The 72,089-nt window shown below is 34.8% G+C and overlaps 4 protein-coding genes and 1 non-coding gene across 7 annotated transcripts; 3 read left to right on the plus strand and 2 right to left on the minus strand.

Moving 5' to 3' along the window:
- The first annotated feature begins 866 nt into the window (after window positions 1-866).
- Window positions 867-1,098, plus strand: LOC112272888 (small nucleolar RNA U3). Its single transcript, XR_002966835.1, has one exon. It is a non-coding gene; the product is annotated as a small nucleolar RNA U3 (small nucleolar RNA).
- Window positions 1,099-9,978: 8,880 nt separating this feature from the next.
- On the minus strand, window positions 9,979-22,470 carry LOC112272660 (uncharacterized). Of its 3 annotated transcripts, none has more exons than XR_016498538.1 (24): window positions 22,329-22,470; window positions 21,420-21,638; window positions 21,146-21,252; window positions 20,581-20,681; window positions 20,175-20,212; window positions 19,719-19,840; window positions 19,163-19,252; window positions 18,276-18,395; window positions 16,695-16,778; window positions 16,119-16,196; window positions 15,713-15,838; window positions 15,392-15,481; window positions 15,178-15,222; window positions 14,950-15,005; window positions 14,626-14,764; window positions 13,708-14,188; window positions 13,240-13,536; window positions 12,794-12,885; window positions 11,895-12,471; window positions 11,677-11,741; window positions 11,298-11,339; window positions 10,812-10,992; window positions 10,526-10,609; window positions 9,979-10,374 (listed from the first exon to the last, which is right to left on the minus strand). XR_016498538.1 is itself a non-coding variant. In XM_024500640.3 (24 exons), exons 2-24 carry the CDS (start codon window positions 21,604-21,606, stop codon window positions 10,249-10,251), a joined length of 3,441 nt encoding a protein of 1,146 aa, XP_024356408.1. In that variant the 5' UTR covers window positions 21,607-21,638; window positions 22,329-22,470; the 3' UTR covers window positions 9,979-10,248. The 3 variants fall into 3 exon arrangements, 2 of the variants coding, with proteins under 2 accessions (XP_024356408.1, XP_024356409.1); XM_024500640.3 differs by having other exon boundaries at window positions 11,564-11,741; XM_024500641.3 differs by lacking the exon at window positions 22,329-22,470 and adding an exon at window positions 21,775-21,916 and having other exon boundaries at window positions 11,564-11,741.
- Window positions 22,471-26,272: 3,802 nt separating this feature from the next.
- Window positions 26,273-28,865, plus strand: LOC112272703 (uncharacterized). Its single transcript, XM_024500735.3, has 4 exons — window positions 26,273-26,362; window positions 26,852-27,377; window positions 27,757-28,014; window positions 28,225-28,865. Exons 2-4 carry the CDS (start codon window positions 26,892-26,894, stop codon window positions 28,444-28,446), a joined length of 966 nt encoding a protein of 321 aa, XP_024356503.1. The 5' UTR covers window positions 26,273-26,362; window positions 26,852-26,891; the 3' UTR covers window positions 28,447-28,865.
- A 10,511-nt stretch (window positions 28,866-39,376) lies between these two features.
- Window positions 39,377-43,089, plus strand: LOC112295834 (uncharacterized). Its single transcript, XM_024547818.3, has 4 exons — window positions 39,377-39,829; window positions 40,492-40,653; window positions 41,800-41,867; window positions 42,021-43,089. The coding sequence occupies exons 1-4, from the start codon at window positions 39,593-39,595 to the stop codon at window positions 43,036-43,038; spliced, it is 1,485 nt and encodes a 494-aa protein (XP_024403586.1). The 5' UTR covers window positions 39,377-39,592; the 3' UTR covers window positions 43,039-43,089.
- Window positions 43,090-55,289: 12,200 nt separating this feature from the next.
- On the minus strand, window positions 55,290-59,722 carry LOC112272799 (uncharacterized). Its single transcript, XM_024500913.3, has 10 exons — window positions 59,299-59,722; window positions 58,869-58,943; window positions 58,260-58,367; window positions 57,963-58,123; window positions 57,512-57,626; window positions 57,121-57,275; window positions 56,819-56,870; window positions 56,623-56,691; window positions 56,354-56,431; window positions 55,290-56,028 (listed from the first exon to the last, which is right to left on the minus strand). Exons 1-10 carry the CDS (start codon window positions 59,626-59,628, stop codon window positions 55,795-55,797), a joined length of 1,377 nt encoding a protein of 458 aa, XP_024356681.1. The 5' UTR covers window positions 59,629-59,722; the 3' UTR covers window positions 55,290-55,794.
- Between the last annotated feature and the right edge of the window lie 12,367 nt (window positions 59,723-72,089).

Below are 72,089 nucleotides of genomic sequence, written 5' to 3' on the forward strand. Positions count from 1 at the left end.
GAAGATAAAAGAAAAGAAAATTCAAAAAAGATTGATCTTACTTATTTACAATAGATTGATAATATATTTGGTTTTTATGTTTAAAGGATTTTTTTTATCATAAAGGCTTTTAAAAAGCATGCAATGACAACAACCTCATTAATTGAGGTTAAATATGTGGACCTATCTATTGTAATAATAGATGCAGTAGAATTAAAGAATCTTCTATAAAATTTTATAGTCAAAATTTGTCAATTTTTTTATAAGTTAAATAAAATTATTTATAATAATTTAAATAAAAAAATCAAGTATTATTACAAGAACCAAATACATAATAATATGTTATTACTTTATGAAAGAATATTTTAAAAAGTATATATATATATATAAATATTTTATTCTATTTGTATTATGAAATTTCCATATGCTAATAGAGGTCTTTGCCAACATTGCTCTAATACCATAAAAATCCAAGCAATGTAACATCAAAAAAATATATATATATATATATATATTAGATGATTGTTCATGTAGAACACAAGGAAGAAATACAAAACGTGTCCATGCACATAAGATCTAGAGTATTGGATAAAATAATACGTATAGATGTATAGATGAGCAAGTAGTAAAAGATGACTTACTCCTAGTTAAATTAAGCATGGAAAGAAAGTGTTAGCATGTACAAAAGAGAAATAAAAATAAAAACACAAAACCTCTGTATCGATAGATTTCTTAGAAGGGGAACGAAACATAAAACTTCAAGTGAATGCAAGTGATGGATGGATACTATTGAGTGAGTGCGGGGCAGGGGAGGTGGAGTTGCACCATAGCCGTTGCGGTGGAAGGGGAAGGCCGGTATATGGAGGTGGGGGTGGAGCCGGTCTGGCACGACTATACTTGAACAGGATCTGTTCTATAGTGCGTACATCTGATCTGTGTTCTCCAACATAGACAAGACCTTCACCCCGGACGATGCTTCAGGGCTCTCCGGCCTGAGCGCGATTGCCGCGGGTTGGTGTCCAGTGGCCCCCTCGCGGGGTCCGACCCCAGCCTGCCAGATGAACGTCCCGCCCCCTCATTCCCGGGAGCGGTGATGGCCGGAGAGCGTTCTGACGGGCAACTCGACCACTCTCTCACACACACACACAGACCCTGACACACCACTCTCCCCCCTTCACTCTCCACCTTTTCTTCGCCTGCCAGACCCCGACACGGAGCTTTCACGTGGAACGAGTCTTTGTAGATTACATGTCATATTCGCACCTGGTTGCAACTCACCACATTGTTTGTGTGGTTCTAACTCTCAACACTCCTTGATTGACAAGACTTATTGTAACTACGTTCTTCGACCGGTTGTGCCACACTTCAACTATTGCTTCACATGCTCATTTCCAGTATCATTTCATTCTGTTTGTGAACCTTGCGATTGGTTTATTGCTTGCAGTTTTGCACACCCATCTTCAACCCAAATCGTTATCGATTGAGTATTCTTTAAAAGGCAACCACAGACTTTCCTCAAAAACGATGAAACGTCGCCCCAGCGAACATGGCACAACTGCCACTTCAGTCGACGCACTACGATCCAGCGGATTGCAAATTAGCGCCGTTTTCTGAACTTTTTCTCGCTGCATGATCGCCGTTCTCAGAAGCGTAAGCTGATCGGACTCCTACCGCCTCCCCCCCGCGTGGATCAACGTCGGTGAGCCAACGGACTCTTCAAAATGTTGGCACCTCACCCACTTCCAGAGCAGCCTCTCTTCTTCTGCTCTCGCGACCCTTGATGCTGCACCCCGAAGTTTCTAGCAGTTCCTGAAAGTGGAGGAGACAACTGCACTTGGGAGCTGGAGTAGCGAGCAAGCGCCTTTGTCAAGTAAATCAAATAAGGACGACAAAAGCAGCAGAGGAAAAGGCCATGGACTTGTGCAGGTCGACGACCCACCCCAACTTTGGGTATCAAGCAGCTCCTCAAATGCACCAGCCCGCCCCTTGCGTCCCGCTTCATCTTGAATATTAGTCTATTCCTTTTTATCATATTTCATCAATTTGTATTGCGCTTCATTTCAGGAGGAATCATAGAACTTTATTCTCTTTTACATTTGGATTGTTCTGTGAGTGAAGCTCTACCTCAGGTTCGTTGTATGTGGAGCTGTTCTGTGATTATAACAATCTCGCTACCTTCGCTTTGGAGGAATTGCATGCTTGCTTCTTTTGTGTTGTTAGGAGTAACACGTGCAGGTGGTCGACGAGGCTTGTGTTTTGAATTATATCATCCCAAATTCGTGCTGGTTTTGTATCGTAGAATTTTCTCCTGAATTGAGTCCCTGGTCGGGTATCATTAGCCACAACTGTTCTTCACGTCGACCATGCTGAAGACGTCATAAAAATCAATGTCTAAAGGTTGCTGCACAAGTTTACGAGCTTCGAAGGTTGGGCTTCTGTTCTAGTTGAAGGAGAGGTTGTATCAGTTTTGTTGCAAATTTGGGAGGAGAAAATGACTTGAGCTTGGAGCAAAATGTTAACCTATCAAGTTATCAAGGAAAATGGTACGAGATAGCGTCCACCCTCCAGCGGTTCCAACCCTCAACTGGAAGAAATTGTGGCAGAACTTATACTCTGAGAAAATCAGACCAATGACGTTTTGGTATGGAAATGTGGGTAGATGGCAACCGCCACTTCATTACTGGCATTGCTGCTTGTGTTTGTACGTGTATTCTTGTGTATGTAAATATGCGATGAATTCTTGTGACAAGGTTTGTTGTTGTTGTTTTGTTTTTAGAACAATATGCAATGTTGAATCCAAATTGGATAGAAGATGTGTTTTTATTGAGCTTGGTAATGATTCAAATCATGTGTGAAAACGAAATACTTAAGATGCTTGTGCTAAGTGTTTGTTAGACAACAATGTTATTTTTCAAATGAATTTATTATGGTTAGAATTTTATTGGTGTAAATCTCATGAATAATTTCAAAATTTTCTTGAATCAATGGCAATAGGATCAAGTATAATATTTGCATCTATTTGTAATAGGATTGCACCTAATGCAAAAGTTTGAAATATTAAAATAGGCTTCAAAAAATCCAAACAACATAAACTAAGATTTGAAGCAAAAGTTGGTAACAAACATCCAAATATAACTTTTGGTGCTAACCATCATTTAATTTCTATATTCTAAAAATTCTACTTGAATTGTGTGAAATTAAGAGCAAATTTCTATCTTAGGAATTTACTATCTATCTTAAGTTGCACAAGATTATTAATTAACTTACTAGTTGTTTTTTGTAGCAAAATGAGGTAGCTGAAAGAAAAGTTAAAAAACATATCAATAAATGAAGGTGCAATTCTCTACAAAGTACAAACTTTATGATTTTGTAGAAAGAGGCAATACAACTAATAAGACAAGTGAAAAACTCCAATTCCTCTAAATCAATAAAAACCTTGTATAATGAATACATATACTATTTAAGTAAATGGAAATAAGTAGAATTAGACAAATGTATGTTAAATAGATAACATCTTTTTTATAAAAAATCAATGAAGCTTGCAAATTATATATTGAATCTTTTAGGCATGCCACATGTCTATAGAAACTTATTTTATATGTTTTCTAAATTTCAAAAATTACATATATAAATGACCTATAATTTAGATCCTTATACAATAATTCTTATGGTTCTTATAAAACTTTAAAAAGGTCTTCTTAGTAGCTAATGTAATAGATGCTTATATTACTTTAGTAAATAGAAGTTAATAAAAAAATAAGTTTTCAAAATGACACTCTCTAATCTCATTGTATTTGGCAGTTGATTTTTTAATTTTAATTTTTAATTTTTTTTTCAATCTTTTGGTTTTTTCTTCTTTTTATTTTGATCTCTATTTATTTTAATAATATATGAGTGCATCGTCTTCTAAGAGTCAGTTTTTGGTTCATGTCTTTGATAATTTGACAAGACTACTAAATTATTGTAGTTTTTTTTTGTTTAAAAAGTAAAAAGACTATTTCAATTCTAAAAAAATATTGTTGTATTTGTAAAGGTCACTAACCATCTACCTTTTGATTAAATATTTTTTGAACATTGATTTTTTAAAAATAAATTAGATTTTTATTTTTTATGGAAATTTTAATTTTAATTTAGAGGTTGCAAAATTGTTTCATCTAATTTGGTTTACATGTTTTATTTTGGTATTTCTTATTATTGAAATATAATATAAAAAATTAGTAATATTATATTTGAAAGAAGTGAGAATAGATTTTTAAGTATTTTGGATCTTCAAATGTTCTTTAATACTCATTAACAAAAAAAATTATATATTAGCAATTTGTATTATAAAAATATTAATGCCATGCCTATGAAAGAACTCAACAATGAAGCTGAGCATTTAAGTTATTCTATTCTTATTCAAGTATATGGTGGAAGAAAAAAAAATGGATTCTACTATAGAAGAGGTTAATTAAAAATTTCAGTAGCAAAAAATAAGAATAAGATAACAAGGTAATAAAAATATTTTATATTGATGTTGTTTTTTTTGTAAAAAAAAACTTCTACTTATTTAAAACGGCCATAAATGAAGCAAAACAAAATATAATAAGTATATATATATATATATATATATGTATATATACAAGTAGAAAAGAAGAATAATATGTAACATAATTTTACCATAAAATGCTAGGAATTGATAAGCAAAAGGGATTGGTTGTGAACCATGATTGAAATTAGAGCCAAAGGCACAAAATGTTGCACCTATGGCAATTCTTGAGGTAGTTTTTTGATCAAAGAGCAAGGTAAGAGAGTGGACTTTAGAAAGTTTATTAAAGATTTGATATCAGTTTGATTTAGATTAATTTTGATTTGTTGAGAGGTTTTCAAAGTCAAATTGTTTTTCATTGGTTTAGATTCTTGAGAAATAAAAGAGAGTTTATATATTTGAAAACCAAATTAATAACATAGTAAATGGATGGATAAAATTTTGTATAATAGCAAGTTATTTTTATCTAGTATGTGTTTTAAAATATTAAAATCAATCAAATATTTAGATTTAATAATGTTAGAATTAATCTCTTTGTATTCAATAATTAACTTTCTAATTCTTTTTTATAATTTAATTGTCTCTTTTATTTTTCATTTTTTTTCTTTATTTTTTAATAACACATGAATGTATTATCTTTTAGGATTCATTTTTTTGATTTATATCCTTGATAGTTTGAAAATACTACTAACTTAATGTAGTTTTTTTTGTTTAAAAAGTAAATAGATTATCTCAATTCTTGATAAATATTATTATATTTTTAAAGGTTGGAAATCATCCACCTTTAAACTTACATTAATAATTTTTTAACATTTTTTTCTAAATAGAGTAGATTATTATTATTTTTATATAGAATAGATTATATTTTTTTGTGGATACTTTTATTTGAATTTTGAGGTTGCAAAATTCTCTCTTTTAACCTGATTTGTATATTTTTTTTGGTATTGCTTACTATTAAATTCAAAAAAAAAAAAATCACAAATATTATATTTAGACAAAGTAAAAATAAATTTTCTAAATTTTTAGATCTTCAAAAATTCTTGAATACTCTTCAAGCAATAATTTCATATATTTACAATCTTTATTTTAAAAGTGTTAATGCTACGCTAGTGAAAGAAGTCAAAAATAATGTTTAATATTTATACCAAGAAGTTATGCATATGAAAGAAGTAAGTTTATGTAGATCAATCTTATAAGTGAATTCTAAAAATATTATTGCTATAAATACAAAAGAGCCTAAGATCAATATGGTAGAAATTTTTGATAGAACAAGATCAAAATTTTTAAAAATTCTATAACAAGTAAAGTTCTTTTTAAGGTTATATCTTACTTGATATCTTAATTGAATTATTCGATTAGAATATTTAGATACAATTTTATTTATAAATATTATTTTTTGGTTTTATCTTTAAAAGAAATAATTCATTACTTTTATATAATCATTTTTTTTTTTTGTAATTAATTATAACCACATTTAGAAAATTTTCAAAATTGGCTTGAAACATTGATTGGAAAAATAAAGCTTTATATATTAGATTGAATATGGCTTAAAATATAATATCAAAGATCATATAATGAAAATATCAAAAGCATATTTTACAAAAAAATTTATTACTCTAGTAGTTGCATGTAACAATTGACTCTTTGAAAGGTGCCAAGAATCAAGATTTGATTGAAGAAGAAAATAACAAGTAATAATAGAAATTTCTAAGTCCTTATAAATCTATTCATTAAGGCAAAACCTATATAAATTAATATAATTTTTATTAAGTAATTAATATCAAAAGAAAAAAAAATAGGTACTATTGTGAAAACTTATATTTATATTGTAGAAAAGTGGACTATAAGATAAAATACTATTACATTAAATCAATTAGATTTTAAGCAATGAGTGCAAATTTAAATAAAAAAAAAATCAACAAGCATAGACATTTAGTTGTAATAAGGATCTTGCTAGTTAGATAGTTATACAATTATAGATATCAACCATAGAAAAAAAAATCTCATGTTGTTGTGTGATAACACAACTATATGGTCAAAGAAGAAAGAAAAGATTATGTTATGGAGGAGCTTAAATAAAAATAATTTAATAAATTATCTTAAAAATAAAGATAATAGACAAGAAAATAGTAAAACTAAGAAATGCTAATATTGCCTTCATTAAGAAGAAACCTCTACTTACTTTGTAGGGATAAAAGTAAATCAAATCAAAGTAAATGAGATAAATAATTAATCAAGGTATTTTAAAGAAGAGATTAAGAATATATTTTAGTAAATATTATCTCAAAATATGAAAGATTGATGCCTAAAGAGGATTGGTATCATATTATATAAAATCTCGCTTAAGAATGCGCTGGGCACTTGATTGTGGAAGGTAAAAGGAAACTGCAACAACAAATCCTAATAATTTTAGAAGAATCATATATAAATTGAAATTAAAGCTCAAAAAATATAATAAAATATTGATAAAGTTTAATTTAATTTTATAGAAATTTTAAAAGAAATACAAAAAAATTCCAAAGAACTTCTCAAAAAATCATAAAAAAATAATACTGAAATCTTAAAGAAATCTTAAATAAATCCAAAGAAAATCCTAAATCCTAAACCAATTCTAATCAAATCTTATATCCTAAATTAAATCCTAATTAAATCCTAAACCTTAAATCAAATTCTAATCAATTTCTAAATAAATCCTAACTGAAATGTAATCAATTTAAATAAATTTTAGGATAATTTTAGAACCTTATTATCTATTGACTAAACCATTGATCTTCCTTAAAATTTTATACACCTCTCAATCTCTTAGTTCAAAACTAGCATAATAAGTTAAAAGAAAATTGAACTTACAAAAAGGGAGAAAAATATTATAATCTACTCAAATGTTGGCTAGCTTCTATCTTTGACTTAATGTTGATCTTTCAATAGCAATAACTCCTAATTAAATTACTAAATTTCTTTCAAATTTTTCAAAAATATTAAAATTCAAGTCAACTATTAGCTCTAATAAAAATCACCTCTATTCAATTGGAAAATTGTTGCAAATCTTAGATAACCTTATTAGACCTAAAATTCTTGTTTCTAAGATCCTAATCCACTTAAACTTCAATAATCACCAATCCAACTATTCAATTAAGCTCAAATTCAAAATATATGTTGAGAAAATTTATATTCACAATCTTACAAAATTTTACTTGTAGATCTGCTAAAAAACTTACAAAATTATCCAAATTATAAACCCTATTTTATTTCACAAAACCTAGAGCCATCTAAAATAACTTTGATTTTACAAAGCTCTTACTAAGTCATTATCAACTCAAATTACTTGAAACTAATACTCTAAGAAATCCTACAAAGTCTTCTCCCAAACTTCATTCTCTAATTTTCTAAAAAATCCTAGAATCACCATAAGTATGTAGTTTTGTGCCTCAAGATTTGATTTTAATCCAAATTGACAACCAATCCTCTTTGGATATCAATGTTTGATAATTTGAGGTAAATTTTACTTTAATCTATTTTTAATTATTTTCTAAATATGCCTATATTAATTTCTTATTTCATTTACTTTGATTTGGCTTATTTATGCTTCTACAAAGTAAATAGAAGTCCCTTCTATAAAATGTAGCATTAAGACTAAACTTTTTACTATCTTTCTATTATTTATCTTTATTTTTCTACTACAACTTTTTACTAGATTCTTTTATAATAACATCCACATTTTTATTTTTCACTATATTGTCATATTATTCCATGACATTGATTATGAATTAAGGTCAAAATCAAATCTCAAGGCACAAACCTATGCACCTACGACAACTCCAACATTCTTTTGTTGATTGAAGAACAAGATTTGAAAGTAGACTTATGAAAGTATTTCTAAAAGTTTATTTCATGTGATTTAAAGGTATATTAAAATTTTGAGGTTTTTTCAAAGTAAGAGATGTATTTAGTAGATTGGATTTTGAAAAATAAAAAAATAATTCACAAATTTGAAGATTCTATGAGTGTTGTAGCATATTTATAAGTGAAATTTTTTCAATCTATAATTGTATTTGTCTTAAATGTGTTTAAAAAATTAAATATTAATAAAAAAATTTAGATTGAGGGTTATGAGAATTTTTGTGGATTATGGTCTTGGATAATTGAAATTTGAGGCCAGTGAGGGTTTTTGCAATCTCTTAATATTCATCAAAGAAATTAAAGTAAAAATTAGTAAAAGAAATTTAGACTTTAAAATCTAAACACCAATCAATTTTTGAAGCTATTTAACTATTCAACAAGGAAAAATCATTGTTGGAAGATCAACATTCAATTTGAAGGAGGGTAGCAAATGTGAACCCGTCCTCCGACTATTTGGTGCTGGACATTACGGTAGTATTGGCCGTCGCAAGGAATGATATTAACCATCGTGACCACAAATCCTTAGCACACGTCCACATTTTATCGCCTCGAGTCTTGTTTTTTATCCCCTAGACTCTACGAGGGATGGCTCAGGCTTTGTAAAGTCTTGCATAATTTAACGCGTCGCCTCCAGTTCTTAAATATCTTAGTCTGGTCCCGTATTATCGAGCAATCGGAATCTTACAATCGACACCGCAAATCTTCGTGTCTTTGCATCGTGAACCATTTGCATTACGTTAACCTACCGGTGCTCTGTTGCGATGTTGGTGTTGTGGGTGTTGTGGTAGAAATCATCTTATCGCGAGACGGCTGTCAGCAGCATCGAGTCCTGATTTTTGGAAAATCTCGCACGCATAGAGTAACACAATCAGTACCGGTTAGTGCAACCTTGATTCACAGAAACAATCTGGATGTGAGAATGTCCTGAACCAAACTGGTGAGCAGAGATCATGGTGCGGGTTGGAAGGAATGAGGCGCTACGTTTTAAGAAGAAATTCAAGTTCAAAATGTACTGAACGTGGAAGGACCACCATAAGCTTCACCAAAACATTTTGTCTTCAAACCATTTGCCATTTAGAATCGCACATACAACTCATTCCCTTGAGACTCTACATGAAATTATTGTTTCGTTTTTTTTGTTTCTATTTTTTCTTTGTCGTTTTTTTATCTCCTTTTTTTTCTTCTTTTTTTTAGAATTGATTGGCTTGAATAATAAAAAGTTTGCCAATAATCACGTAGTGATTGGTATGTTGTACCATTCTACTCATTGCCCGCATGATCGGGAGAAAGGTGGCAATTACCGGTTTATTACACATCTACAGCTTATTGTCGTATCATTGAAGCGTGGTTTTCTCATGCAGTTTAGCAGCATCTGAAACCACTGACAAACATTTCTCAGTAGGTATCTCTTCCAATAAACAAACACACACACACACACACACATAATATATATATACGTACACATCTATTAGAGATTTTTTAAATACTCAAGTATATGGAGAAGCATCTCTGTGACATGCTTCGACTAACTCTTAATCTCAACCAGCTAATATTTTGATAAATGAATCGAGCTCTTCGCAAATCATGAACACAGAAATGTAATTGATGTTGAAGCTGAATTACAATGTTGTAGCGAGTGAAAAAAAATGCTTCCGGGTCTTCTGCCAACTGGGATTCTTGATATTAGAATAATTGACTGATGAACTCTCTTGGGTCCCAACCGACAAAAAATAATTCCCCCATATCCTGACTCGGTGACAGACTGATAAAGAATGCTTAACTTCACACATGTTGCAGACCCCTAACTCCGTTTTACAAAGAGAGAATGCTATCATTGAAACTACCTACGTCATTTTCAGTTTCCCAGAAAAAGAAGAAACGTAGAGAACTACGGTAATGACAATGAAGCCATCAATCACCAGGAGACCTATTGCATCAAAGACGTACTTTGGTGCGAAGAGGCCCCAAACCTGCAATAAATAGAAACGTAGTCAAAACAATGTTGAGTTTGAAGCATATTTCTGGGCTCGTAAATATGTTAACAAAAATCAGTCTTTGGTGTAATAACTTGAACTTAATTACACCAAAGCAAACATGAGCAATGGTAGTGGTAAAACGTGCCATGAGATGACGGCGCTGCAATGTAACACATATAGTAGTTACTGTTGTTAGAATGGTTCGTACCAAGCCGTACGAGAGGTAGCCCTGCAAGTTTGCAATTCATCAGAATTTCTGAACGTCTGAGTCTCTCAAGTGAAAAAGACATACAAGAATTAGGTAATGTTGTGTGGCGAAAGTTTAAATCAGTGAGAACGAAATTGAATGCAATGGGAGACGGATTATTGTTCCAAGCATTATCCTGGAATTAGCTGAGAATCACGTCGTGAAAGTAACCGCAATAGCTTACTTTAGCAACTTCAAGTGAGAAGAACCTGTCTCCCTCCAACGAGAACTTTGGCTGTGAAGACATTCTAGCTGCAGCTGCAGTGACCAGAAGAGAGAGCCCAATAACCGGAAGTATGTGCGAGGAGCCAAATGTGTCGAGGGCTAATAGAGCACCTTGTCTGTAGAAATAAAACTCGTCAAACCTGCAGCGAAATCGGCCACATTATGGTATTAAATATAAATGGTGAGGAAGCACAGCAATTCACACATTTGAAGAAGGCTGTACATGGATGGTGACTACATCAAAAAGAATCTGATAGGCCAATAATCAAAATCAAATACAAAAACTTTGAAACAACCTAAATGATAAGCAAATATGTCAAATGTTGGCAGATCTTTCCACTAGCTCAAATCTACATTTTTCTGCGCTACTGGTTCTGCCATTAAATGGAGAGGTGTCATAAAATGTGTCAACCAGCTGCTGTTGAGCTAAATATCAAAATCTTACCCAATAAAAGCTGCAGTAAAGTGAAGGCCATCAAAAGTACACCTGTCAAACCACCAAAGTATAAGAAAAATTGTAGTGTTATTGTTCCTATAAGACCACAAAATAATTTTTACTTGAGAGCCGCATTATAATATCGAGGATAGTAGAACCTCAAAAGCGAGAAAGAGGCTTCTAAAATCAATTAAGTACCATCTGGGACATGCGCTGAAAACTTTAGATTATTCCTTGACTTCGAAATTTAACGAAATTACAAGTATGGCCCAAACCTGTGACCAGTGCAGAAGAATAGCTGCACAGCAACTAAATTCCAATCAACAGCAACTGCAAAGTGGGAGCCCAAACCCACTCCATTCGACCCCACGCCTTGTTCGATGAGTACCTTGCCCGTCTCTGTCGCATTATCGTTTGAAAAATCCAGAGCTTGCAGATCCAGAAGACACCATACTGTACAAGCAAATAAAGTCAGTGCAAAGAGATTAAACCTAACACTAGAAACAGTGTAATGATCTCATCAAGGTTAGAATATCAGGCGATGTAAGTAACAAAATATTGAAAACCATGAGGTAGTTAAATCAGAATATATAGGAGAAAACATACTTTCAAGTGCAGCAAGGAGTACAACCATTGGCCCTTTTCTTCCCAAAAGAAGAAGGATTGTTCCACTTAATCCGGCCACTACAGCCACGATTCCTTCCACAATATGATGTCTACATGAAGTTAATACACTCACTCTAGTACTCAATGCAATTTTAATAATAGTGAATATAACGAGCATCAGACTGGCCATATATACTAATTGAGGGCAAAATAATCGAGAGAATTCCATAAAGGATTGCGGGATTTCCAGCAACAGACAGGAAGCTATATCCATGGTGAACCAGTGAATAATTAACAAAAAGTAAGAAAAAGGAATTGTCAATGCTATAGCCCAATAAAGGCTTCGAAACGTAAATAGTTTACGAGCACGTCGGGTAATGAGCCATACTAACGAAGAGAGGGGTAGAACAGTAGTGATCAGAGCTATGCATGAATCAGTGATGGATAGTTGAGGAGAATTAGATGCTGAGGAGTGTTCATCTTTAAGTGAGGGGCTAGCTACCGTTGCCGGGTCTTTGAAAATCTGAACTAGGCCTACACTAGCCATCCCCACATTGAGTAACAAAAGGAGAATTGCCTGCAAGAAAATCAAGGTGTCAATGATCTGAGTTGGAATAAAGACCTCTTGGATGGACATGGAGCAAGGCTTCTAGCGAGAAAAGCACCCAAACCATGCAAATACGAGGATAATAGCATGTCCAAAAACAGACTAGGATGATACAAACAAGATATCAGAACACGGAAGACGACACTAGCTGATATCACGGGTATGTTTGGCGTTGATAGCCTAAACGTAAGATGCGCAAAAACTCTTCGAACATACAAACATTTTCTTGAAATAGCCATTTGTCACACTAACACGTTTACAACGCCAGCTAAGAAGATGTGAAGGAGAAAACCTGGGGGACTTTGCAGCAACTCTGAATGGCTCGTCGTAGATAAAGAATGCCTGATGTTGCTAGCAGGAAGCACACAACTTGCCCTTCACTAACTGTTTACAAAATTCAACCAGGAGAGAAGTAGTGAGATAACAAACTAAAATCTGTAGGTGACCCTAGAAGATTCGTCCAAACAAATCCTCAACAAACAGGAGTTACGTAGTGCCTTCACTTCAAAAACAGCACATTACGTCAGTTATTTGTTGAGAATGCCAGTAGTTGGTATATCCGGTTATGACACAACAATATAGCGACTAGTTTCAAAAGTTGGTGTTTTTCCTTGATAAATGAAATCACAGTACAATTACACCAGTAGCTAAGTGACCTACATTATGTTTTCATCACAAGACAGTTGACATTAAAAATAAAAAAATCGATCAAGAATCTTGAGGCATAAATTAACTTACGGATATAGCTGTTTGACAGTAGTCCACAAGCATGCAAGCCCACAAAGACGATAGCCATGCTTAATTTAGCATTTGGTATGCATGCCTCCCGATAAGAAGAGCAAACTGTCTGTCCTTTGGCATAGATATTCTGATCACTTTGCACTACTCTTGGACCACGCGCGGGAAAAACATATGCAATGATAGAAACCAAAGCCACTGCTGCCAGGGTAGTATATACTTGCCCACCAGCAATCACAGTTGCAAATAATGACGATTCCACCCATCCTGTCGTTGTATAAAATCCCAAGATAACACCTAGCCAAAAAGTTCAAATCAGATCAGATATTTCTATAATGATGAGTGGTTCCCTTTCTTGGGTTTCAGACCCCTTTCTACTGCACGATGATCATACTTGTGGCTATTGAAAATTATGATTCTAAAACCTCATGCAAATACAGGATTAAGAGTATTACTCATCTACCCCACCTGCAATGGCTGCTACAACTCCACACGCCATTACCATTCGCTTAACTGGAAACAATTCTTGCAGGTTGCTCTGTATCTCAGAATTTTTATCTTCACTTGATCGTGATCCGACTGATAGGCTCAAGGCTCTCTTAAGAGCAACTCCTTGAACAACCATAGAAATGATCAACAGAAAGAGTCCTATGGCCATCCACTCATCTTCAAACTGTGTCCATTGTGTGCGTGCCAAATTAGCTGCAGCAAGTAAGTACCCCATGTTGTCTTGTATGCTATCCAGTAGGTTTATCGTTGTTTCATCCGATATTTCCTTGAACTTGCTGCGGTCCGAAACTGAGTCATTGGTTCCCATTTGAATGTGATCCATGTACAAGGAATGTATATTGACCAGGGCCTTTTCATACAAACTTTGAACATATGCTAGGTCGGATGTTGGAAATCCACGTATACTGGATGTTGAATAGGTATCTAGATATCGCTTAACCTGCAACGGAAGGGTGTCTTAGAAAGTTTCCACTAAAAAAGAGTTATAGCAAATAAAAACAATGACTCGCCATAGACCATACAGCTAAGTCACACAACAGGCATGAACACCCTCATACGAACCACAAGCTTAATAATTGCCACAAAACAAAACATGCGAAACGGTAAAGTGGAGGAAAAAAAGAAGAGGACATGCAAAAGTAAAAATCCAGACATCTGCCACAATTGTAACCGAGACAGACCTCAGAAGTTTGAACAGGTAAAATTACACAAGTAACAATCTGCTTTGCTCCTTGAATTTAGGTCATAACAGAGAAAATAAGTTGACGTAACGACCTTGAAGTGGCTCTTTATGAATAAGCTTATAACCAACCAGTAATATAACTTCAACCATACAAAAGCTTTTAGAGTAAAAAGTATATCTAAAGAACTAAATACCTGCCAGCTATTCATGCAGAGCACAAGACTGTATCTCTCCATCCACATGCGAATCGGGTCTTCAGGAGGGTGATCTTCACTTTTGAAGGGCCATGTGGAAGCAGCTAAAGCATACAACTCTGTATTTACACGACCAACGCTGCACAAGAAGTTGCAAACCAGCTGTGACAATCAAGAACTCCGAATGCCACATCAACAAGCATGGTTTATTGATGGACAATCTCGACAGTCTCTGAATTGTTGACAAAGGAATAGACTTAATCAAAATCCAACCAGGAGATGGACGAGTTGTAGCAACAAAAGGACCACGTCACACTCACTGACCTGCCAAATGGGAATGGCACACCAAGAAGAGCTGCCATCGTTGAAGCGAAATCCAACTGCCAAAATTAGGATGTATGAACACAGGTTGTTGATTAATTTCACTTGGTTCCTTGAAAAATAGCACACTAAGACTTGATCAATTAAAGCAACTACATCTAGTAATTGCTTAAACAGCGGCGATTCCATTTAAACGATATGCAGCTGAAAGGGTCTGGAATGTCGACGCACCTGAGGGAACGTAGTGATACAAGGACTTTGATCTCTGTTTGACTCCTGTTCACAAACAAACAGTAATCGTTAGAATCTCAAAAACACAAAGCAAGACTGTTGAGGAGCACTTAATTCTCTCCACATATTCCCAGAATCTTTTGAAGTAATGTTACCACCATAGGAAACCAACTAAATTTCAGAACGAAAATTCGGGATGTGTACAAAGTCTTACCGTATTGATTGTGCATGTCGAAGACTGGAGATCCAGTGGTAAACGACCTGGCGATTCACGCATGCTCAAAGCAAACAATGCGGTGTCTACCTGCCAATTCCATTGACACAAAGTTCAAAATGAACAACTGAAATGGTAAGAGTGAGCTGATCATCAATTTTACACCCTTAGAACAAAAACTTGAGGTCAGATTATGAAGGGAACATCGTTTCTGTGTTAAAAGTAGAGAACGAAAATGATACTGTCTCAATTACTCTACATGCGTCTCAATCTTGCTATCATTCACAGTACATACGCACACATTGTAGAGAAAATAATAACCTCTTCTGATGTACCACCACCGTGATCTCCATGCAATGTCTGACCATGGTCGCCTAAGACCAACAACATGGTATCCTCATGCGAGCCCCCCGGCCCAGATTGGTTCTTGAGCACAGTCACAATGTCCTATTGCACAAAACCAAACATCAAAAATTGTGCCCGTCAAGAGTTGATGACCACGTATGATGTTTTCTCAAAAAGTTCAAGAACTACGAAGGATGTAATTTTAAAATTTTGATATTCCTGCTTTGAAACATAAGAATAAACCACAGAAGCAAGGAAAAAGTGTCTTTTATTATGGTAAAATTCAGCCCAAGACGAAAGAGTTGATTTAACAATTAAATAACCGCCTTGGTGATCAGACACACTGTTACGATAATCAGGGCAGCTGGGAAGAAACCCAAACCTCAATGACTCGGTCGTATTGTTCCAGCTTCTCCACCATCAAAGGCGACTCCACGCCAAAAATATGTCCCACGTGATCCTGCTCAAGCACTTTATCAATACTTACAACAAAATTCTAACCAAACGCGACAGTTTACGATTACTTTGTCATAGCTATTCAGACATTGCATTGATTTAGTTTGATAGACAGCAGGTTTCACACATAGAAATCAAGAATTTTTCGAATATGTGTTATGATGAGGATTAATTGCATTCATGTGACTGCAGAGAAAATTCTCTTACTTGCCACTCCAAAGTAGATGATCTGTGCAAGATCTTAAGACAATCGGTCGAGAATTTTAAGAATACACATAGATAAACTGGAAGTTTTTAGCTTTAATCCTCAAAAATGTTTTGAGATTGACGGGGTAAGACTGACAGTAGTTGAAAAAACAGTTGAGATTACTGACTTCAGATTTCGAAGAAACAATACCACACGCAACACCAATGAAAAAGACACTACAGCAAGATTTTATTGAACAGATGAATGATTGAGAATCATGGCAGAGCAAAGCGTGCCTGGTCCTTAGAGAAGTACCACGCCAAGGAAGTGAGCTATCAATACATTCCAGTCAGGTTCTAACAAAGCCGGAAAAATCTCACGAATAACTCCATCATCCACCTGTTCTCAGCAATAACACGGGTAAAGGATTAGCCCAAAATAATTTCACAGTATAGTGAAATGTGAAACAATAGTATCAGTAAACGGAAGAGTTAGAAATCCAAGAAAATACATATCAACAATTATAAAATTCTAATCAAGTGCGTAAGTGGGTCCTTTCAGACCGACGAGTCCACTTCAACATCTCCATAACAAGTACGATGAACTTCAGGTGTGTTCGAGGATCAGCAAAAGGTTTTACAACAGCTTGTACTGTGGTCTAGGCAGTAAAGTTTTCTAAACTTATGATAACACCTGAGAATGTGACATGCCTAGCACGGAAATTCTCACAAGGACATCCAAATAGAAAACGTCTCCCATTTAATTGACCAGGGTAGATCAGCAAAAAAAAATAACGAAAGAATCAAATAGCTCACAGTACTTAGGGCCCCTCAGACATTTCTAAACCACCAGATCATGACCAGACTAAAGGGTCTGGATATTACATCAATCTCAAATCCCCGAAGTCGCCAGAGATATGCTCACCAAGACATTCGGAAGACTTAAGAGCTCAAACCGCTGCGTACACACTGGTAGCTCAGGATACGAACCTTAATTCTATAGAATATTTTGAGAGGCTACAATCCAAAAAAACATACTCAAAAAACACAAACATCGATAATGGAATTCTCAGACGTTCGAAAACGTTCGAAAATGTGCTTCTCGTGCACAGCGGGACAATTCAAAGCTCAACAGCTTCAGCTTAGATTTCCACAAGCTAGCTTCAGCATTGAAACTGGATCATGCGTGTTTTTCTACTAACCAACCAACATGGATCAAACTAGAACGATGGGACGAAGTGTAAAGCAGAATAATGCTACAGTTCAGCAGTGTGTTGAACATTTTGAGAGTTCCTTATTAAAGAAATCCGACATTGCAGAGAACTCAGAACAAGTGCATCACTTTCTGAACAAAAGGAACATCCTCTTTTATGTGAATGAAGGTAAACAAGAGAACTATTCACAAACCAAGAATACATTTCACACTAGACATGACTGCAAGGCACAAGCATACCCAACAAATTCCACTAAAAGAGTACATTTCAAGTGAGTATCCATAAACTGGGAATGTTCTGTGTATGGAAAAAGCCAGTTAGCACTAAATTTAAATGTCCTGAAAAGGTTGAGAGACAATTCAGTTATGCAACTAAAAGTCAGTTCTCAGATAACGGTCCAGGATGTTTGTATATGAAATATTAATAAAATTGACAGCATACAAGCCTCAAGGAATTTTGTATGTAAAGAATCCACTAGAAAAAAAGGACTTATTAACAGAACTCTAAATACAATCACTTGAGGATAAGGTATAGTGATCTTAACATCAAACAATTGGACTAAAAGAAAATCATACAAGGCAGAGGTAACTTAGTAGATCCTAAGCCCTGAATAGCGAATGAGCAGAGCAGATACAGCGTCAAGAATACCGAAAGTGGAAAAAGTTTTATGAGTAGGTTCTTACAGTGTGAAGGTCCTTTACATTGAAAGAATCAAAAGGATGCGCCACAGAAAAATGAGAGGGAAATAGCTTCATCCATGTGTCATCCCCCATCATTCGTACTTTCTTTCCACTCTGTACCAACTGTATCAGAAGGAAACTAATAAGGGAAAAAAAATTAAATTAAATTCAAAAAAAAAACGACACTAATAGTTATGTCAATGCCAGAAAAGAAAAATATCCTCCTACTAAAATTTACCACATCCGTGAATTACAGAAAACCTGTCTATTTTCTGAATCACAACCCAAGAGAGAAAGTGTTGTCTCATCTTCGTAACAATTATTTCCTGTGACGATTTGAACATTTACTACAAGCATACAAATGTTTCATCGAGAAACACAAAGCCCTAAAACTTCCACTACAAGTAATCATCATTGCTGTATGGAATCAAATATAGAACCAACCTTAACTTTACGAAAAGGTAAGCAATGACAATTGCACGTTAAAGGATGATTCACCAGACTAAGTAGCAGTATTGTAACTGACTCAAAGTGGTATTATACAAAGATTTCAGAGTTACAGAGCTGCATTTTTCCCAGAAATCTTGACCACAACGTAACAATAATGGAGCTAAAACCATGGATACCCACAAGATCATAGACACACACGCTAACACTTTCAAGTATGCGATATGACATTTTCTTGAATCACTATATCTTATCCTCAAGGCATTTGCCTCTTTTTGGTTACCTGCTAGATAGTATGAAATATCCTGTCCTGAAATAGCTGCCATATATCTCCAGTGATCAATACGGGACAGCTATTGGCATTCTACTTGAAATCCAGGAAACAGAATAGCCATTTTGGATTCACTAAAAATTTGCAGATAAAAGACAGGAAAAAACTCTACCTGATAAATAAGATTGTCCTCCACAATTGCGGGAGCTCCAAAACTGTCTCCGATGTCGACAAACGTGGGCAATCCTCCAGTTGTCAACCCCTGTAATTCAAGCACAAGCCTTGTGAATAGACGCTCTGCTGCTGCGTCATCCTATAACGAAAAACTCCGGCTCTCTCATTACAGTTAATCCTAGTCAGGAAAAATTAATCCTAGTCATTAAAAAGAGGCCGTTAGACCTGAGATAATATCAGAATTGTAACCCAACAACAAAACAAGCCGATATTTTGCTCATGCTTGAAGTAAAATAGTTTTCAAGAATCTCAAAAGAAAGAATCTAAATGCTTCAGAGGATATTTCAGGGAATCGAGCTTCTGAATAGAATTTACATAGTAAGGATAGGGCCCGTCTCTGAGGAATGTTCACTAACTTCCACCATATTCAGAATTTCCAATACTTGATCAAACAAGATTGCTAAGGACACTTGAGCTGCATATTTCAACTAAACAATCAACAGATACAATTTTTTACGAGATGAGCAGCGCCATTTGACTGCAAGAGAATGCACCTTTAGACGTTGCAGAGTGGTGGTAGGAGGATCAGCCACAAATTTGAAAATTCGAGCCGATCCATTTTCTTCCTTATAGAGCTTCTGCAGCACCCGTAGCTTGTCCATCCAAGGTTGGCTCTCTGAAAGACCAAACTAGGAGCATGTCAATACTATGCTCAAAATCGGACAGAATGTCGAAATACTGTTAATACGTTTGATGACTCAAATTTCAAGATTTGGTCTAGCTTAACCCTAATGTCGCAAACAGTAAAACTACCCATAATACTCATTTCGGGGGTCAACTCATGCAGAATCAACTCTGTTCAGGCTAAGGCCAGATGCAGCAACCAAGTAATCTGTCCAGAAAGACGGACTCAACCAACACAGGTAACCATATTTAGCGAGTACATGAAAAACAACAATCCTTTATAATGCAAGGCAGATGAAATGGGTGCAACTACAGAAAAGCCCAACCTCCAGGAAAATGGCTGCTAGGTGCTACAAAGTCAAATCTGTCAATCAAATAATCCCGGTTGTTAGTTATTAACAAAAAAAAGCAACATCGAGAAACAATTGACGTCACCAACGAGCACAATTCTTGGGCTAAAAGCAGATAATTGAATGCGGAAACAACAATTTCTCTCTAAATAAAAAAAAAAAGATTGAAAGCCACAAATAATCAGAAAGATAAAGAGCATTAAAGTGAAAGCCAAATTGTAGATGTGACCTTGTTAGTGAAGTGGCATTAGCATTGCAAACTTGTTCATGGAATTGAACATCTCATCATATAGTTTAGACAACAAAACCACACAAGATCTGCTTTGATGAAAGTAGCCGAACATGCGCCTATGTCAATGGGTTAGTTCAGAAAGTAGTATACCTCAAAGCATCAATGACAATAATAATGACTCGCTTGATGGCAGGCTTCGTCCAGCATTCACTACTTGGTTTGTCGTCACTTTGTCTATTCGTCTCGATATTCTGATGTTCCCATAAACCACACATTGCATCAACCCCATAAGAGGTTTCATTTGTTTTATTCCTTGCAGCAGCTATGCTTAAACGGTATGTTTATGACTAAACAAATCTCGAACAGGAGAAAAGCTTCTTATAAATAGGTCGAAAATGAATAGATCATATCAGTATAATAGAACAATGGATCATTTGAAACTTTAGGCTTCGATAATTGGTCGTCGATTTTGCGTCTTCATGATGAGTGAAGGAAAACAAAGTAGAACAAATTTGTGCTCGCTGCGATTGCTGGCACTGAGTATGGCTATATCGTAAACAAAAGATATCGAATCACTTGTCCAGGATAAAAGTATAGAAAAGCATATTCTGAGTTTGTTCTTTCTAAAACGACAAAAAGCTTCTAGAGAAAATGGCATGCATTTCATTGTCTTTCAGTAAAATGACAAGATGATTTTTGGAGATCCAATACTCACCTCCTCACGACCTCCTTCAACCGCCTTTCGAATCCCATCATCTTGTGAAAAGAATGCCTCACCTTCTACTATCTTATCAATTTTCTCAGTAAGATTAACGCTAGAAGCTGCGTCAAATCAAGATTGAAGCTTGTGAACATACGGAGCGAATCACACCAATCCAAAAAAATCAAGAATCGAAGTAACAACAACAATAAGAATAATAATACTAATAATAATAATAATAATAATAATATAAAATCATGTGATTTGAACGGCAGAAACACAAGATTACCCGTATCACTTAAGGCCGTGTATTTTCCAAAGCATCCCGACTTGGCTACGTCAGAGCAAGTACTGAACTCCGGAAGTTCTGTTCGAGTAAGCAGAAATCCACGAGTAAAGAATATTATAGCTAGTGAATGTAAGAAGAGAATGTAGCAGAAGAGTCCTACAATGCGGCACCTCGCATCGACTGCCATGATGCTCTAAGATCTGAGCTCCCCCGGAGTCTCTACAAAAACAAGATTTGCAAAGATGTCAATTCGAACTTCAATGAGATAATACTGAACCTTAACTTTTTAGTCTAGTTTCTGCCAATCAATACTACATTATGAAGAAACCTAATTTACAGAGTTCGTGAAGACAACCTGGTCTGGCCACGGTTTATTCCTCGGCCAAGTTTCTGACAGTTTCAGATTTTACACTCTCGGCTTCTAGAAGAAATAACCAAGTACCTACGTTTCTCTCCGAAGCTATCCAATGTCGAAAAACACCATGAGAACAGCAATCGAATTTAGCACACTAAAACGCACAAACTAGAAATTGGTCGACCATCATCTGTAAAATGTCACTGTTCAAATTGCTTCAAACAATAGGTATGAACATTTCCCCTGCTAAGCTCCTAAACTGTCTGTAGATTCTTCCTCGTAAACTGCATCCAGATAATCTCGCCACACCTACCTCTCACAAACTAAATGAACACCCTGGAGATCAAAAGCCAGGAACGAGCGACAAACGAGAAGCTGCATCAATAGTTTTTTTTTTTTTTTTTTTTTTTTATTATTTTAAATATCAACAACAGAAACAGCTGCGTAATTTGTTTATTATATTTTATTTTTTGTTTTAATCCTAATATACACCTGAATACAAACTCCGTCAATAAGTTTAATTCAACAAACAAAGCCTCAAGAAGCTACCGCACCTTAGATCCCGATCATCTCACTCGTTAAAACCTGTGTCGGAAAATACAGAAACCAAGAATTCTCCCCGACTTCACGTTGATCGAATTGTTTCTTATCCACGCGTTAAACTGCTCGACAGCACATTCCTCAGAAACGTAAACGAAGAAGACAACAAGAGATGGATTCAATGGAGAGCTGCGACTGAGAAAACTGCGTCGCGCATAATCGCAGTTGCAGACATGTCTCCGAGGAGGTAAAGCTGCAAGCAAAACCCCGCACGCACTCAAACCTCCTCCATCTCCATCTCCTCCTCCGCCTCGCTCATCCATCCGAAGGTGTTCCACGAGCGCCGTAATTCCGGTCAAACACAGCTTTCCGAGACAAAACTTATACTAGCTTGATTTATTCATTTCATGTCGCACTCTGGACTCATTGTTTTGTTAGGGTTTTGTTTTTCATAACTCTCTTCTTATGAAGGTTTTTTACTTTTTGGCTTGTTACTGAATCGGCACACATTGAAGAATTCTTTTAACACCACACCTTACAATATATTTTTTTATTTTTATTTTTATTTTTCGTTAGTTTGAATCTGTAGTAAAGTAAAGTTTGTGCATTGCTTCTTGTGCAACTTCAATGGTTTTTTAAGAGAGAGGGATGGTTTGGTTTGTTTTGAATCTTAATTTTGATGGCTTGGCTTGTCCTCCCATGTTTCTCTTAACATACGACGTGCATTTTATGACGGTTTTTGATATGTTCTTGCAACTTTGTCAAATAGGTCATAATTTTGATGAGAGATGTAATGGAATTTTGCAAAACATAATGTGTAAGATGAATGTATCCAATTTCATTGCTACTCCATTTCACTCTCATGTGCTCTTCTTGCTTCTCATTACTAACATTAATTTTTGCATTGCAAGTATAATTAAGATTTATCTTTAAAAAATGAAAAAATAAAAATAAAAATAAAAATAAATCACAATTTTCAACTCATTTTAAACTTTTGGTACTTGATATTATTATACATTTTACATATTTTAAATGCATTTAAACAATTATCACTAAATGCTAAAGTTAGATGTATTTACATTCATTAGGGACATTAAAAGAAGAAGCCAAATTTGAGGATGGATATTTAAGAACTTTAAGACTAATGTTTGTGGAATACATTGTTTCTAAGAGAATGGAAGGAGTTGATTTTTCATTGTTATTGTGATTTTATTTTATTTCATGTGAAATTTGTCTGATACTCCAAATAAATCATAGGAAAGGAATAATTTTGCAGTAAACCCACACAAAATGGTCTAAAAACACACATGTAATATTGTTATTCTTGGTAAGATGGCTCATGTTTAGTGTAGTTTTTTTTTTCTTGTAGACAAACTTTTATTTAAATACAAGAATAAATTGTAATAGATGATGCATGAGTTATGAATTATTGAAGTGATCAATTTGACTTCTTGCAAGATTCTGCATCTTTATTAGACAGAAAATAAAATTTCAATGTTTGTGGTATATTGCATATCAATCACAAGTTCATTTAATGTGCATCATGGAGTGTAGAAATGAATTTAATAGATAAATTAAATAACTAAAAAACAAAGTTCAACAATCTCATATATTGATTAATTTTGTTTCGTTTAGAATTCATTGAGAAACAAAACAAGTAGCACAAATGATTTTTAATGATTTACTTTAAATTTTAATTTAATTTCAATCATAGTTGCATGATGCTGTTATGTAGCAATCTATGCTTGTGGCTGTAGTTAAGAGTTGCAAAAATAATTCATCCTGTAATTAATCTTTTTAATATATATTAAAGAAAATCAAAGGAAATGTCATGTCACAATTACACAAGAGATTAAAATTATGTATTGAACAATGTCTGTGAAAACAAGTCAATAATGTAACTAAATCATAATAATTTGAAACTTGATAAGTTAACATGTTCATTTAATGGTATGCCAAGTAATGAGAAATTATTTTTAAAAATATATAAAAATTCAATAATGTAGATGAATGTTTCTTTTTTCTTTCTTTTTTTTTTCTTTAAAAGAAAAATATGTGAGATTACATTTCTTTAATTAAAAAATCAAAAATATGAGATAAGATTTTCATGCTATGCCCTCAACATATTCATGTTATTCTTTAGGAAATTTTCAGAAAGCAAAACTTTTAAGTATTTTGGATTAATGGATGTCATCACCAATGTGTATACTTCAAAGCCATGTTTATTCTATTGTATGTTTTGAAGATACATTTGAAGATACAACTCATAGTTTTTTTTTATTATTTTTTAAATATGTAAATAATAGCCAAAAATAATTGCATGTAAAACTAGAAATATATATATATATATATATATATAGAAACTATATTTATATATAAACTAAATCTTAAAATAAACAAAAAGTATACAAATTGATCCACCAAAGACTTGCAATGAAATTTATATATATAAAATATATATATTTTAGTAGAAGAATATTTTTAAAAAGACAAATATATGAATTAAAATAGAACTATACAAAGTTGTAAGTATAACTTATATATATATATATATAGAGAGAGAGAGAGAGAGAGAGAGTGGATAAAGTCACCTCCTAATCTTATTAAAGCCACCTCATCCTTGCTATGTCATGATTGATTCCATCCATCCTTGTCTTTGTCTTCCATTTCCATTTTCCAATCCAATACCTCCCATCTTTGTTTCTTGTTCCCAATCCCCTATGCTCCTTCTACTTCCTTGTTTCTTATGTCCTATTAAGGCTAGAATGGCTATTAAATTGGTGTTTGCGAATGAACATGAAGAATGGACATAATCAATCATGTGATGGCAAAGGAGGGTGTGACTCTAACAACATTGGCATGTGGCTTTAACATCTCTCTTTCTTTCTCTTAATATGTATATATATATATATATATACACACATACTCTTATACATGGTTATTTTGTGCTAACACTTGAAATTCTATGGTGTGTTATAATATGTCTTATATGTCAATGCATGTATTAAGCATAATTATTTTAACCACTCCTTGCAAAAATAAATATATTTTAAAAAGAACTTGAACTAAACTTGTATATTAATATGGTGTATAATCTTAATCATAAGTCTAAAATATGTATATATTTGATATTTTTTCAATTATAAAAAACTAAATACTATGTTTTATATTTTATTTAAACTTAATCTAAAAAGTAGCCAATACATGCACATACAATGGAAACAATATGTATCACTAACATTATCATGATACCAAAAACATATTTACACTACAAAGCTAAAATTAAGATAAATCAATGAATTCATGTCTCTTTTTTTTTTTTTTTTTTCTTTTCCCCATAAAACCCCCTCAGTGTATCAAAGCTAACATATACTTTTTAAAATGTCATATAGTTTTGCTTGTAAAAATTTTAAACTTAAAAGAAAAAAAAAATCCCTTCAAAAATTTAATGCAATGTTGAGTTTGTTAATTTCCATGGGGAAAACTAGCACTGCAACTCTAATTCTCTAAAAAAGTTGCAAAAAATTGAAAAAATTGAAAAAAAAAAAAAAAAAAACTCACAACCCACGTAGGCGCCAACACATCTCAAAATAATTGAAGCAGAAGAAGAATTCAACAAACTGGTGGAGGAGAAGGAGAAGGAGCGGTTTCAGGGACAGAGAGAAAATGGATGAATGAATGAAAAAGGGATATTTGCAGGAAAAGGCCTTGTCCTGAAGCGCAGGAATAGAAGGCCCCCACGGAAATAGGTCTGGCGAAAGGCGCCCTGTCCACACTGGCAGGCAGGCAGGCAGGGACTCACTCCAACACTGGGCTCCTTTGCAACTGGCAGAGCTGAAGGAAGAGAGAGCCAAGAGTGAGAGGGACTGGGTGAGTGAGTGAGGCCACCCCACCGTCACCACACCGCTGCTGCATGAATGCCGTCTCTTCTTCCGTATCCTTCTTATTCTTAGTCGTCTTATTCGTCTTCTATCCACTTCTACTTCATCTTCCCTTGTTATTGTCGCTCTTCTGCCCCTCTTTTTCGCTTCTTCAGCTGCTCGCCCAGGTGGATTCTCTCACACTCTTTTTGCTTTCTTCTTCTTCTCTTTCTCCTCTTGTTTCCTGGTGCTGGCTCTTGGTCTTAGTACCGTGGTACTTCGCAATTGTTCTGCTGTTTTTTTTGTTCGTTTGCTGTGGTTGGGTTTGTTTGCCTAGAGGTGCGTTTTTAACTTTTTTCATGAAGCGTTGGCTTCGTTTTGGGTTCTCTTGTGTTGCAGGTTAGGGGAATGTGGATTTGGGTTAATTGTTTGGTGGGCTTTGTTAGGGTTTAGTCTCTAGAGGATTGTTGGTAGTTGATTCTAGAGATAGTTTGCTGTGTTGGTTTGTTCTGTTTTGTGGATTTGAGTCATTGGGATGGAGAACCGGTTTTGGAAGGTTAGGGGTTTGTTGCTGGATGTAGTCTAGTGCGTTACTGGGAGGATAGGGTTGAGATCAGGAGAATGGGTTTGTTGGGGTGGAATTGACGTTGAGTAGTGCATTGTGTGGCCTTGTGTAGTCTTTCGCAACGAGAATTCTTTGCGAATTTTGGGGTAGCCATGGCATCCTCAGCAATGCTCCAGAACATTGCAGTTGCCTCCTCTGCGGCAACGAGCGTAGCTCGGTTCAGGAGCATCGCGGCGGCACCTTCTAGCCAGCGCGTCGCTTTGGGTCAGAGCCATCTTGGTAGTGCTAAGGTTTTTTTTACCCCTGCACGAATTGGCTCACGCTCGAGCTCGCACCGTGCTGCCACGCAGGTAGTGGCTTTGAAGGACCCCTCTTCACAAGATAATCTGAAGAGAGCAGTTGCGAAGAAAGCTATTGAGCTGGTGAAGTCGGGAATGGTGGTAGGGCTCGGTACTGGTAGCACATCCTCCATGGCTATCGAGGAGTTGGGCAACTTGATCCAGGCGAACAAGTTAAAAGACATCGTGGGCGTGGCCACTAGTTACCAGTCTAAGGTGCTTGCCCGCCAGTTCGGAGTGAAGACCGTCGACTTGAATGACGTGAACCACATCGACATCGCCTTTGATGGAGCGGATGAGGTTGATTACTACTCAATCTCTTATGTCTAAAGTCCTGTCCATGTCTTTGAAATAGTCTAGGGTTTTAACAATGCTCTAGTAATGCTCAGACTGTGCGTAAGAATTGCGGAAACAGGGCTGTAATGAACGTCGAAGAACTCTAGAATCACGTGTACCAGAGTGACATAGCGCTGTTTTTCTACAGTTGTGGACGCTACCAGCGAAGTATACCACAGAATTCTAGAACATCTTACACATGGACTGTATTGCATGACTGTTCTCTTCACATGCGCATGTGATATGAAATAGGCGAGATTTTATCTTTAGAGATGCATTCCTACCAATAGATAGTGTTGTGTCATACTGGATGTGTATTAATAGCGCATGTTCCTCATTGCAGGTTGATTCGGGCATGAGCTTGATCAAGGGAGGAGGCGCGGCTCACACCATGGAGAAGGTGGTAGACTCTATTGCGAAGGAATGCGTGATTCTTATTGACGAAACTAAAGTTGTCAAGACGCTTGGTCTTTCATTCCCCGTTCCAGTCGAGGTTCTGCCTTTCGCCCTTGCACCTGTTCTTCGTGCATTGGCTGCTTTGGGAGGACAGCCCGAAATCCGCACTGCTCTTCGAAAGGATGGCCCAGTCATCACGGATCTGGTTTGTTACTGCTCCTAAATAATCTACATTGAGCTCATCCAATTGAACAGTATATAATTTGACTATCTTATTTTTTATTTTTTTATTTTTATCTATTGAGCCTTTGTTGAACATCAAAATAATGCTGCAGTTAAATTTGAAACATATTTTTATTCTTGCTCTCGTTGCTCGAGTTGTACTTGATGATTTGTGGTCGATATGGTTTGCTAGGGTAACATGGTCGTCGATGTGAGATTCCCCGAAGGCGTGAAGGACCCTGCTGAAATGGAAACCAAGATTAACATGATCCCTGGAGTTATTGACAATGGTCTTTTCATCAACGTTGCACACAAAGTGTTGGTGGGTACAAAAGACGGCGACGAGACCTCAGTTGTAGAATTCGCCGAGTTTGTATCCAGCATGAAGAGTTCCACAGAGGGAGTCTCAGCTTAAAGCACGAGCAATCCACTAGTTCAATGCGATTGAAACTTTTGCCTAATTATACCCTTACACACGATAGAGTATTGTGAGTCTTAGTTGTGGTATCTTACGACTCATGGTGCCATTCATGAGCTCCCTCATTTCTTTGGCGTTGTACTAATAGCCAGTGAAGGGTCTGCAGTCAGCTTCGAGAGCTTCTATCAAACTTAGCTCAATTCTCTCATAAGTAGACCCTTTTTTAGATTTTGTGAAGAGCTCTGAGCAAGATGGGGGGAATGCCGCCAATCAACTGCTCTACTTGTAGCAGTAAATTGGACGACTTTCTACATCCGGGAAATCACGTATCTGATCAGAAGGCATAGCAATGTTGAGAGGGAGTATTCGTTAAATAATCACATTTGCTTGCTTCCTGTTTCGAAGTGGTCAATTAATTGGCTTGTCTCTTCTTTTTTTTCTTCGTCTCTTAATTTTCTATCTTCTACACCGAGTGCCTGAGGAACGTCTTTACTGACGACGTGAATTAGTAAACATGATCTATCTAGAGAAAAATGTGGGTAGATTCGATATAATACAAATAAACTTTAATAATGGTGGCTGAACAGAACTTTTGCTTTAAAGAATAGTTGCACTTTCATGGAGAATTTAATATGAACACACGCACCAAACATGATGTTAAATCCTCTATAAAACCAAATACTTGTATCATACTTAATGCGTGATCATCAACCGATGCATTCAAAAAAAATCTCTCGAAGTTGTATTTCTAGGTTATATTCTCGTAGAACCTTATTTGTATGATGTGATTGGAAGTGTTTTCTAATCTATGTTGCTTTTACCAATTATTTTCTACAAAGATGTTACAATGCCTTTGTGAATTACAATGAAGTTGTTTGTTGTCTATGATAACACAAAGTAAATTGGTTACATATTTGTTTTTATGCCTTAGGGATTTTTTTAGTATTAAGAGAAAATTAGAGTCTATTGAGAATTACAAAATGTATTTTTAAACAATTAATCTGATTTTTCTGTGATAGAATCTAAAGTATAATGATTATAAGTTAAACTAAGAAAAGCACAGAAGTTCAAGATTCTACTTTCAAAGTTATTAATAAACATTTTCAAACAAAAATACATGGTAGATTTTAATAATATTTTTCATCACTTCAATAAAAATGATGTAACAACCTTTGCTCCAAATGTTTTAATGCAAAGCAAAAGTTACTCTATAATTTGCACAAATTAAGATACACAAACCAATTTTTTATTATACATATATATATATATATATAGTGGAAGTTGCTGAAGCAATACTCCATGTTATTAACATGACACCCCCTTGGAATCTCATGATTAATTTAGTTTATCCTCCATCTCCCCTCCATGTTTCTAGCCCCTATTGTTAGTCTTTATTCCCCCATCTCCATTCCCAACACTCATCATTTGTTCATGTTCTCATTTTATATAAAATAATATATAACTTTTAAAGCACCTCATATTTTTTACTTAAGAAACCAACCTTTAATCCCAAAGCCTTCAAATATGGATTTTACACATGATATATATTTCAAAAGACTTGCACATTTTAAATTTTAATTGAATTTTTTAAGATTCAACAACTACACAAAACACAATCAAGTAATCCAACAATGTTCAAATTAAAACAAGATGTATTATCTTTTAAATGCAATTAGAAGATTGCAATGCAACATCAACAATGTTTTAGTCATAAAACAATTTTATAAAAAACAACTTTGTTCAAGGTTATTGTTGCCATTTACAATGATAAAGAACAATAACATGAGATATGGGTTGGGAATAGAGAACTGAAGAAAGAAAATGGGATGGGGACGGTGAACTGGGGGACAAGGGCTAGAAACATGGGATTGAGAAAAGAGAACAAAGATGGAGAGGTCGGAATGAAGGACATAGGTCGTTGGGAATGTAGATGGAGGGAATAGGTACGAGGGACACATGTTGGGAATCTAAAAGTGTTGCTTTAGCAACTTCCTATATATTTTATTAGTTTTAAAATATAAAATATTTATAATCGTACCAAACTTGCTAATTGTTAAACATGAGTTGCAAATTTGTTCAAAATTACATATAATATCCTTTTATAATCAGACATAACTAAGTACTAGACTTTCATTAATAGATGTTCTATGAATTTAAAGTAATCAAATATAATTGACAAGGCTAGTAGAGCAAGTTTCAAGAGTAAAAAATCATTTCTCAATTTGTTCTCTTAGTAGAATAAACATATATTAAGTTATCTAACTTTTATATATAACTTGCTAAATTCCTTACTTATAATATTTTGTTAGTCACTTGTATATTTATTGCAAATAATTTATACTAAATTAACTATCTTACGACTTAGATTATGTTTCTTATAAAGATAAAAATATTATATTTATAAATTTTATAATCACAATATAATATGTTACAGTAAAAATTTATTATGATTTCTATTTAGTATTTTAAAATAAAATTTTAAATTTCTACAATAGCTCAAGAGTGGTGTCAAGCCTTGTTTAACTTGATTAAGGTCTTTTAAACTTCTTTGCGCCAACTTAAACTAATAAGTATACTATACATTATTCAAGTACATGCCAATACTCATTTTTGGTTAAATAACTTTAGTTTTAAAAAACTCATATTTTAACTTATTTACCAGTTAATCCTACAATCTATTTGAAACTCTCACAATTTAGTTTCAACCCCTATTTTGAGTTATTTCTCCTATCAGAAGGTATATATAATTAGTCAATTTCTTATATTACTTAACTAATATAATTTTGAATTTAAATTTTGGCTTAAATACAAATATAAATGCAGATTCATAATTTCTATTCAAAATGATATTTCTTAAACAATAAAACTTGGATCACGTTTTTAAATTTTGTCTAAGTTGTTTATTAATTTTATTTAAAGATTCTAACAACAAAATATAGGATATTAGATGTATTTTGATTTTTTTATATAGTTCCAATTTATTATTTTTTTATATTTTACATTTTATTCTATCTTTAATATTTACTGAGTTTTATAAACTCAAACGTAAGTATCACAAATAGTTTTGAAACATTTTTCATTTCTTACTCTACTTCATTTTTTTAATATTTATTAAATTAAATTTTATTTCACATTATACATGTACAGTCTTCTTATTATTAATCTAAAATAATTATATTTTATTTTATTCTATTGTAGGCATACTTCTTTAATTTGAAAAACATTCTATCATTTATTAAATCAAAATCAAAATAAAAATCTTTATTCTTAATTTATAAATTGGAATTTTTAAGTGTCCTTATTCCACTTCAAAGTATAATATTTTATATAAAAATATTTTGTTATATTATAAACGTACTTTGTTGAAACCACATAATATTAGAGATTATTAGTAATAGTTTAAATTTTTTAAAAAATAAAATTATTCATTTATTTACATCAATTATTTTATGCATCTATTTTGACATAATAATCCTTAAATTCATGGTTTATTGCTTATTTTATTTTTAAAAGAAGTTGCTCAAATAAAGACTCATAAACTTAAATTTTAATTAAACATAATGACTTTTAGTAAGCTAATTATATAATTCTTTTAATATGTATCAAATGATTACATTTGTATTTTCAAGTGCCAAAGTCATCTTTGGAATAGGTACTAAATATGTTGTTTTAATAAAATTACCAATCAATTTTTTAATTATTGAATACTTTTATAATATAAAAAAATATTGTAATTAAATCTAAAGATTGATAAGTAATATAAATTACACACAATCAATTAAGATTATAGTGTATATATATATATATGTATATATATATACAATTAAGATTGATAAGTAATATAAATTACACACAATCAATTAAGATTATAGTGTGTGTGTGTATATATATATATATATATAACCGATGCCACCACAACTTACCATCTACCATATGCCATCATAATTTGTGTTAATGCCACCACAAGCTGCTCTAAACTTGAATTGTACACTAAAACAAACTTCATAGAATATTAATATACACATTTATAAAGAATGTAATTTACACATTGCAATATGTATAATCAATTTTCCATAAATACACTATAGTGTACAACATAAATTTGATATAATTTATAATTAACATTTTATGAATTATATGATTTTTATCAAAATATAATTGGTAGTTTTCAAATTTCAAATTTTAAACTGTTAATTAATGTATTTAAATTATAATATAAAATTAATAGTATGATTTATTTGGCACTTATTTAATCAGGATTATAATTTGGATCATGTAGTCATTTTTAATTTGTTACAAATATTAATATGAATCAAATGATTTCTTATAAAAAACTATTGTTAAAAAAAAAAATAGATATCAAAAATGTTTCTGATATATCTTTTTTATTTTAAATGAATCTCAAAAAATAAAATATTAGTTTAAATTAAAATTAGGAATAAATAAAATAGTCAAATACATTCCTGTGTTTTATATAACATGATACTTACATGCTATTAAGGCTCCAAATATTTTAGATACTTACTTGACCTGAATATGGATTTTTATTTTTATAATTATATTCTATTATGAAGTATTTTTTTTCTATAAATTATGCTACTAAAATATTTATATGAAGTTAATTTGCATACCTCGAAATAATCAAATGGATCCAATTAGAAGCTGGAAAAATCAATCTTTACAGTTTAAAAACTAATCATATTTTATGTAGATGTATAATACTAAGAAACACAATATGGAATTTGACTTCAAAATATATTTGCCTTAATAAAATAATTATTGTATAAACCATAAGTATATATAATCAAAGATGATATTAATAAAATTTTAATTATAATTAAAAGAATAATATATTACTATAAATCAATAAAATATATATATATATATATATATATATATATATATTGGATCTTTTATAATTTAAATATAAAATAGTACTGTAATAACAAGACATAGTTCCTTACCGAGACATAGTTCTAATTATAACCAACAAGATGTTCTTTATTGGAACTTATAAAACATATAAAATATTCTATTTGAAGTATGCATGTGTATATGTGCATGAATTTTTTGATTTTTAATTTGATTTAAATTATTATTACTCATGACTATTGTTGTATCTTAAAAAACATTTTAAAAATTATACAACTCTTAAATATATGTAACTTTTGATTGACTAACAACATATCATAGTTTAGAACCAATGTATTCATTTTAATAATTCATATTATTTAATTATTTTAAACTAAAAAAAAAAATTGTAGGTTTATATGTAGTTAAATTAAATAAAAGAAAATAAAATAAATTATTGATCCATTATAAAAAAATATAAATAATAAAATATCTATTTTGTATTATAAATTATTTTATATTAATTATAAAATTTAAATTTTGTGAATCTTTCTTTGTAAAAGTGAATAAATAAAGAAATTTAGATTAAATAATTATCTTTATTATTTACTAAAATTTAGTTTTACACCACCAATTAACCAAGTTTCTTGGCTAAACTTATTTATTATTGATCTAAAATACTATATTTTTTTTAATACTTGAATGCCACTATTAAGAAAAACTTCAATCCTTTATCACTCTTGCAAAATGTAAGAGATGAGTTTTATATAGTTTTCCAATGTTTACCACTCATCACTATGTCAGTGTGAAGACACTACTTAAAAAACACAATTCACGTAACAACACATACACATAAAGTTTTTTTGTTGTTGTTTTTTTGCAACAACTCACACCAACACCAAGTTGTAGACTACCATAACATCAAGGACAGCTTATTTAAATCAAAACAAAGAATACTTTTGTGAAGAATACCATTTTCCACGATTGAAACCGAGTGTTTTAGCAGAGGGATGGAAGAAAAAAAAGTCAAGAGTCCTCTGAGAAAGTGGAATCATCCAGAACAATACCACAATTCTGCCTTGAATCAAGCGAAGTGCCCAACATGAAAGAGGGTATAGAATATGACTTATCACGTATTCAAAAGGTTACAGGGGTTTGCAACCCACATGTCGGCAAAGTGTGGTGTGCAGTGTGGATGTGAGCACAAGGAACGGCGATGTGTGAGGGCGGCAGCAACAGCAGGAGAAGATGCAGATGCAGCGGCGCTTTTTTTTTCAACCCAGCAAGTTGACATCAGATGCGGAATTTCCCATTCACGGCACCGTGCTGCACCATTTCAACAGGATTTGTTGCCACCCTGGCTGCGATTTCTTTTTCTTTTTCTTTTGAGGTTTTGTGCGGCAAGCAACGTGGAGGAGGAAAGTGTTTTTTTGCTATGTGTGGAGCTTTCTCACCAGGGCTGATTCCCATCAGGCTGTGGAGAATCCACTGACAGGGGGCTCCGAGAGCTATTCACCGACTCCGGTACTGCAGCATTCGGTCTCTGCAACTCGGAAAGCCACGTTTAGATTTCCTGGCATCCGCTCAACTCCTTTCCTCCTCCTCCTCCTCCGCTTTGGGCACTGCCCGCCTGCGAGGTGCATCAGGGACCGGCTCTGCAACATGGACGTGCGGAAGCTCGACGCCTGACCCTCCCGAAGAAAGCTCTCTGGGGTTCTAGCCGCTCTAGCGCCTGCTCCGAGGAGGTTGCAAGTGGAGGGTGTGGATTTAGCGCAGCAATACTTAGTTTCCAACCCCCTGAACCTCAAAATCGATGATGAACTGACCAACGTGCAAGTTTGATTTCGTCGAAAAGGGCCAAGTTCGAGGAGGAAGGCATTGAATGATGGGAATGAGACGTCGAGGCATAACGGTTGTGTAGCAACAGGACTGGTCTCTGAAACCTGGACCCTGCGATCCCCGTCGACCGGCATCCTACCGATCTGTGATCCACAGTGTTTTTTTACTCTTGTAAAACTATGGGGCCTTGCTTTCGTGTATGTGTGTGCTGATGGTCGTCGATCCATGTAAAGCCGTAGGTGATCCATGGTATCTGTGAACCAACGAACATGGCCAACAACTCGCCGCCAGCAAGTCATGACGAAATGGGATCGAATTCGACGTCTTCTCCGTTCTCGTCCATCTCTCTCTCCCATCCCACAATCTGGTTAGCCAACTCATCTGAAGTTTATGCTTTAGCCAGCCATTTGATTTTTGTCAACCTTAACACTGTTACGGAAATAATATGAAGTGAACTGATTTATTGATTGGTTTCTTGTTATATATATATATATATATAGATTACAGTTGTTGAAGTTTGATAATTAAAATGGCGGAGAGAGAGAGTGTGTGTGTGTGTATAACTTGAAAATGTATGTTTGATTATAGATTGTGACTTGTGGTTGACATACCAAATGAATTACAATTCAAATGTCTTTCATTATGATATCACAATATAAGATGGTGTAATAATTTCAATATTACACACACAAGAATAAAAAGAATTAGTGGTAAAAATCGACATCAGATTTTCAAAACAATATAATGTGATTATTAAACACTTTCTAAAACTGAATTCTATTTTCCTGTTTAAAATATTTTTCGTCTTCTCCATCCAATGTATTTGAATTAGTTTTATACATTTCCAAATGATGATTTTTGAAAGGCATAAGGACTACCTTCTGAAGACCATTCAAAATTTTAAAATTTGTATCTCTTTTATTAGAGAAATCAAATTAAACTAGAAGTAGTCAAAGAACAACAAGTTTGAGCGTCCTTTTTGATGCTTACAATGTACCCACGTGAAGCAACAGCACCTTCATTCATGAAAATATTTTTTTTACTACAAAATATCTAAAATCACAACAAATTAATTCCTAGTTAAAATAATTCAGATTACAGGTAAAAAGAAAAAAAAGAAAAAAAAAAAAACAATATTGTTCATAGCTTCTCTCTAATGCTAAGCAATTGAATGTTTGCATTTAGCAATTTTAATCTTTCATTATGGTCACTGTCGCCATCACATTGTTTAATTTATTTTATTTCAATAACAAGAACTAAATAATAAATAAAAAAATATGAAAAACTATTTTTGAGTTCAATAGTTCTGAAAAAAATTATACAGAGTAGAAAACAGTACAAACAAAGTGTTCCATGTGAATAGGGATGCTGCATTGACTTTTAAAAATGCCTTGTGGGGCCAGCAAGTAAATTAAAAAGGCTACCAATCATTGGAATATTCCACTATCGTTGACTTTGTAATCTTAGACTTCGGATGCATCTATTTCTTATCTATCCACAACCCCTTTTGTTCCTCTTCAATTGATTAGTTAATTAAAAATTAAAGCTCAAAACTAAAAACAATCAAGCTCTTGCTCCAACAATGGCTTTTAAGTGCCATTAACAAGCAAGCATAAAACGGTGATCAATGCGAGCTTCATTCAGATAGGTATTTGTGGCTCTTTGCCGATTCTGTGCCCGCGAATTGTCACACTCCCCTTGTCTTAAATCGTCTCCATTGAACTCCTTTTCCAGGGTCACATACTGCCGGATGCTTTTTACAGGATCATTGATGGCAAAAAAACATCATCTTATCACTAGATACGAAAGCTTGGACCATGTGGTGCGAGTTGTGGGCTTTTCCCGGTGATCTTTTTTTCCTCAGATGGGGAGATCGATCTTTATTTTTGCATCGACTAAATGTGCTTGTATTACTTTTATTAATAAATATATACTTTTATTTTCTTCCCAAATATTGCAAGAATTTATGTGTATAACTTGTGGAGCCGGTTTTGGGAACCCACAAAACAATCTGTGCAAGCCCAAGTTAACACAAAAAGTACTTGCAAAACCATGTGAGCACGATTTCTATTCGATATTTCTTTTTATCAATCTTTGGGGTTTGAAGCTCTTTTGAGAAGCAAAGAGTTTGCTTGATTGTTTAACAGGGATTTGGGTAGATTTCTTCACAAGAAGTGTTGGTTTGTGGAAACCATGTGTATTAAATTGTGAATTTTGTGAAAGGAACATGGCTATGAAAGCCTAAGGTGACATGTGGGTAAGGAAGGGTGGTTGCTTGTCTGTAAACCAATCCATGCACTTCAACCTCATCCATCCTCCAAGAGTTGTCATTGGTACGTATTAATCCTGAGGTATCCAGCTTTTATTGTCAAGAATGTGTATTTAGATGTGGGGCATTTGAATTTGACTTTTTAGACCTTTTGTTGGATGGAGCTACAACTTCAATATGAATACATAATCATCCTGGAATAAAGTGCAACTTGTAGATAGTAGCCATGTGTAATTGGTTTCTATAATGAATAACTAACAGATAAGTTTATACTATGTTGTCGTTGTTGTTGTTGTTGATTTTTTGATTTTTTGATTTTTTGTTTTTCTCTCTTATATATATATAAATATTCTTCACTTGAGAAGGTTCTCAGATGAGTATGATATTTACATTTTGTTATTTTAAGAAGATTTAATGTTGATTTTTTTTGGAATAACTAGGTGTAGATTTTAAGCTAGATATTCTTATAGATTCCGACCATGAGTTAACACTCTGTTGTTTTCTTTAATCAAAGGGAAAATCAACCATTTCACACAATCTAGTGCGGTTGGTACAAGGAAGGACTATCGCATGCAAAGCTTATTCAACCAAAATGCCTTCAGAATTTTGACTATTCATCAACTTAAACCAAGATGCAGTCTAAAAGACCTTGGGTAGGTTTCCAGTTGAAAAACAAGCGTACAACATAGTGGTAGCAGTTCAACAGTTCATTCATTCATATATATATATATATATATATACATATATTGATTGATTGTAGGCACGATCAATACATCTATCCAGCATGTTTTACGTGGTAACGACCAAAACACGGCAGGCATTGCATGGCGAAGCAGTAAACTTTGTACAGGAGTTATTTAAAACCAAAACTCCCCCACTTGCCAATACTAATTAATTTCACTTTTTCCCCATCGCAAGACCTCGGCGATCCTGACCCACATTTCATGATGGAAGTTGCTACGTCAATTCTGCCAGATTCGTATTAAGAACCTGTTACCCCAATGCCATGTCATATCACACAAAAGTTGAATGGCTAGTCTGATTTCATCCATTAATGTAACAACAGATTTTGTTGTGTAGAATCTGGAAGAGATTCTGATCTAGGAATTCTGAAACATCGATGCAGTGTTTGCAGATTAGCGGTGATGGCGTCGGTGATGGAGGCATCCGACCACTCGTTGTTTGCAGTTTGTTATGAGAGCCCCAAGCTGTTGGTGGGAGCAATTGACTTGTTTTGTATCTTCATGGAGAGACTGATTGACTGGGCGGGCTGAGTAGGAGGAAGCGGGGGGCCTTGAAGGGCTTTGACGCAGGGAGGGCACTCAAATAATGCTGCCACTGGGGAGGATTTCGGGACAGGGAGACACATACAGACTATCTCACGCCCAGTAGCTACAGTAGAGCAGTGCTAATCTTAGAAACTGGAAACTGTATTTGCGGGCCGTGGCGAAACTGCAATTGTTGAAGTTGGTCTGGGAGAGGGCGATCGCGGGAGTGTTGAGATGATGGCAGACAGTGAGAGATGGTGGAGGATGAAGATGATGCAGGTTTTCGGCGACGGCATCTTGCTAAGCTTGGTGCGAACTTGACTAAGTTGTGTGTGACGCAACGAGATCCGAGATGATACCTGCCACCACAGCGATGAAGAACATTGGGGGGGGGGGGGATAGTCTCGGAATAGAGTCAGCAGTGGGACCGAAGCCACGAAAGCATAACCTTCCTGCAGTTGCGCACCTGCCACTGGATTTCACTCCATGGTTTCCTTTTCTTTTTTCTTTTTAAAATGGGAGGGGGAGGGGGATAGGAGAGGGTCAGCTAAAATAAGCCGCATGGGGTGGAAAATAGTGGGAGGAGCAAACTAAACCTTAGGATGGACGTCTTTCTTTAGCGAACAGTCCATATCATGGCGATTGGGAAGCCTAACACAGACTAAAGGAGAGCGAGAATATCGCAAGTGACTGAAGACTTTCCTTACCCTTTGAGCTTGGGCCACGCCCCCGGGGCTTTGCTCGTTAGGCCTGCATCGGTGGGGGCTCCCTCTCTCGCACCTCCTTCCAGCACGCTCGTCTCGCTCTCGTGTCCCGTCTGTCGTCTCTCTCCTTTCCCTTCCTCTCTCTCTCCCTCTCACTTTCTCCCCTCATCGCCTGCTGTTAGGTCTGTCTCAGTGTGAGTGTTGGGGGGCGTATGAGGATCCGCAAGCGGAGTCAGTTGGTGGCTCCAGCCACGACGTGGCCGCTGCCCATCTCCTACAAGTATCAGACGTCGCCGACGGATGGGGTCATGCGGAGCTCTAGGGACAAGAGCGCAGCTGCATCGCCCGCCACTGTATGCAGCAGCATGCAGGAGAATCGGCGAGGGGATGAGGATGGATTGCCTCCGGCGTCGCCCCAGTCCAGCTCCGAGGTGTGCGCGGAGCCGCCGGTGAGACACAGCAATCCTTTTTGTTGAGCGTAGTATGAGGCGATGGTTACAGAAACCACACGATGGTCTGCAATTCGGTCAACTGGGCCGGGTGATTCCTACCGTAGTCCGGTGGAGTGGTTCTAGATCTGATCTCTTGGTGTGACGTGCGCATGACGCAAGAATCACGTCTTGGATTTCGGCTTTCCTGCAGCGGCCCGCTGCATGTGGTGGATTTCAGTTCGCTGTATGTGGGTCGGGAAATGGGGTTCGTCTGCTCGGGGATTGTTGGTGATGAGGAGTGCTCAATAGTTTTTCTTTGGGCGGGGTTTCACTGTTCGATCCTTTTCTCTGGTTTCCATGAGTTTCAAGGTTCAGGCACAACAAGATGCAGGCATCCTGCAGTAGTCGCGAATTGATCGGAATTGGCGATAGGATCTGGACGGTTTGGGGATTTGAAATCTTAGAGGTTCATACTTTTTGGGACCCGTGCATCGCTGCTGTATGATTCAAACAGACAGTCATATCCATGATGAGATCTTGGGACGACTTCAATGAGGGTGTGCGTGTCCAGTTAGTTCCAGTGCAGTTTAGACCTCGTACGCTTGGTCGTGGCGGGCCTCTCGTGCGTTTCGTGCTTCTTTTCATTTTCTCAGTCGGCGTTTGTGTTTGCGCTTGGGCAGGAATTGGAGAATCACCGACTATCTGATGCAGTTGTTAAGACCATTGAGAGCGATGCAGATCGGTCATGTCCACCCGAGGACGCAGTTACCGACGAAATTCGTCAAAAGGAGTCACCCACGAAGAGGCGAAAGATTGAACACGAAATGAGTCCTATTTTCAAGGTACTTGCTTGTGTGCTGGTGCTTTCATTTGTTTCACTTACATGCAGTTGCCATATTCTTGCAAATTTCGTGCAGTACTTCCCTCTAGTCTTCATTCGAGAGCCTCGGCAACCCAATGCGCAAGTTCACAGCAGCGACAAACTTCTTCATTGGGTTGGGGAAAGCTGTAGGAACTTGAATCCTTGCCATACGGGGTCCACTTTCGCATGTGGGGGCCTGGTCACATTGACTTGGTTCCGGTTACTTTGAAGAATCGGTACTAAGCTCTACTTTGGGCGGGAATCTGCAAATTCGCAGTGGTTGGTGTAATGTAGTTTCTCACTTCTCATGAGTGCTGTTCTGGAGGAGAGTTTGCAATTTCCCACCTACATGTGTGTGTTACTTCGGTTATCACAGCGTGTTCCGTTACTTCAGTCGGTTTCAATGCTCAATTGGCGCAGCAGTTTACCCCAATAATTATTCTTTAACAATCTTCAGCCCTTCGAAGTTGGCACGCAATCTTCACAAGCAGTGTGAAAATGGTTCATCCTGAGTGGCATCTTCTATTTCGTGGCTAGGTTTCACATGTCTAATTGCGGATAACGGTCGCGTCATTGCGCCAGTGCGAAGCTCTTAAAGTTAGGGTTATCGTTGTAAGAATTAGGACGAAGCTTAGGGCGCCTAGAAAGCCGGAGATGTAGGGAATCCTGTCAGCGTTGTAATATACACAAGACAGTGACCGTCTCTACCAGTCGACTTTGCACGGCCCTCATGTCTTCACAACATAAGTCAACATTTTATCGCTGAAATAGCTGCTCGTCTACGTGTAGGTCTAGCTATCGATTCTCTAGTGTTTGCTGTATAGGATCATGATGAAGAGCCTCGGAGATTTCAAACAGTCATGATTCCGAGGGTTTGGTTCACTCAGCCGCTCATGACCTAACAAAAGCGCTCTACTTCACACAACTTTCTAAAGAATGGGACTCTGGGGTTTACGCCTAAACCGAGAGTAGAGATCTGCACTCATTCATCATTTCTCTGCCTTTTATCCCCGGGCAGTTGACACAGGGTTTCTGAAGATGATGAATGGATCAGCCCACGTTAATCGATGACTACTGTGATAGCTTTAAAATCTTTAGACTGACTCGAGTGTTATTGGGTTTGCAGGGGTCTTCTTCCATGACTGCGGCAGAGCTGCTCGTGGTGAATGAATTGGCCAATGGTGTGCGTCAAAGGTACATAATCTTTGTTTCACGAGGTCGAGGATGTCTAATTTTTCGTCAACTGGAGAATCTCGTGTCATGAGGAAGGATTGTCATCAGTTGAATGGATCATGAACGACAACCATTGTGATGAGATGGAGCCCGCGCAATGTCTTTCTTTTGCAGGTTGGCTGCTTCAGAACAGTCTACAACAACAGAACAAGTGCCAGCGAAGTTGCCACCACTAAAATTCACGGAGAATTCCAAAGACGCTTTGATAAGTTCCATATTTTACGTGTTCGACACTTGTGGCGAGAGTGGTCTATCGGCTAGCGAGGTAGTTAAGTACATGTTAGAACAACGTCTTCCAGGGCTCAAGGAAGGTGGAGCAAGACACACTGTCCAAGTAGCCAATGTTCTCCGATCCTCTTCCTCTTTCATCTCATTAGGAGACAAGAAATATCTGCTTTGCTCTACTTTGGATGTGAGAACAGAATCGAAGAAACCAACTGGTGCAACCCGGCCCGTGCATAGGAGCGCATCACCAGGATCAGGTAATGATGGCAAGGAATCACCCAATAACGAAGACGATTCTTCACAGTATGGAGTGAAACCTGGGAGAGGAAGCAACTTGCAGCAGTCGAGCAAATCGACGATCACCGAGAAGAGCTCCCACTTGAGTACAAGGCATGGCAAGAATGCGCAAACTGAGAAATCCAAGGACGGTATGGCACTACCGAACCCCGTCCAGGAAGAGAGACAAACTTCTGATGAGGAAGTTGCCGAGCCAACAGTGGTGAAAGTTACCAGACGGCGCGGGCCTTCTTCCTCGCAGAAAGGCAAAGGCCCCACGCAGTGCAAGCGCTATGATGGCAGGGGTTGGCAATGTTCTCGTCTCACTGAACCCGGTTACTCGTTGTGTGTTCATCACCAAGACTTGATCAACAAGCGTGCCGCCAAGCTCAAAGAACAGCAAACTTTGAGTAGATTGATGGAGTCCGTGAGCCGGAAAGCAAAGATCCTGCCAACAGCCGAGAGCGCCAAGACACCTGAATCGCAAGAGAATGGGAATCCCAAACCACCATCCAGCAAAAATAGGGATGCTAGGGACCATAACAGGGATCGAGAGAGGGATATTAGAGAAACCACTCCTGGAGCTCCGGTCCAGAAGCGGAAGATGCTCTCATTATTAGCAATCAAGTAGCCATGGCTTTGTACAAATTTTCGGTTATGGATTTAGGACATTTTTGATTAACCATCTCTGTAGTGTTTTTCAACTCTGAATTTGCTTTCCAATTGCCAGTGCATGCAACGTAGTGCCTTCCTCTCAAGGGCTCTTTTGATACCTTCGCATGATGTAATCACCTGTATGTGCAAGCAACCATTGAATGCCAATTATGGATTCTGCTTAATCCTGTGGGTTTGGGTGTTTCATGAATTTCCCAGGCTTGGCATCGTATACTTACATGGATCATATCATATCATTTAAGTAGCTTGAAGGCGCCGCCTAACGATACTCATGGCGCCTGTCTTACGAGGATTACGTGATGGAATCCGCAGTGACTTCAGCTGCCTCCGATACCAACCATAATATCTCAACGCGTTGAACAGTGGACTTCATGCCACCATCATTCCACTTGCAGAGCCCTATCGATCTTCATCGCGCGTAACTGTGTGCTAAAGATGAGATTCTAACCTATTTTGTGCATTTGTCCTCAAACGCTTCCAGCTCCTGGTTCTGACGGGAATTCCAAGGCAGCGTCATCACCATGTGTGCCAGTTCTATTGCAGCACCTCAAAAATGAACATGAAGCTCTTCTTCAATCGCATTAGCATTCTCGCAGTCCAACAATATTATTGTTTCTGTTATCGTCAATTCATTTCAGTTTAATAATAATTCTTTCCGTATTATGGGTACGTACGTGATGTCTGTTTGGTACAAGTTATTAAATGCTAATTCGACCAGTACGATCAAAACATTCGTATACTATCAAACCCACTACGCTTTGAAACTTTTCCGAACCCACGATTGGCCACCTGAATGTATGAGCAACACTGATTCGCCCAAAGTCAAGATTTCCGGCCCTTGAACTTTCTAGACACGTCATTGACTACCTGAACACAACTTTGCACCAAATCCATCCACGTCAATTTTCGGCACTTTTTATGAGGTCTACAAGCAAACAGCAGGTGGAGTGGCATTCATCTTCCTCTGCAATAACGTGCACCAAGAGTTCCTCGGATTTTTAAGGGTCCAGACGGGTCGGCGAATGGTTAAGGGAGTGAATTTCAATGGTTTTCAACCAGCTGCCGAAGTGCACCATTCCAAATCGTCGTCCCTGTGCCGGAACTTGAGCTTCTTCACGTGCTAGCATCACCACAACCCAGCAGACTTGTTTCAATGCTGGAACATCCATCAAATTGCGACTCAATCAAGCTCTAAATTCGACGAATTGCTAAACAAATGCGAATCAATGGTGTTCAGGTGCAGCGCTGAGAGTGTGCTCCCGGCATCCGAAGCGGGATGCAGATCCCCTGCTCACAGCTCCGATCTCATTGAATGCTGCAAGGATTTTGGCACAAAGACGCTGTATTCTCGCAGGGAAGCGAAGTGGGAGAGCGAAACAGAGAAAGTCTGACAGTCAGTCAGCCTCGTCGTGGGGGGGATCCTCCCGCCGCGGCGGGGAAACTTCGTGGCGCCCGACGTTCCCGCGCTATGCTGTGCTGACCTATCTGTCTGACGTGGCTTTCGCTCCCACGTGACCCCCTCGCCCATGTCCCCTCCCACCCCTTCACCCGTTTCCTCCACCAAACCATTTATTTTGCATGTTAATTGTTGGTATATGTACGTGTATATGTAAGTGCGTGTTTTGTTTATAGAGGCTAATTTGAGATATTTATAACTTAAAATTTTCTTTGAACGTAAATTTATCTTTCCAAATATTAAAACATGAAAAATGAAAAATGCTGTATGATAACTATATATATATATATATATATATATATAAATATAATTCTATGAACAAATAATTGAGGATTTTTTTATTGAAAAAATGAAGTACAGTATAATTATGAATATTTAACTTATGTATTACTAAATATATTTAATCACATTGATATCTAAGTATTTTTGTATATTATCAGCATATAATTATTAGAGTTTTGCAGTCTAGCTATGTTTGTCTTGTTGAAAAAAATAAAATTGGGATGATTCAATCTTCAAATTATTACAATTAATCATTATATATATATCAAACAAAATAAATTGAAATATTAAATTAATAGATAAAATAATGAGATTTCTTGTTATTAAAAAAACTATTATATTTTTGAAATCAATGATGAAGAATTAAAATTTAAAATAATTAAAAATAGATTATATTTTTATATATATTTTTAGATTTATTTTTAAAATTTTTAAGAGCACTAATATTTATAATTTTAAAATCATATTTTTCTTAAAAGAATGTTACAAATGATTAAAAATAAATTATCTCGTTTTGTCACATAATGAAAGTAATTTAGAAATTATTGATTGTTCTTCTAAAAACTAATATTTTTTAAAAAATTATTATTATTTGTCATTGGATTTTCTTCTATGTTTTATTCCTTTATATAGAATTTATTTTTACATGATAAAAAAATCTATATAAAAAATAGCAAAGATAAAAGACATCATAGCAAAAAAAAAGAAGTTAAGATGGAGTCAACCTACTTAGTTAGAACTTAAAGTGTATCTTTTAGTAAAGATTAGATATGCATTATAATTTCATAACTATTCATAAATTTTAAGCATTTATCTTACATATGCAACAACAACTACAAAAAATATTAAACAAAAAGACGTTTTGGCTACAAAAGCTTTAAAAGTTATGATTGATGAAATAAAATAATTTGATATTAAAAATATTCTATAATATTTGATTTACTATATAAAGAAGATATGATAGAATTATTAGTTTTAAATAAAAAGATAAATCAATTATTTAAACTTGCTGCAATATTGAAAATGAGAGAGTATGTAAGGTTAAGCAAACAACAATCTAAAAATCTATTAAAGAATTTTTTTCATATATTGAAGAATAAGTATTTTTAACAAATTCTGAATGGATTACTAAGAAGTTGTTCTTAGAATAGATTAAAAAACCTAATAATAACTTTTAAGCTATAAAATTTCTAATAAAAAATTAAGAGTCAACACCCTTGATTATTTAAGATAAATAGTTAAAAAATATGTAAATTAGACATATTAGAAGGTGATAAAAAAAATGGTATTTATGAAAATATTCAATTAGATAATTTTTTAGAATTCATTCTATTAATTGGAAATAGATATTATAACAAGGTCTTAAGCCAGTTTGTGCAACCTCTTTATTAGTTGATTCAATCCTTGAAGGTGGATTGCCTTTGATCTTCTTGTTCTAATTTAGCTACAATCTACATTTTGTTGCTTTCTTCAATTTAAAGCCAATAAGCAACTCTCTTAAGAAATTAAAAATTTATAAGACAAAATACAAGACTAACTATCTTTCTTAAGATAAGTCCAATTGGACTTTCAAATAATGATTATAATTTTTTAAAACATAAAAAAATGAAAAGAATTAAATAACATATATTAAGCAAAACAAACAAACCTAGTCTTGTAGAAGACAATTCCAACATGGTGTCACGGACATAATCATGTAATCTAGTAATTACATATACAAATAGGTAGAAGTAAGTAAAAGTAGATAAAAATAAGTTAATTCTATAGTATTTAATATGAAAGCTTCCTAGAAGCTTCATAGATGCTGCTTTGACTTTATAGGTATCTTTAATTGACTTTTTGGATTAGAAATGTGGTCAACAAGTTGGCCATGTGCCACACATGTTGTTAGCTTAAAGGTCAAGCTAACTATATAGCCCACACATAGAAGAACTTGCCTTGTAAGTCAAGGCATGTATCCTACAAAGTCAACACATATTGGAGGTCCTATAGAACGTCGCCACGTAGCCCCTAGTTAGATAGTATATATAGAGACAAGAGTGAAGGCTCCTTCACTCTTGTCAACTCCTTTCTTGCTTCTAGTCTAGTTTCAAGGGTCTTTAGTTTTCTTGTCTTTTGGCAATAGCCATTCCAGTTTCTCTTTCAATATATATACTTGTTTATATATATTTTGTTACCTCTCTTTGAGTAAAGGTTCACTTATTTGAATTATTTTTTCATCGAGTGCTTGTCCTTGACATATTGACAAGAGTACACCTACAATATCAGAGCTTTGTCTAATCTTGATTAAGAGTGGATTACCCCTTTTTCTTTATAAGATATAAGCATATTAGAAGTTGCGGATTACCTTCTTCTAAACTGATATTGTCCTTAGTATTTTCTTTGTTCTCAAGTCCTCTCTTCTATTTGTCTTGAGCGATATTAGACATCTTTTCTTTTCTAAGTGTTATCATGGCAAAACTTGTTGAAATGAAGAGTGCAATGGCACAAATGCAAGAGCAATTGAGAGAGTTAATGCTTGCGATGCATCAACTCAATTTACCACTACAAGGAGCAACAAGATTGGCAAGAAGTGAAGATATAGAAATGATTGAAGCTGCTTCAACATCTACACTAAACCATGTCCTTTCTCCTATGGTGGAATGCCCTTCAAATATTAAAGAACCAAGAATTGTCCTATTCGAGAAGTTTGATGGCACTAGATCCAAGTTTCGAGGATTTATCAATTAAGTGCAACTTGTGATTGAACTTCAACTCCAAAGCTATCCAACTCCAGGATCGCAAGTTAGATTCATTGGTACGCTTCTTTTAGGTTCAACACTATTGTGGTTTTCATCTTTTTTTGAACGACGAGATCTAATATTGAATAATCTAGAGGCTTTTTTGATAGAGTTTCGATCTATGTATGGAGAACATGATGTAATTCGTGTTACAACTAATAAGATCCATATTTTACGATAAGATAATCGATCAGTAACGTTATATGCTTCATAATTTCGACAACTTGTAATTGATATCAAGTGAGATGATGCTGCACTTATTAGCCAATTTTTCTACGGATTACAATATGAGGTAAAAAAATTAATGCTCAACTTACCTGATCCTCAAACATTGAGTTAAGCAATTGACTTTGCTATGAACTGCGAAAATCGCCTTTTTGAATTCTGATCTGAGAACTGTACAAGTGAACCTCAACGTTACTATAATTCAATGGCAACACCAACACCTCTTCAATACATACATTCGGAAGTAGAGGATATGCAAATTGATGTAGTACGTTTCAAACCTCTTACTGAGCAAGAAAAGACTCGTTGTCGTCAAGAAGGATTATGTTTATATTGTGGAGAACCAAAGCACACTGCTCAACATTATCCAAAGAAACGACGCAATCACAAAATGAGGAGTATGGCTGTGAAAAAAGTCAATATGTCGGAAAACGAGTTTGTCCAGCTACAATAGGGACCATGCGGTTGAAACCTTGCACAACATCTAGTAAAGGTCCTATTCTCTACTCAGAGTCCTCTCCTTGTTTTACATTAAATGTTATTTTAGGACCTAAATATTACAAAGTCTCTATCTTATTAGATTCAAGAGCCTCAGCGTGTTTTTTAGATGAAGAATTTATTAAAAGACATAGCATATCTTTAGTAAAGAAAATTAAACCTGTTCATGTAGAAGTCATAGATGGTCGTCCATTGTCTTCTGGAGATATTACTCACGAAACCCTTCCTATAGAAGTAATAATCAATGGTCATAATAGTTTTGTAGTATTTAATATCATTAGATCTTCCTTTAATCCAATCATTTAAGGTTTATCGTGGTTAGAAAAATACAACCCTCAAATAGATTAGATTTCCCGAACTCTTACTTTCTCTAAAAGTATAACTAACAGTGTAGTTAATCAAGTAGAGAGTCATAAGTCTAGTTCAATTAAACCCGTATTTATAGGTGCAAAAGCTTTCTTGTATGCTGCTATGAAAGAATCACCATATATTATTTATGCCACACTTCTTTCTACTAGTGAAAAGACTTCAAGTGGCATTCCAAGCCAATATCAAGAATTTCAAGATGTATTTGAAAAAAAGAATGTGGATACACTCTCGGAACATAGTCCCTATGATTGCTCAATTGACCTTCAAGAAGGAGTACAATCGCCATTCGGACCAATCTACACTTTATCACAAAATGAGTTGGATGAACTCAAGGAGTATATTGAAGAAAATCTAGCTAAGAATTTCATATGCCATTCTAAATCTCCGGCAGGAGCTCCAATTCTATTTGTGAAGAAAAAAGATGGATCATTGCAGATGTGTGTTGATTATCGAGGATTCAACAAGATTACCATCAAGAACACGTATCCACTACCTTTAATATGTGGACTTCTTGATCAGCTGAATCAGGCTAAGATCTATACAAAAATAGATCTTCAGGGAGCATACAATCTAGTACGCATCAAAGAAGGAGATGAATGGAAGACTGCGTTTCGAACTAGGTATGGACATTTTGAATACAACGTCATGCCTTTCGGACTTACAAATACACCAGCAGCTTTTCAACATCTAATGAATGATGTTTTTCGAGAGTTTTTGGACGATTTTGTGGTCTGTTATCTAGATAACATCTTGATCTATTTTTAGAATCTAAAAGAATATGAACTTCATGTTCGTCGTGTATTACAAAAATTAAGAGATGCAGGACTCTATGCCAAGATAGAAAAGTGTGTGTTCCACACTATTCAAGTCGATTTCTTAGGTTACATCATTTCAAATGATGGACTTATGATGAATCCTAAGAAAGTTCAAACTATTATAGAGTGGAATATTTCAAAAACGGTAAGAGATGTCTAATATTTTTTAGAATTTGCCAACTACTATTGAATCTTTATCAAAGACTTCTCTCGAGTTGTAGCTCCACTTACATGTTTGACTTCTAAAGACAAACTCCAATGGAATCAAGAAGCGGAATTTGCTTTTGAATCTTTGAAGACAGCGTTTGTTTCTGCACCAATCTTGTACCGTGTTGATTTTTCCAAAGCATTCTTTATGGAAACAGATGCATCGGACTTTGTTCTGGGTGCGGTTTTATCACAAATGGGAACAGATGACAAACTTCATTCAGTAGCCTTTCATTCAAGAAAATTCTCAACAGCAGAAATCAATTATGAGATCCACGACAAAGAACTTCTTGCAATTGTGGATTCTTTTCAAGAATGGCGTCATTATCTAGAAGGCGCTTCCAGTCCAGTCACCATGTATACGAATCACAAGAACCTCGAATATTTTATGTCAGCACGTATATTAAATCATCGCCAAGCTCATTGGAGCATGTCTTTATCAAGATTCAAGTTCATCATCACTTATCGGCCAGGAAAACAACAAGGTTTATCCGATGCCTTGTCTAAACGTTCTTATCTTGCACTAAAAGAAGGAGATGCAGCTTTTGAGCAATAAAGAATGGTTCTCTTGAAGCCGAAGCAATTTCATCTTCGAGCAACAAAATCAACATTGACTATTGATTTAACTTTTCTTAAGCAAGTCCAGTTAAGTATGTCTTCAAACCCTCTTATTCATGATATCAAGAATAATTCTTCTAAATCTCATGATCCCTCTAAATTTGAATTCAAGAACAATCTACTCTATTTCGAAGGACGCCTATATGTTCCAGAAGGAGAAGCACGTTTATATGTTCTTCAAGCTCATCACGACTTTCGAGCAGCAGGACATTTTGGATATAATAAGACTTTAGAACTGATATCTAGGGATTTTTGGTGGCCTCAAATGTGGAAGGTAGTTAAAGATTTTGTACAATCATGTGATATTTGTTCAAGATCAAAAACTCCTCGTCATCGACCTTTTGGACTTCTTCAGCCATTACTCATTCCAGAACAACCATGGTCTTCTGTTTCTATGGACTTCATCACGGATCTTCCAATCTCAAGTTCTTATGACTCTATATTCGTTATAGTAGATCGTTTTACCAAGATGGCACATTTTGTACCATATACCAAATCTATTATAGGTGAAGAAACAATTAAGCTCTTTCTTGACAATATCTATTGCTATCATGGATTACCCAAGGATATTATATCAGATAGGGGAACTCAATTTGTATCAAGATTTTGGCGGACTCTTTTCAAGCTTCTTAAAGTCGATAAAAAACTATCTTCGACATTCCATCCTCAAACTAATGGACAAACGGAGCGTGTTAATCAAGTTTTGGAGCAATATTTAAGATGTATCATTAATTACCAACAAGATGATTGGACAACTCTTTTGCCATTGGCAGAGTTTGCTTACAATAAAACGATATATTCTTCTACAAAATAAACACCTTTCTTTACTAATTATGGTTATCATCCACGACTTGATACTTTTGACTTTTTAAAAGTTGATAATCCTGTTGCAAAAGATTTAGCAATTCATTTATCAGAGCTACATGCAACGATGAATGTGCAATTAAAAGAGGCTCAAGAACAACAAAAGGTCAATTCGGATGTCTATCAAAAAGAACAATCATCATTCGTCTTGGGTGATAAGGTATGGCTACTTCATCGCAATATCAAGACCACTCGTCCTTGTGACAAGTTGGACTATCGAAGGCTGGGACCATTTTCTATTTCTGCACAAATCAATCCAGTTGCATATTGTTTACATCTACCGGAGTCAATGAAAATCCTTTCAGTATTCTATGTGTCTCTTCTTGAACCATACAAGACAGTGGACATACCAAGAAGACGACAAGCTCCACCTCCTCCTATAGAAGTGGACAATAATGAAGAGTTTGAAGTAGAAGAAGTCTTAGATTCAAGGCGGCGCCGAAATAAATTAGAATATCTTGTCCATTGGCGCGGATATGGTATTAGTGAATGCACATGGGAGCCAATAAAGAATCTTGCAAGTGTAGCAAAGGCGGTGGAGGCTTTTCATTGACAACATATATCAAAATCAAGATGAAAACCTTTTTTATAAAAAAAATAACATCTAGGCAAGATAACATTCTACTTTCAATTCTTGTTCGTAGCTTCTTTGTAGTAGTGACGCTCAGGAGATGGAGAACCAACAACCAGCGGATTTGAATCAAGAGCCTTCATTTACTGACCTGTCAAAGGAGACATTACCATTGTCATAACCTTCAAGACGACGCAATCGAGATGAAGATCTTCAAGAACGACATGTTCTTCCTCGAATAGATGGCAAGATACAACGCGTTTGGTATCACGATTTGGGAAGAGACTCCCGATGTTTGGTGATTGTGCTAGATGTAGAAACAACTCCTGATGGTGTTCCAAATATTCTATTCGAAGGAAGTTACGAAGGCCTCAACAATGATCAAATAATTGGGTGGTCTTTCCGCCCTGGTATGGGACACTACCGATGGTTGAGAGGCCCTATCAATCATCTTCGAAGATAACAAAGATCAGAGTATGTGGCGAATATAATTCGTCGCATCATAGATTTCTTCAACATATGATGACTGCTCCTCGTAAAACTCGTCCTTAGAAGGGGGGGTAATGTCATGGACATAATCATGTAAGCTAGTAATTATATATACAAATAAGTAGAAATAAGTAAAATTAGGTAAAAGTAAGTTAATTCTATAGTATTTAATATGGAAGCTTCCTAGAAGCTTCATAGATGCTACTTTGACTTCATAGGTGTCTTTAATTGACTTTTTGGATTAGAAATGTGGTCAACAAGTTGGCCATGTGCCACACATGTTGTTAGCTTAAAGGTTAAGCTAACTATGTGGCTCACACATAGAAGAACTTGCCTTGTAAGTCAAGGCATATGTCCTACAAAGTCAACACATATTGGAGGTCCTATAGAACGTCGCCACGTAGTCCCTACTTAGATAGTATATATAGAGACAAGAGTAAAGGCTTCTTCACGCTTGTCAACTCCTTTCTTGCTTCTAGTCTAGTTTCAAGGGTCTTTAGTTTTCTTGTCTTTTTGCAATAGCCATTCCAATTTCTCTTTCAATATATATACTTGTTTATATATATTTTGTTACCTCTCTTTGAGTGAAGGTTCACTTGTTTGAATTATTTTTTCATCGAGTTCTTGTCCTTGACACATGGTCAATTTGTCAAGGCTATCAAGTCTCTCCATTTTTAATCTTAAAAATAAGATATTTAAAAATATATACATATTTTATAAAATTTCATTAAAAAACACGAAATCAAGTAAAGTTATTTATTTTATAGCTCACAAATATGTTTTTTCTAATTTCAGAAGAACAATATAATATTGATTATATATATATGAAAAAAATAATTACATAGGACGTCTAATAAATTTTATTATTTTTGGTATAATATATAATATTTAATAGAATTTACGGCATATAGATTTTTCAAAAAATTCAGTAATAATTTAAAATACATATGAATATTAAAAAAATTAAAAATTATATTTAGCATAAAATTTATTAATAAAGTACCTATAAGATAATAATGCTATTTCAAAATTTTGTTTTTCATAACATTAATATTTATATTTAAAATTTTATAATTAATTATAGCTAATAAATATTTTTTTGAATTAAAAAAATATTTTCTTATTTTTAATTATTTTTTATAGTATAATATTTAGTATAAAATCCAATAAATTTATTTTTGTAAGTAAATGGCTTCAAAATTATTATGATTATATAAATATAAGCTTTGCAAACCTGATAGCTATTTTCAAAATGTTCAAAAATAACTAATAGGTTTAATTTGCTTAAATATATATATATATATATATATATATATATATATCTATATCTTATAATTCTATTAAAATTGTAAAAAATAAAAAATTGTAAATAGGAGTGTACCATCTCAAAATTGTTTGAAAATTTTTTAGTTAGTTATGATGCATTAATTAATTGTAAATATGTATTTTCTATTTCAATTACATAAAATAAAAATAAGATTAGATAGAGTATTTAAATTCATAAATTTAATTATTTTATATGAATTATTGAAATAATTGAAATAGAGAAGTTATAAAGTTATGAACTTATTGATTACAGAAATAAATAAATAATTTGAACTTGTATTTTTTTTTTTTTTTTTTTTTTTTTTCTCCTTATATTAAACACAACTAAGATGTTTTGATAGCAAGAACAAAAATAGGTTGTTGATTTTTGAAGCTAATGTATATAATTATTATTGTGATTTAGATATATTGTATTATAGTATTTAAAGGATTATTTAGAAATATTTTAATGTTAAAAAAATAATTGATTAATTGATATAAGTTTAGTTATAAAGTTCTATTATATATGCCTTAGTAATTACATAGATCTCAAGACAAGATAGGTAATTTGAGGTTGTTAAAGATGTGTTGTTTTAGCTATTTTTTCTAAAATTTATAATTAGTTGAGATAAATTTAGAAAATAAATATCTAAGATTTTATTGATAAAGTTTGTTGCCATTGCATATATCTTTTATTGTTAGTGAGTAATAATTTAAAACTTATTAAAATATCCACTAACAATAAAAGATATATGCTATGGCAACAAACTTTATCAATAAAATCTAAGCATAGTTACAAAACATTAAGGTAGATTTTATTTCTATTAGTCATAGTAAGAGAAGAAAATAAAAGGGAAGAACAACTTTCTTTTAAAAGACAAAGCTATTCTTAAAAGAAATTCTAAGAGATTATAGCAAAAGGGAAAATAAAATAAAAGATAATTTTTTTATTTGTTGTTCTAAAAACTTTCAACTATTATACTATTGTCTTTATTTTTTTTTGTTTATTTCAATACAACATTGTAAAATTTACAAAAATTATAATAATTTATAAAATATAAAAATAAGTTTTTAATATAATTTTGCATAATATACATACTTTTTGAAAGCTCTGTATTACATAGAAAAGAAATGTCATATACATCCCTCATATATGCTGAAATATCAAGAATACCCATGTAATATTGATATTGGCAAATCCATCCCACTTCTGTGTTAATAACAAATCTACTCTAAAATGTGATAAGGTATCCCCACTCTTCCATTTTCAGATGCATCTAGGGCCCAAATTAGTTGGTAGAGGGGGGAGGGGGGCTTGGAGCTTGGCAAGAAAGGGCTGCACAGTTAAGTATGCCCCTCGGAAACTTCCGTTGCCGGGATTCGAGCCCGGGTCGCTCGGGTGAGAGCGGCATACCCCAACCATGTAGACTTCAACGGAGGACGGCAACCATCCAATCTGCTGCCAGTATGTCCTTTCTTGTCTTGCACTAGTACTTAGACTCGCCAACCGTGCCCTCCACACGATTTGAGACATCATGAGAATCATGTTTTACCGTAGTTGGCCAAGTCTAGTGATTAAACTAGATACTCTTTCCAGTTTCCAACGAGAGAGAATTTAGCAAAATTGACCGAAGAGACAACTTCATTGTATGAGTTGGGTTGCATATTCGTAGATGACATTACTTCTGTGTGTTTTAATTCAGATACGTAGATGGCCAGAAACTTGAATCATTCTGAAATAAGTATTGAGGCAGGATCAACTTAACCCGCTGCAAATCCCTCTTCCATTCGTATTTCGAAAACATCAAATCACCCCAACAACCTTCACAGGAGGCTGAACTAGATGGACCTATCCAAGTATCGATTGTGCCCTGCAGTAACTACCCTACACTTGCCAAGATTCTTGAATTTACTGCAGTGTTTGATTGTCGACAAAGCATAGCATGGAAACCATGGTATGCGGCCCTCGGCAGTTGGCTAAACAGCACAGCTGCAGAAAAGCGCCATATAATCTTCGGCTTGGGACAAGGAATAACATCACTAATACAGCTAAGCCATCACAAGTAATATGATCACTCGAGGCTTGGCGGGTCACCAATTCAACGGAGGAGTATCTACTACAGTACAATCTTCCTCGACTGAGAGGATATCGTGAAAACACGTAGATCAGAAGAAGGGCGCAAGCATTATAAATAAAACATATGGATGCACCTAAGGTTTGATACACCTGAGCCTACTCCCTGGAGCCGTCGCTTGTTGCATTGCTGCTCGCCATGAGTGGCTTGGGTGCGCTTCCGTTACCAGAAGGAAGCGACCTGAGCTCATTATCTTCAAGTGGTGCGTCCCGCTTCTTCATGTTTCGCTTGATGTGAGGATCTACTTCACCACTTTCATCGACGTCACCAATCTTTCTGAACTTGGCTGCTCTGTCTTGCAGGAGTGTCTCAGGATCCATTTTCATCAATTCCTGTTGGATGTACACCAAAAGTTTATGTTACAAGTGGTTCAGGAGGTCGATTAAATCCGAGAAAAAAACAGAACGAAACGGAGCTATGCTTGTAAACCTACGGACTTTTCATGGAGATTCCAAGTCTATGCAACGTACGTATAGACTCAGTGATGCATGTATCTGCTGCAATGCGAGTCCAAGAAGAACTAATTTATCATAGAATCATAGAAACTCATTTACGAAGCACTACACCTTGACCAGTAAGGATATAAAACCATTAATAGAAAGAAAAAGATGGGAATAGATAGCTTTCCAAATTGATTACTATCATCCATTCACTTACCTTCATGTGCTTCATGATAGCCGTCTTGATGTTAAGGGAAGTCTGCACTGGATCAGAGTGTGCACCACCTACCGGTTCCTGAGGACATCAGAACACAAAACAAATATCAGGATGACGGAAAATGTTATATATATACATGTGCTGAACTTTCAAATGAAAAAACACCACAATAGCGAGGCTTAGAAGATGCACAAATTAACATCATACACAGCGTATCTTACGCATCTACTGGGCTTCTAGCCAGGAGCAGGTGAAGCAGCATAACGTACCGGAATGATATCGTCCACAACATCCAATTTCTGCAATTCATGCGCAGTGATACGCAAAGCATCTGCGGCCTGCACACAACAATAAAGAGTTCAGATCGTATGTGAAGCAATTTCAATTAGCATATCAATTCTTATAATAAAGCCAGTCACAATACGTCGCCATAGACAAGACGATATCAACAAGAAGATATACTACCTTAGGAGCAGCCGCAGCAGTCTTCCAGAGAATAGCAGCGCATGCTTCCGGACTGTGACAAACAGGAAAATCTTTCAGGAATAAGGATGCGGAAGGTTCTATAATTTGTCACACTCTGATAGTCGTTGCCACTAAATTTTAATCAATAACAACTAGGAGCAACTTCAAATGTTGACATGGCTGGAAGGACCCGATCTACATTACAATCAGTCCACTCTTATAAGCAAGAATGAGAGATTTGCAACATGTTTAAAGACTCGAGAATAAAAGCAGTTAGAATCTCATTTGGGTTGCAATTGCACCTTGCTACATAGTAGACAGCATTCTCGAGCATCAACATCCTATTACCACATCCAATGGCAAGTGCACCTCCAGAGCCACCTTCTCCTATTACTGTCGCGATGATGGGCACCTTGATGCCAAACATTTCTCTCAAATTGAAAGCAATAGCTTCACCCTGCACAGAGTTCCAATCAATAAAACCACTCATTGAGAACTTGCAAATCTTGAAAAATTGCCTGTAAGAGTGCATGATCACTTATCACCTCCTGTAACTCCCATTCATCATGTGAAATTTCCACAAAGAACAGCCACCATCCTCAACCAAATGGAAAAGTGGTAAAAATTCCACTTAGCATGCATAGATTGAATAACGTAGAGGTTCCTCTTCGGTCAAGAAAACAATTGACATACCTGCCCAAGTTCTTCGGCTTTGATGCCAGCATATGCTCCGGGGGTATCAATAAAGGTGAGGATAGGAAAACCAAATTTCTCTGCATGTCGCATGAAGCGCAAAGCTTTCCTATATCTGCAAAGGTGAACAAGAATGAAAATGAATCAATGAATCATAGATGTTGAAGGTACAGAATATTCTGTATTCATAATATTGGGATAAAGAAAACCACTGGTTTTCATTTAATTTCATGCAAAAAGTAGCATTATGACATTGTTGAAATGCTCTAGATGGATCGGGAACTAACGACCTTTGACATTAGCTACAAATGCTGCTCTTTAAAGAAAATTTTACTTCTCAGATACAATCAAGAAAAGTGCAGAAATAGCGGAACATTTCTTTAAAACTCAAAGTACAGACTTAATTAGCGCTATTCATAAGAAAAATGTAAAAAACTGACTTCAAACGTACCCGTTTGGCATAGGCATGGCAAAGTTACGGTAGATGTTCTCCTTTGTATTCCGACCTTTCTGGTGACCAATATACATGAAGCTCATTCCTTCCATGGACCCAATACCACAGACTAAAGCAGGGTCATCGAATCCAGCTCGATCGCCATGAAGTTCCACCCACTGCAATAGGAAAGCTCAAATCTTAGAGGGGATTCTCGATAACATAACTCATGCACACAGCAGGTGCCCAGCACATATAATCAGCGAGAATAGGATGGATATATCACTCACTGAGCATTCCAGCTTGATGAATTACCTTGTCGGTCATATTCATGACGTGGTCCAAGAAAGTTGGCCGGTTAGGATGACGGGCCACACTAAGGCGCTGCATTGGTGTAAGTTGCCCATACAGTTCTCTACGCACCTGCTTAGCATTTTAACACATCAAGATTTTACCTGAACAAGACATCTCCCTGTCTACACCGTGTTTTCCATTCATGATCATTCAAAAAATGTGGGGCCATATCTAGTAGGTATCATCAATAGAAGTTTACGAGCATAATAAAGAGAACCATTGACATTATGTTACTTTTAAACTTCAGACTGGATAACTAGGGTAGGCATACTCGTGTCTAGCAACTGGAGTAAACATTCTAAGTCATGGGAGATCATGCAGTAAGGCAAGTAATGTATCATGAAAACGACACCACTAATCAGAGCAGAGCAGAAAGTCGAGTGCCTGAAGGGAACTGAAAATTGGAATCTGGGTAAGGCTTGTGTACAATGTGAAAACAAGATTGACCCTTTACAGTAGCTCCGTCGATGAATACCAACACCTAGTTCAAATGCTTGTCTATAAACAGATGCGATTCCACTTGCAGGCTATCAATGGGTTTAAGTTTAGCTAGCAAAGGTGAATACAAACCTGGTCATATCTCTCTTCGAGCTCGGCAATTTGGTCAGTAAAATCCATGCCTGTCTTATTTGCAAGCTCCCGGACCTGTTGCAGCATTGCGATGGGAACACACATCAGTCACCTAGCTCAAATAAGAAGCAGTGGAAACTCTTAGATGTCAATCAACGTTGCAACGCAGTCATCCACTACTTGGCCGCAACCAAACGCATGAAAACCATTGCATTGCTAAAGTTACGTATTAGATGACAATTGCACCAACCCAGACCAACACACCACTGATATTCAAACACACGTCGAAACAGAACAATGGGTTCTGATTCCAGCTACAAATGCTTCGCATGCCGGTTCCAAGCAGAATCTAGAGCAGCTCTGAGAGGGGTAAAACAAATCGAAAAACACAAGCACAAGTAACACGGACAGGTCAAGAGGAGCTACTCACTTCATCAATCTTATTCTCGAGGTCGACAATGGGTCTCTCAAAGGGGAGAGTCACAGGCTTCGGCGGGTTAGTCAATGGCTTGAAGCGATTCAGAAATTTCAGGGCCCCATCTGTGAACTCGCCCTGCGGCAGCTTCTCTGGCCATGGATACTCGTGCTCAGAGCTTTTCTTCCCCTTCTTGATTTTGGCAGAGATCACCACAGATCCCTTCCTCTGGCTCCTCGGCGCAGCCCCTCGATTGAAGCTCGCGCCCACCTGACTTCCCCACTGCACAATGCCATTGCTCGCGCTTCGCAACGCTGTCGCTCCCGCCCCGCCCGCAAACTCCATCACAGCTGCCCTGAAAAAACACTAGGTCTGTAGCTCCGTGCCAATGTGATGCGCAAAATCCCTTGCCTTCCGAGCCTTGTCCACAACGAAGACAACTTAGAGAAACGAATCCTCCTTGTAGCGGAGAGATGAGGGAGTAGGAGAGAGAGGGAGGCGGAGAGCCCAATGCAAGGGGAATTAGGTGACACACAAACTCACTCAACTAACGAACAGAAAAAAATGAATAAGAAGAATAATTAGAGTAAAGGGGAGCGACGAACGAGGTGGTGATACAAACGAGGCCCGCTCTCGCTTTGGTCGGGCCGGGCCGGGTGGGTCGGCCCTCTCATTCATCCCTGACCCTTCATTTGTATTCGTTTTTTGCCACCTCTGTTGATTATTCCATCTATCTATCTATCCATCTATCCAGAAGGGTGACCAATTGAGATGGTTTTGACTTTATTGTTGTTGGGGAAAAGGAAGGGCCTTGGCTGAAATTATTAATTTTCGAAGATAGATAAGCATGGCAGAAATTATTTCTTGCGTTTCGTGATTGTGTAGTTTTAATTTAATTGACTTGAATACTTTCTGAAATACTAACAGCCTTTTAAGTTGTGAAAATTTGCAATACTTATCACAGACTAAAATTACTTTCAGAATTAATTAAAGTTCTCCACATAAGTCAATTTATCAAATTTATTTTAAATTGTACAAATCAATTGCCTAGTATTTGGAACACTAGGCTTATAAGACTTGTAGTTCTTAAGAGACTTTCTTAAGGCCTTTTTATTATTTAGTACATTTAAATGGAATACTAAAGCCATTCTCAGTCTTGTCAATACATTTTGTATAATCCAATTTTAGTTAAAATACATTTAATTTTTCAACTTAATAACAGTTCTAAAAAATTTGTCTCCTTCATAAATCAATTTTTTGATAATATAGTTTTTTAATATGATTTTTAAATTTCAGTTTAAAATTATTGAAAAGTTGATAAATATTATTTGCAGTATTAATGTCTTAACATTTTATATAATATATATATATATACATATTTCTTAAAAGAATCAAAATATTTGAAGTTTGATAATTATTTCTTTCCAGATTAATGTTATTTTAGAACTTCTAGTATTTGTTATTATATTTTATAATAATATTAATGGATATTGAGAATTATATAGTATGAAAAAATATTTGAAATACATCAATTTTTTTATTAATACAATTAATATCATAAACATTTGTTTTAAAATATTCAAAGATGAAAAGAATTTCTTTAAGAATTTTAATACTCCAAGGAACCTCTTTTAGTATGGATTTTAATACAATTGCAATCTATACTATTAAAAATAAAATATTTTTCCAATAGAAAAATTTAATAAAAATATAATTAAGTTTTATTGATTTATAAATTAATTATAATTTATTATTAAGGTCATGAGTTTTTAAATAATTCTTAGACTTATTATTAATTTCAAATATTAAAACTTATAAATAACATTAAATATATCCTTATATTAAAGAAATTAAATTATAAAAGAAAATAAATTAATTTTAGTTTTTTTTTTCTATCAAAATTAAAGATTTTTTTTATACTTACATTATGAAATAAAAGTAACAAAGTTAAAAAAAAATTGTATTATATTTTATAATTTAACATAGAAATCAAGTTTGTTTCACTACTTAGTGTTCAAGGAATGATTGATAATATTTGTAGAGTCTAAAGACAAGAGAGAGAGAGAGAGAAAGAAAGAAAGAGATGTCCATGTAGTAAAAATAAGTGTCTACCTAATAATTTGTAAGATTTAATATTAATATTTATTTTTTTATAAAATATATTTTTAGATTTTTAAATAATCAAAATTTTATTTCTAATTTTTAATATTTTATATTCTTTGGTTATTTTCTTGATAAACACTTTCTTAAGTCTATTAAATATCTTTAATGCAATAGTTTAAATTATACATATAGAATTTAAAAATAAAAAATCTTATCTTTTAAATATTAATTATAAAACCTTATTAATAAAAATACTTGTCTAAAAACTTAAAATAATAGTAATAAATATTATTAAAAAATCACTAAGTAATTTTATTATTTTTTATTTATTAAAATTAATTTATATATATATATATATATAATAAGATATAATTTATTTTCAGATTTTCTTAATATTCCTATTTAAAATTTTAAAAATATATTTTTTGACTTGAGCATATGTCAAGGACAAGAACTCGATGAAAAAACAGTTCAGACAAGTAAGCCTTCACTCAAAGAAAAGTAACAAAATATGAATAATAAGTATGTATATTGAAAAGAGAAACTAGAATGGCTATTGCCAAAAGACAAGAAAACTAGAGACCCTTGAAACTAGACTAGAAGCAAGAAAGGAGTTGACAAGAGTGAAGAAGCCTTCACTCTTGTCTCTATATATACTATCTAACTAGGGGCTACGTGGCGACGTTTTATAGGACCTCCAATATGTGTTGACTTTGTAGAACACATGCCTTGACTTACAAGGCAAGTTTTTCTACGTGTGGGCCACATAGTTAGCTTGATCTTCAAGCTAACAACATGTGTGGCACATGGCCAACTTGTTGACCACGTTTTTAATCCAAAAAGTCAATTAAAGATACCTATGAAGTCAAAGCAACGTCTAGGAAGTTTCTAGTAAGCTTCTATATTAAATATTATAGAATTAACTTACTTTTATCTACTTTTACTTACTTCTACCTATTTCTATATGTAATTATTAGCTTACATGATTATGGCCGTGACATTACCCCCCCTTCTAGAGACGAGTTCTACGAGGAGCGGTCATCATATGTTGAGGAAATCTATGATGCGACGAATTGTATTTGCCACATACTCTGATCTCTGTTCTCTTCGAAGATGATTGATAGGGCCTCTCAACCATCGGTAGTGTCCCATACCAGGGCGGGAAGACCACCCAGTTATTTGATCATTGTTGAGGCCTTCGTAACTTTCTTCGAATAGAATATTCGGAACACCATCAGGAGTTGCTCCTACCTCTAGCAAAATCACCAAACATCGAGAGTCCCTTCCCAAATCGTGATACCAAACGTGTTGTATCTCACCATCTATTCGAGGAAGAACATGTCGTTCTTGAAGATCTACATCTCGATTGCGTCGTCTTGAAGGTTGTGACAATCGTAATGTCTCGTCCGGTAGGTCAGCAAACGAAGGTTCTTGAGTTGAATCCGCTGGTTGTTGGCTCTCCATCTAATTAGTGTCACAAATGCAAAGAAGTTACAAACAAGGATAAGAAATTGAATGTTATCTTGCCTCAATCTTGTCTCTTTTATAAGAGAGATTTTCATCTTGGTTTTGATGGATGTTGTTGATGAAAAACTTTAACTTTAGCTGATGCATTTGCTAGATTCCTGGATGGCTCCCATGTGCGTTCACTAATATCATATCCGCGTCAATGAACAAGATATTCTAGCTTATTTCGGTGCCACCTTGAGTCTAATATCTCTTCCACCTCAAATTCTTCATTATTATCTACTTCTATAGGAGGCGGTGGCATTTGTCTTCTTCCTTGTATATCCATTGTCTTATATGGTTGAAGAAGAGACACGTGGAATACAGGATGGATCTTCATTGACTCCGGTAGATGTAACTGATATGCAACTGGGTTGATCTGTTCAGAAACAGAAAAGGGGCCAAGCCTACGATAGTCCAACTTGTCACAAGGTCGAGTAGTCTTGATATTGCAACGAAGTAGCCATACCTTATCACCCATGTTGAGTTGTGGTTTCTCCTTACGATATAGATCTACGTTTATCTTTTGTCGTTCTTGAGCTTCCTTCAATTGCGTCTTCATTATTGCATGTAACTCTGACAACCGATTTGCCATATCTTCTGCTGCAGGATTATCAACTTTTGAAAAATCAAAAGTATCAAGTCGTAGATGATAGCCATAATTAGCAAAGAAAGGTGTTTGTTGCGTGGAAGAATGTACCGTATTATTATAAGCAAACTCTGTCAATGGCAGAAGGGTTGTCCAATCATCTTGTTGGTAGTTGATAGTACACCTTAAATATTGCTCCAAGACTTGGTTTACGCGCTCTGTTTGTCCATCAGTTTGAGGATGGAAAGCCGAAGATAGCTTTATGTCCACTTTTAAAATCTTGAAAAGGATCCTCCAAAATCTTGACACAAATTGAGTTCCCCTATCTGATATGATATCTTTAGGTAATCCATGATAGCGATAGATATTATCAATGAAAAGCTTAGCTGTTTCTTCACTTGTGATAGATTTTGTACATGGCACAAAATATGCCATCTTGGTGAAACGATCTACTATCACAAATATAGAATCATAAGATCTTGAGCTTGGAAGATCTGTGATGAAATCCATAGAAACAGAAGACCATGGTTGTTCTGGTATAGGTAATGGCTGAAGGAGTTCGTAAGGTCGATGACGAGGAATTTTTGATCTTGAACAAATATCACATGATTGTACAAAGTCTTTGACTGACTCCCACATTTGTGGCCACCAAAAATCTCTTGATATGAGTTCCAAAGTCTTATTATATCCAAAGTGCCCTGCTGCTGGAAAGTCATGACGTGCTTGAAGAACACGTAAACGTGCTTCTCCTTCTGGAACATATAGGCGTCCTTCAAAATATAATAGATTATTCTTCAACTCGAACTTAGAAGGATCATGAGACTTGGAAGAATTATTCTCGATATCATAAACAAGAGGGTCTGAGGACATACTGGAATGGATTTGCTTGAGAAAAGTTGAATCAACAGTCAATGTTGATTTCATTGCTCAGAGATGAAATTGCTCCAGTTTCAAGAGGACCGTTCTTTGTTGCTCAAAAGCTGCATCTTCTTCTTTTGGTGCAAAATAAGAACGTCTAGATAGGGCATCAGACAAACCTTGTTGTTTTCCTGGCCAATAAGTGATAATGAACTCGAATCTTGACAAAGACATACTCTAACGAGCTTGACGACGATTCAACACGCGTGTTGACATGAAATACTCGAGGTTCTTGTGATCTGTATACACAGTGACTGGACCAGAAGCGCCTTCTAGATAATGACGCCATTCTTGAAAGGAATCCACGATCGCAAGAAGTTCTTTATTGTGGATCTCATAATTGATCTCGGCTGCTGAGAATTTTCTTGAATGAAAAGCTATCGGATGAAGTTTGTCATCTGTTTCCATTTGTGATAAAACTACACCCAAGGCAAAATCTGATGCATCTGTTTCCATAAAAAATACCTTGGAAAAGTCAACACGATATAAGACTGGTGTAGAGACAAACGATGTCTTCAAGGCTTCAAATGCTGCTTCCGCTTCTTGATTCCATTGGAATTTATCTTTACTAGTCAAGCGTGTAAGTGGAGCTGCAACTCGTGAGAAATCTTTGATGAAGATCCGACAGTAATTGACAAATCGCAAGAAACATTGGACATCTCTTACTGTCCTTGGAATCTTCCAATCCATGATTGTTTGGACTTTCTTAGAATCCATCATGAGACCATCATTTGAAATGATGTATCCTAAAAAGTCAAATTGAGTAGTGTGAAATACACACTTTTCCATCTTGGCGTACAATCCTGCATCTCTAAGTTTTTGTAATACTTGACGAACATGTATTTCATGTTTTTCGACGTTCTTAGAATAGATCAGGATATCGTCTAGATAGCAGACGACAAAATTGTCTAAGAATTGACGAAATACATCATTCATGAGATGTTGAAAAGCAGCTGGTGCATTTCTGAGTCCAAAGGGCATGACATTATATTCGAAATGTCCATACCTCGTTCGAAACGCAGTCTTCCATTCATCTCCTTCTTTGATCCGTACTAGATTATATGCTCCTCTTAGATTTATTTTTGTATAGATCTTAGCTTGATTCAACTGGTCAAAGAGTCCTGATATCAAAGGTAATGGATACCTGTTCTTGATTGTGATCTTGTTGACTCCTCGATAATCAACACACATTCGTAAAGATCCATCTTTTTTCTTTACGAATAGAATTGGAGCTCCTGCCGGAGATTTTGAATGGCGTATGAAATTCTTCGCTAAATTCTCGTCAATATATGTCTTGAGTTCAGCCATCTCATCTTGCGATAAACTGTAAATTGGTCCAAATGGTGGCTGAGTTCCTTCCTTGAGGTCGATTGAACAATCATATGGGCGATGCTCAGGAAGAATATCTGCATTCTTTTTCTCAAAAACGTCTTGATATTCTTGATATTGACTTGGAATGCCACTTGAAGTCTTTACGTTTTCAGAAATAGGTGCAGCATAAATAGCAAAAGTTGATCCTTCTTTTGCTGCGTGTATAAATGCTTTTGCACCTATCAGTACGGGTTTTACTATACTAGACTTATAATTTTTTACTTAGTTGGTAGAACTATTAATAACGCTCTAGGAAAAGTCAAGTTTACGCGAATTCCAATCTATTCGAGGGTTATATTTTTCTAGCCAGGATAAACCTAAAATAACTGGATTGGACGGGGATTTAATTATGTTAAAAGCTATGTAGCTATCATGACCGTCTATTGTTACTTTTATAGGATGAGTTTCATGAGTGACATCTCCAGAAGACAAGGGACGACCATCTATGACTTCTACATGTACTGGTTTAGGTTTCTGTACAAAGGGTATTTTATGACTTTTAACAAATTGTTCATCTAAAAAACATGCTGAGGCTCCCGAATCTAATAAAGCAGAGGCTTTGTAATTCTTAGGTCCTAAATATAAGTCTATTATAAAACAAGGAGAGGGTTCTGAGGAGAGGATAGGACCTTCATTAGGAATTGTACAAGGTTCCAGGTGCACGGTCCCTATTGTAGCTGGACGAATCCGTTTTCTAATATGTTGTCTTCTTTGACCGCCGTACCCCTCATTTTATAGTTGTGTCGTTTCTTTGGACAATATTGAGCAGTGTGCTTAGGTTCTCCGCAATATAAACATAATCCTTCTTGACGACGACGAATCTTTTCTTGCTCAGTTAGGGGTTTAAAACGTACCGCGTCAATTTGCATGTCTTCTACTTTCGAATGTACGTTTGGCAAAGATGTTGATGTTGCCATTGAGTAATAACGTTGAGGTTCCCGTGAATGATTCTCGGATCAAAATTCGAAAAGTCGATTATCATATTTTACCGCAAAATCGATTGCTTGACTCAAAGTTTGAGGATCAGGTAAGTTGAGCATCAATTTCTTTACTTCGTATTGCAATCCATAAAGAAATTGACTGATGAGTGCAGCATCATCCCACTTGATGTCAATTGCAAGTTGTCGAAATTGTGAAGCATACACTGTTACTGAGCGATTTCCTTGTCGCAGAATTCGGATCTTATTTGTTGCAACACGAATTGCATCGTGTTCACCATACATAGATCGAAACTCCACCAAAAAAGCTTCCAAATTGTCCAATATTGGATTTCGTTGTTCAAGAAAAGACGAAAACCACGATAATGCAGAACCAGAAAGTAAAGTGCCAATAAACCTGACTTGTGATCCTGGAATTGGATAGCTTTGCGGTTGAAGTTCAATTGCCAATTGTACTTGATTGATGAACCCTCGAAACTTTGATCTCGTACCATCAAATTTCTCGAGTAAGGCAATTCTTGGTTCTCTAGTGCTTATAAGGTGTTGTACAATTGAAGAAGGAACGTGATTTGTTGTAGATGTTGAAGCAGCTCCGATCATCTCTATATCCCCACTTTCTGCTATTCTTGTTCTTTCCTGTGTTGGTGAATTGAGTTGATGCATCGCAAGCATTAACTCCCTCATTTACTCTTGCATTTGTGCCATTGCACTCTTCATTTCAATAAGCTCTGCCATAATGGTACTAAGAAGAAAAATTTGTTTGATACTGTTCAAGACAAAAGAAAAGAAAGACTTGATAACAAAGAAGATATTAAGAACAATATCAGTTTAGAAGTGGGTAATCCACAAACTTCTAATACGCTTATGCCTTGTCAAGAGAAAGGGGTAATCCACTCTTACTCAAGAAAAACAAAGCTCTGATATTGTAAGTACACTCTTGTCAATCTGTCAAGGACAAGAACTCGATGAAAAAATAGTTCAGACAAGTAAGCCTTCACTCAAAGAAAAGTAACAAAATATGAATAATAAGTATGTATATTGAAAAGAGAAACTAGAATGGCTATTGCCAAAAGACAAGAAAACTAGAGACCCTTGAAACTAGACTAGAAGCAAGAAAGGAGTTGACAAGAGTGAAGAAGCCTTCACTCTTGTCTCTATATATACTATCTAACTAGGGGCTACGTGGCGACGTTTTATAGGACCTCCAATATGTGTTGACTTTGTAGGACACATGCCTTGACTTACAAGGCAAGTTTTTCTACGTATGGGCCACATAGTTAGCTTGATCTTCAAGCTAACAACATGTGTGGCACATGGCCAACTTGTTGACCACGTTTTTAATCCAAAAAGTCAATTAAAGACACCTATGAAGTCAAAGCAGCGTCTAGGAAATTTCTAGGAAGCTTTTATATTAAATATTATAGAATTAACTTACTTTTATCTACTTTTACTTACTTCTACCTATTTCTATATGTAATTATTAGCTTACATGATTATGGCCGTGACGGCATATATTATTAAAATTTTTAAGTTTTTAAACAAAGACATCTATATAAATTATAATACAAAGAATATTTATTTTTATTTATATACATCTTAATATTATTTTAAGTAAAATTTGTAATAATATTCTAAAATTATATGAATATTTTTATGATGTATCTTAAAAAATATTCTATATCAATATCATTCTTATAATTATATGATTAATTCTTAAAAAAATACTAAACATATTGAAGAAAAAAAACTTTAAAGTTACAACATATAACATCAATAAGGTTGTATATAAAGAGAGTATGGAGTAAGATAACCCTCACTTCCATTATCCATTATTTTAAAATAGTCAATATTGCCTTAATAGACAACTTTTATTCTTTGATGAATATATCTATCCAACATTCTACTAAAACTATCCATTGATATCTTATCTACTATAAGAATATATCTTTAGTATATCTTCTATGTCCTTAAGATCCTTTGCTCATTCATCTATCTTGTCTCTTTACCTTCTTATGTACCAAGAATCAATCCTTTGATTATTAGCAACTTACTTAAGATAATATCTTCTATAAGATAATTTATTCTACTTTTATTTTTATTTATTTACTTTAATATTTCAGTTTGCTATTGGTCAAAGGCTTTCAATCTTAATGTCTTTGTCAACATATGATGTCTATCTTTTACTAACGTCTTTTTCAACAAATTAACAAGTATGTCTCTTATTGTACAATATTTCATGTCAATTACTTCCATTTCAATCTTCTTTCTTATTGTGAGTTCCACCAATGGATCTTAATTGGTAGATTAGTTAAAAATATAGTATTGAGTCATTTAATAAAATAAATACTAATATTAGAGAGTCTTTTTGACTATTTACATACTTATTAGAATTTAGAAGTATTTATAAGTATAAAAGTCTTATTAGAAGAAAAGTTACAAAAATGGAGTCTTAGTAAGTCTTGGAGGCAATTATCTTAGTTGATTTAGTATTTTTACTTATTATTGAGTATTAATGATTAGTAATTGAGAAAAATTTCTATATTGGCCTCATATCTACATATATTACTTACAAAAATCCTATCAATGATTAGTTAATAGTTAAAAGAAGCATGAAAAAGAACTTCATGTCTTTTAAGTTATGAATATAAAAAATAAGAGTTTTAGTAGATTTAAATTGATTTTATTATTATAAAAAATCACAAAAATAGAAATATATAGCCTTTTATGGATGTTAAAATTATAGAAATATTATAGGATTTTTTTAGATTTTTTTTAGAATTTTTTTAGGTTTTTTTTATGAATTTTAGAGAAAATTTCAAGATCTTGGTAAAATTGAGTTTTACCACCTTGAGAGCCACTATGAAAAAATGAAATAAGATTTGAAGACTATACAAGGTTTCTAGGCTAATTGGGTATTTTTAAATACCAGGATGAAGTCAAAAATGCAAAAAAAATAGTTTTACTAATAGAAAATAGGAAGACCAGTAACTAATATAGTCCTTGTAGGAAGAGATGTGCACAATTTCCATATGGGTTGTAGCACCTTGGATATAGGTAGGAAGATAAGACTAAGGCCTCAAGGCCTCTTTAGAAGACCAATATACAGTACTTGTGAGCCTTGGTGAGGTTCGAACTCCTGATTTCTTAAGCAAGTTACCCTTGAGGTAAAAATTATCTACTTAACTTTTCTATTATTTACATTCTATCTTTAATCTATCATAACTTTCTCATAATAACTTGGAATTACATGATTTTTATGTCATTGGAAAGATAAAAAAAACATCTATTTAAAAATATATTTTTTATTTTTTACTTTTATCTTTTACTAGGTGAAAATCTAGTGAACAGACTTTGACTAGTTTGTAGTGTACAATTGCTTGATTGCACTTGTTTCACTTGTTTGGTATTCTCCTTCTTTTGTTCTTATTTATTGCTACTTCTACTTCTCACCACCAATTATAAGCAAGTCTTAATTGAGGCCATCTTGTAATTTGGGGTGGGGGAAATTTACCTTCACATAAATGGTGGGTTTGCCAAGAGATGGTGCTTCTAATGGTGTGTGAGAATGTGAAGTTAGCTTTTGGTGAATGATTTTGCTTGGACTTAATGTGTGAGCATTGGAACTTAGTCTTCATTATTTGTAAGTTTTCTACCTCTCTCCTTGTTGGTGTAGACAATGCCTTCAAATTTTTAAAAATCAAAAGATAGTTAAAAGTTTTGTTGTTGAGTAGAATGTTGATTTGCTCTCGGATTTTTGTCAATCAGTTTTTGGGTGTTTGATAGTTAAAGTTGAAACTTCGGCAGTGTATGTATCCTGCTGTTAGCTTTCTAAAAAGATATTATACGCTCAATTTGGAGCTATAAAGAATTTGTGGTGAATTTTCGAACACAAGAGGGTTCACTGCCTTGGCAGTTTTGTATACCCTGTCTTTGACAAGGCATTTCTAAGTGCCGGATAAGTATTTTACAGTGAAATTTTTTGGGTACAAGCATCTCAAAGTTGAGTTTGTTGAGTTTGTAGTGATGCAAAATTCAATTCTTTTGAATCAATATTGAATGTGTGGCGATTTTTGGAGTAGAGAGAGGTTACTACCTTGAACAAATACAATTGAGGTTAGTGATTTATATCTTTCAATCATTTACATTGTTGATTTTTTGTTATGCTTTTAAATTTTGTATTTTAAAATTCTCTTAAATATATTAAATAATAATAATAATAATAATAATAATAATAAAGAAAATAGAAAAAAAATAAAAATAAAAAATAATAAAATAATAAAATTAAAAATATAATATAATAAAATATTAATAATAAATAATAATAATATTATTAAAATAAATAAATTATTTAACTAATAAAAACTAAAATCAATTGATAATTTAATTTTACTTTTAAGTTTTATTTTCACTCTTATTTTTGCTTTTATTTTATCTTATTTGATTTGATTTGATTTTTTATTTTTTATTATTTTATTTTTTAATTAATTTACTTACCTTTTATCTTTACTTTTGATGTTTAATTTTTACCATTATTTTTATTTATTGATATTATTTTTCTTTTTATTAGATGTATTATAAGTTTTATGTATTGACTTAAGTCTAATTTATTTTTAGTCATTCATTAAACTATTTTTTGTGCAACATTGTTATTTTTAATCACTCCTTCCACCCTTCATATTCCTTTTATTCATAGGAGTAGTATAGAAGGAGCTTAGGAAGAATTAAAGAAAATTCTTCATCAACAAAAAAAAAAAAAGATTTAAGAAGAAGAAATAAGTAGAAGAATTAGATAGAAGGAATTTAGAACAAGTAAGAAAAAAAAAAACAAAGAAGAGAAGAGAAGACCAATAAATTTAAATCATAATGTAAGATGAGTATATTTTTTAATAAAAATCATTTAGTTTGAATTTTATTTTACTAACACAGATTGTGGGTTGAAGAAAAAGAGAATGATTTGATTAAATTAGGTAGGTTCCAAACTTGAGCTCTTTAATTTTATTTGAAATTTTAGACATACAAAGAATGAACACAGCTTGGCAAAATTAGGTAGGTTCCAAACCTTAGCTCTTCATTTTTATTTCAAGTTTAGATACACAGGAAGGAGCACAGCGGGACTTGCTATCCTAAAGGTAATACCTTAACTATTCTATCACCTTATAGTGTAATTGAATACTAAAATATTCAATTATATGCACTAGAAAATACTCCAATCTACCTCTTTTGTTAAGAGAACCTGGTTGTGTTTGTGATAGGTGCTTTTAATTTCTAGATGTTTTGTAGAAAGTGAAGTTGGGCTAATGGCCAACATGACTTTCTTTTGTTGTTGAGCATGTACTTGTGGGATGTGATGACTCCCATGAGACAAAGTTGAAAGCAACAGG

The sequence above is a fragment of the Physcomitrium patens genome, chromosome 19, assembly GCF_059467195.1.
Source record: "Physcomitrium patens ecotype Gransden chromosome 19, ASM5946719v1, whole genome shotgun sequence".
In the NCBI taxonomy this organism is placed as follows: Eukaryota; Viridiplantae; Streptophyta; class Bryopsida; order Funariales; family Funariaceae; genus Physcomitrium; species Physcomitrium patens.

Coding starts and splice junctions, on each gene's coding strand:
- LOC112272799 (XM_024500913.3), bottom strand. CDS start 59,628: ATGGAGTTTGCGGGCGGGGCGGGAGCGACAGCGTTGCGAAGCGCGAGC. Junction 56,432..56,622: donor TTGTGGACGATATCATTCCG/GTACGTTATGCT, acceptor TGATGTCCTCAG/GAACCGGTAGGTGGTGCACA. Junction 56,029..56,353: donor CTATCATGAAGCACATGAAG/GTAAGTGAATGG, acceptor TACATCCAACAG/GAATTGATGAAAATGGATCC.
- LOC112295834 (XM_024547818.3), top strand. CDS start 39,593: ATGAGGATCCGCAAGCGGAGTCAGTTGGTGGCTCCAGCCACGACGTGG. Junction 39,830..40,491: donor AGGTGTGCGCGGAGCCGCCG/GTGAGACACAGC, acceptor GCGCTTGGGCAG/GAATTGGAGAATCACCGACT. Junction 41,868..42,020: donor GCCAATGGTGTGCGTCAAAG/GTACATAATCTT, acceptor TTTCTTTTGCAG/GTTGGCTGCTTCAGAACAGT.
- LOC112272660 (XM_024500640.3), bottom strand. CDS start 21,606: ATGGCAGTCGATGCGAGGTGCCGCATTGTAGGACTCTTCTGCTACATT. Junction 16,779..18,275: donor ATGTAAAGGACCTTCACACT/GTAAGAACCTAC, acceptor TGCTGAGAACAG/GTGGATGATGGAGTTATTCG. Junction 16,197..16,694: donor TAGCTCACTTCCTTGGCGTG/GTACTTCTCTAA, acceptor GTGCTTGAGCAG/GATCACGTGGGACATATTTT.
- LOC112272703 (XM_024500735.3), top strand. CDS start 26,892: ATGGCATCCTCAGCAATGCTCCAGAACATTGCAGTTGCCTCCTCTGCG. Junction 27,378..27,756: donor CCTTTGATGGAGCGGATGAG/GTTGATTACTAC, acceptor TCCTCATTGCAG/GTTGATTCGGGCATGAGCTT. Junction 28,015..28,224: donor GCCCAGTCATCACGGATCTG/GTTTGTTACTGC, acceptor ATGGTTTGCTAG/GGTAACATGGTCGTCGATGT.